At 36.0% G+C, this 72,089-nt stretch overlaps 4 protein-coding genes across 4 annotated transcripts; all 4 read left to right on the top strand.

Annotated features, from left to right (window-relative positions):
- Positions 1-6,800: 6,800 nt before the first annotated feature.
- Positions 6,801-9,828, top strand: LOC110892969. The gene is made up of 5 exons (XM_022140098.1): positions 6,801-6,901; positions 8,221-8,317; positions 8,430-8,489; positions 9,221-9,427; positions 9,514-9,828. The coding sequence occupies exons 1-5, from the start codon at positions 6,801-6,803 to the stop codon at positions 9,826-9,828; spliced, it is 780 nt and encodes a 259-aa protein (XP_021995790.1).
- Positions 9,829-37,209: 27,381 nt separating this feature from the next.
- LOC110895119 (60S ribosomal protein L17-2) lies at positions 37,210-41,993 on the top strand. Its single transcript, XM_022142402.2, has 7 exons — positions 37,210-37,311; positions 37,407-37,443; positions 38,212-38,252; positions 39,430-39,660; positions 40,840-40,942; positions 41,199-41,266; positions 41,802-41,993. Exons 1-7 carry the CDS (start codon positions 37,309-37,311, stop codon positions 41,829-41,831), a joined length of 513 nt encoding a protein of 170 aa, XP_021998094.1. The 5' UTR covers positions 37,210-37,308; the 3' UTR covers positions 41,832-41,993.
- A 3,679-nt stretch (positions 41,994-45,672) lies between these two features.
- On the top strand, positions 45,673-46,305 carry LOC110892972 (protein ANTAGONIST OF LIKE HETEROCHROMATIN PROTEIN 1-like). The gene has a single exon (XM_022140101.1). It carries the CDS (start codon positions 45,673-45,675, stop codon positions 46,303-46,305), a length of 633 nt encoding a protein of 210 aa, XP_021995793.1.
- Positions 46,306-57,936: 11,631 nt separating this feature from the next.
- On the top strand, positions 57,937-62,326 carry LOC110895120 (F-box/kelch-repeat protein At1g67480). Its single transcript, XM_022142403.2, has 4 exons — positions 57,937-58,087; positions 59,210-59,277; positions 60,226-60,985; positions 61,530-62,326. The coding sequence occupies exons 3-4, from the start codon at positions 60,546-60,548 to the stop codon at positions 62,158-62,160; spliced, it is 1,071 nt and encodes a 356-aa protein (XP_021998095.1). The 5' UTR covers positions 57,937-58,087; positions 59,210-59,277; positions 60,226-60,545; the 3' UTR covers positions 62,161-62,326.
- Positions 62,327-72,089: the final 9,763 nt, after the last annotated feature.

Here is a 72,089-nt window from a genome sequence, read left to right as displayed (position 1 = left end):
ATAATCAAAACATTAGCACCCTTTCATATATTTTGTATATACGATTGCTTTTTAAACCAATCCAATTATCTTGTTGAAAAAAAGTAACATGTAGAGTATTGTTTCCAAGTCACTTTACCCTTTCATTTGCTTAAAAATTTATTTGGATATTATAACACCTTTAAGTATAATATAGATATGTCTTCACGGGATTCCAAGATGTGGTTGACAAGTATTTTATAATGATGAGTTTCTAAATTATGAGTTATGTATGACCAACTTTCAAAATTGTTCTGCTTCGGTCACGACAAAAAAACCGGAGTGCATCTGGGAAAATAATGAGATAATTAATATCATTTGTTTATTTATTTATATAAAAAAACCTCGTTTCAGAATAACTTTTAAATCTATATCTATACTATATAATAAAAGAAACCATTTTGGGACACTTGTCATTATATTAGGCCATGTTTTATAGATAAGTATTATTTTAGTTTAATCTTTTCTAATTAATTATAGATAATTCTTCTACTAAATATTATTTAGTTTAATTTTTTATGGATAATTATTATTTAATTTAATCTCCTTCTCATTTATATTAGGCCATGTTTTATAGATAAGTATTATTTTAGTTTAATCTTTTCTAATTAATTATAGATAATTCTTCTACTAAATATTATTTAGTTTAATTTTTTATGGATAATTATTATTTAATTTAATCTCTTTCTCACTTATAATATTATTTATTTAACTAATAGAGTAAATTACGATTTTGGCCCCTGTGGTTATTGCACTTTTACTCTTTTAGCCAAAAAGAATTTTTAACATCTGAGCCCGCAACGTCTTTTTTTTCTAATCTTTTTGGTACCTAACGTCTTTTTTCTAACCCTTTTAGCCCCTAACATTTAATGGATTACTCTTTTAGTCCAAAAAGAATTTTTTACATCTAAGCCCCCAACGTCTTTTTTTTTCTAATCTTTTTGGTCCCTAACGTTTTTTTTCTAACCCTTTTATCCCCTAACATTTAATGGATAATTAGTGTTAGGGGTTAAAAGGGTTAGAAAAAAAGATGTTGGAGGCCCAGATGTTAAGAAATTACGGATAAAGTTCCATAAATTATCTTATTATTTATTTATATTAATTACTAGGTTAGAAATTATATCTTAATAATTAAAACAAATATCGAGCATTTTCATAACGAGGATGGGAGGATGGAGGGAACGATTTTCTTCTTTATATTAATTACTAGATTAGAAATTGTATCTTAATAATGGAAACAAATATCGAGCATTTTCATAACGAGGGGGGAGGGAACAATTTTCTTGCTTAACAAATAATTTATTTATTTAATATATTTAAAATATAAGAAGAATAATAACTACATTTATCATACTAATAAATTTATCCAAAAACAACCATCTTTTTAAGATGCAACTCAAGTCTATATGTTTAAATTTTACAGTTATATAACTTAATAATTACCGATAATTTATACTTATCTAATTAATTTAAATATTATTTTGTAGCTATAGGTTTATTTAATTGGCTAATTGCTATATGCCTAATCTAAACATTTCAATAATATTTTTAGAACTAATAAATTAAGACCATTGTTATTTAAATAAAACTTGAGTTCACGTCGTGAGAAAGACGATGATACAGTTTGTCTTCTAATCGATGGTTCAAATGTTTTTATATTTATAAACTTGACAAACATCACAAGTTTTGATCATACACAGGGGCGGACCCACATTGATTGGGTCGGGGTCCACGGACCCCAATCTTTTTTAAAAAATTAGTAGATTCGGTATATTAATTTTTGTAAGGACCCCATAAAAATATTTAGTTGGACCCCATAGAATCAAAAGCAAAGCTGTTGTGGTGGTTAATCCCTTGTTTGCTAACAAAAAGGTCATGGGTTCAAGTCTAATACCAGCCGATTTTTTGTTAAAATACACTTTTAAAATGTTAAAATGAATGAAAATTTACTCAATTTATGCCTTTGTGCTTAGACATGTGTTGTTTTGTTATTTATTTATCTTTTTTTAAAGGTTCCAAGCTCAATAAATCACCCCGACCCGACCCAAACGACGACCGACCCGAAAATTCTATCGTTTGGGTGTAAAAAATCCAAGTATCGAAAAACCTGGACCCCATTAGAAAAAAATCCTGGGCCCGCCACTGATCATACATAAAACAAAATTTTGTTCGGATATCAGAAAAGTGTCTTAAAATATCGTTTTATAATTGTTAAATCTTCGTTATTAACTATTTGATATTTTATTTTCTCAACCCGTGTAATACACGGGGTTATAACCTAGTAAAAATATAGAGTAAACTATAATAAGAGTTTACACTTTCATTTGCACCATCAATTTCATCCTACGCGATAAAAGCACGAAACATGCATGTTACGAACAAAAATATGGTTTATTACAACAGTAGTATTATGTTTAGTTAGACAAAAGAGGTTACTGTGTATTATGCAGTAGGGTTTTTTTTTTTTTTTCTTTTTTGGTCATCATCCGTCTCCAAGAAAATAAAAAAGATAATAGTAATAATATTGCTGATAATAGGAATAATATATTAATATTAAAGCCAGCAACATGAAAAACTAATAAAAACTAGCCTAAAACAGGACTCGAAACTAGGGGTGTACATGAGCCGAGCCCGAGCTCGACTAGGCTTGACTGATTGAGCTCGTTTAACTTGTGAAAGCTAAAGCTTGTAGATAGTTTTTCAAGCTCGGCTCATTTATTATTTATTAATTAATTTAATTTTATTGTAATTATTATTTTATACATAACTAGTGGGATTCCCCCGCTATGCGGCGGGAATTCAATAGATATCGGTTCCCTTTGTTATGGTTGCAACACTCGCTAAACAAAGTCATGAGATGTCTTAAAGGATATACACACGTGTTTCACGTCGATCGAAAACAAATAAAAAGAACATCGGTATCGGTTCGGGAAATACCGATACCAATACGGACTTTGTTCACTCAGAATTGGCGGTTTTACGAGTCATTTTCAAGAAGGGAGAGCAGCCCCTTGCGGGGTCAACAACAGTAAAGCGGCGAGATCGTTGAATACGGAGAAAAGGAAGGAGAAAAGGAGGGTTAGATCGGGTGGAATCAAACAAGAGCCGGTGAGGATTAAGAGTTTCTTTACAGATTCAATGGAGATGGAAATAGTGGCAGATCCAGAATTTTTTTTCATGAGGTTCCTTTTGGTATATTCTCACCTGTTTTTTTCGAAATCATTCAAGTTTTCTATTAGTTTTTTCCATTTTTTTCCAAGAAAAATTGGTATTTAATAAACCAACCTTTAACCAGTTGGTAAATAATAATCCAACCTACAGAATTGGTATATAATAATCCTACCTATCAACATGTTGTTACTCAATGAACTTCTATTAATTTTTTTTTAACTGAAGTTAGTTTTTAAGTTTTATTTATTACACAAACAGTCCCTGTAGTTATAAGTTACTAGTTTTAAGTTTTATTTATTACACTAACAGTCCCTGTAGTTATAAAAAAAAACAAATTGGATTTAAATAATCTCAACTCACTGTTATTGGCCAATAATAATCCCAACTCATTTAATCACCAATAATAATCCGAACTATTCACTTTTGTTTGTAAAATACTCCCAGTTAAAAAAACACTAACTAGGTTAAAAAATTGCTGATGTGGCTTGCCACGTGGCATATTTTGATGACGTGGCAGCTGATGTGGCAAGTGACGTGGCAAGCCACATCAGCAATTTTTAACCTAGTTAGTGTTTTTTTAACTGGGAGTATTTTACAAACAAAAGTGAATAGTTCGGATTATTATTGGTGATTAAATGAGTTGGGATTATTATTGGCCAATAACAGTGAGTTGGGATTATTTAAATCAAATTTGCCATAAAAAAATCATAAAAATCCTAAAAAATCATAAAAATTCTAAAAACAACAAAAAAATCTTAAAAATCAAAAAAATTATAAAAAAAACAAAAAAATTATAAAAAATAAAAAAAATTATAAAAAATCAAAAAAATTCTAAAAAAATCATAAAACTCTAAAAAATAAAAAAAAATCTAAAAAATCATAAAAATTCTAAAAAATAAAAAAAAATCATAAAAATTCTAAAAGACTTATGAACCCTAATCCCCCTTTTAGAATCAGCCGTTTCCACTACTTCTCTATGTTTCCCTCCTAAACCAAAATCAAAAAAAAAAAAAAAAAAAAAAAAACTAATCTCCTCAAAACCTTTAATCTGAGCTTTATCTTCAAGACTCAAACCACAGATCACCACACACACTTCAAACTCCTGCACCCTCCTTCCTCTCCATGGCCGGCGACCGGCGAATTAGTGGTGTCGGCGCCGTTACGGTGGTGTCGGCCACCATCTCCGACGAAACAACACCCACTCCCCTTCATCTCTACCCCCTCCTTTCCGATAAGCTCCAGCGTATGGCGGCGGCAGCAGGCTTGGTTCGAATCCAGGTCCTAGTCGGGTCAGTTAGAGTTATATCCTCTCGATTGTTCCTCCGCTAAACACCCACCCACACCTATCGTCTCTCTCTCTGGTTAGCTTCGATTCAGGTCCGGTTTGTTACAAATTTGATTTGGGTTTACATGGTTTCGGGTCTAGTCAGGCTTGGTTCGAATCAAGGTCCTAGTCGGGTCAGTTTGGTCACGTAGTCGTCTCGGTTCCGGTAAGAGTTGGAACATTATTCGTTTAAAACTTCAGTTTATTTCAAAAAAGAATCTGATTTGGGTTTGTTTGTTTAAGTTTCATTTTAGTTTTGTATAAATCGTATAGATATTCAATGCTTCATTGATTGTTGCGTTTTGAATATTATATCGACAACTTGTGTTGTCGGGGTTGTCAAAAAACAGAGGAAACTCTGCCCGTTTTCGTAAAATTTCCGTAAGATTTTTCTGATTTTTTTTAATTTTTTAAGATTTTTTAGAATTTTTAGGATTTTTATGATTTTTTTATAACTATAGGGACTTGATTTTTTTTATTTTTTAAGATTTTTTTAGAATTTTTATGATTTTTTAGGATTTTTATGATTTTTTTATAACTACAGGGACTGTTTGTGTAATAAATAAAACTTAAAACTAGTAACTTATAACTACAGGGACTGTTTGTGTAATAAATAAAACTTAAAAACTAACTTCAGTTAAAAAAAATTAACAGAAGTTCATTGAGTACCAACATGTTGATAGGTAGGATTATTATATACCAATTCTGTAGGTTGGATTATTATTTACCAACTGGTTAAAGGTTGGTTTATTAAATACCAATTTTCCTTTTTCCAAACCGTTGGGTTCCTACATCCGCCATTAGATGGAACCAGGGCCGGTTTTTGGGCCGGCGAAACCGTGCCGTCGCTCGAGGCCCAAATTTTTAAAGGGCCCGAAAGGTTTTATAAGGTTCTATATATATATTAAATTATATATTTAGTATATGCATTCATTTATTATTCTAAGAAGTGTTGGTGGTGGAGTGGAAAAAATCATCCCAAGATATGTAGAAGACTCAAGTTCAAGTCTTGCCTCCACCACAAAGGTTTTATTTTTTTAATTTATTTTCCCTTTAACCATAATTTCGGGCCCCATTTTTTTTTATCGCCCGAGGCCTAAAATTTTTTTAAAGTTCTCGAGGACGGCTCTGGATGGAACCAATCAATATGTATGTTACTTATTCAGTCGTATAAAGTTCAAATTATAAGGGGATAATTTGATGTTAAAAAGTTGGTGATTTGGCTTCTAAGATGGCCATGTAGACATACGCATGGAAAAAATAAAAAAAGTATTTTTGAGGAAAAATTACAGTTTTCGTCCTTTATGTTTGTATCGGATTGCAATGCATGACCTTTAACTTCAATAATTACAGTCACAGTCCTTTATTTGTAAAACTCATTACAGCTTAGGTCCTTTAACACTAACCAGGTTATTTTTTAACATTAAGTGAGGTCATGTGCACCCCATGTGAGGGCAAAAATGTCATTTAACCTTCTTGTTTCATCTCCCTTATAAACCCCACCCCTCTTTCTTTATCCCACCCACCCACCATCACCACCACCTCCAACCTTCAACAACCAACACCACGCTATTAACACCAGGGACAAACCGCATAACAGACCAGACAATTATATATTAACAACTATTTTGCTTTTTCATCCAACATATTTACATGATCTTGTTCGAGAAAAAAATAATATTCTTTAATTTACTATATTTGCTTCAATTGCAAATTGTGCAACGGACTCAAAACAATTCCTAAAGTATATTTTATAAATGCTCATCAATTGACTTATAATCGTATAACTTATCTTTATAATACTATCTAAATCCTAAAATGAATACCATGTGCGAGCCTTGCTTCTCTCTCTATTGCTCTAACTCTCTTTCCAATCACAGCCACAACACGATCACCACCACAACCTCAAACCCACCACCGCTTCTACCACCGTATGACCGTTTAATCTGTTGGTGTATGGAAGTTTACCCCAAAGTTTTAATCTTGTGGCATCAGGATTTCATTTTTATCTCGATTCGTCAGATCTGAGTATGAATATCACTCGACTATGGTTGTTACCTGACAGATCCGAGATGGGTAGATCTACCACAGTCACGGTGGTGGTGGTCGGAATCGTTTTTTTTTTTTTTGTGATTTTTTGGGGTGGGTTAAATAAAACGAGGGTTACAATCCAGATCTGTTTCGTTGTTTACCACCACAAGAATGTTCCCTCTTCGATCTTTCATTGGATCTGAGTTTTGCAACCATCGAAAAACGTGAGGGGTTGGATTCTAATGGTGGAGGGACCATGGAGATCAATGGTGATGGTATGGTGTTGGTGGTCGATGGTGTTGGGTGGGCGGTGGTGTTAGGCAGTGGTGGCCTGATGATGATGATGGTGGTTAGGATGTAGAAAGGGAGAGAGAGAAAGTACAAGGGAGAGAGTCAGATGAGAAAGAGATGAGTGAGGTTTTATAGATTTTTAAATAAGTTTTTTAATTTTGAAATTCTTTTTGTTTAATGTAGTAAATGACTGTTTTGCCCTCACATGTGATGCATATGACTTCACTTAATGTTAAAAATTAACCTGGTTAGTGTTAAAGGACCTATGGTGTAATGAGTTTTACAAATAAAGGACTGTGACTGTAATTATTGAAGTTAAAGGTCATGCATTGCAATCCGATACAAACATAAAGGACGAAAACTGTATTTTTTCCTATTTTCGAAGAAGGTTGAAATAAAGTCGGGTTTCTGAATTGCAGATTTACAATGGTTTATTGACGGATACGTGACAGTGTGGATTGTCAGATGGGACATCAACAACGGGTGATTTAGACGTTGTTTCGGGGATGAAATGGGTAGTCTTTGGCGGGTGTGTGGCGGCATACAGTGGAGACACACTAATGTGTTTGGATATCTTACAAGAGATGGAGACACACTTTAGAGCTTTCATCATAAAACACTAATGTGTTTGGTTGGTTTACATTCGTCTATTATATTATGGGGTATGGGGCGGGGTTGGGGCGTGGGTTGGAAAGAAACGCCCAAGTCACCACCTCGGGTGGACTTGGGTTTGGGCGTGGCCCCTTGGGCTTGGGCGGGAGTTTAAGGCCGGGCCTGGGGCGGGGCTACCACATGACATGGCGGAACCTCATTGGCCAAGAGCACTAGCCTTTGAAATTGGCTTTTTTCCACACCACCCAACTCACGCCCCACCATACCGATTTGAAATTGGCTTTTGGTCTTGGGTATCCCATAGTCCACGTGTCGCACCATGCCCCCAACCCACCATACCCCACGGTCTTAGGATGAAGGAAGTGGTTAGACATTTGGAATAGGTAAACTTTCAAATCAGTCAATCAACACAGTGCCACGTCATCTTACCTATTTTATTTACCTATTGCTCAAAAACGATGACGGTGATTTACCTATCTTGGATTAGGTACAATATCTATATATAATTAAAAATTTAGTTATATGAACTATTTTACAACCTTCATTAATGAGACTCTTAAATACATGAGTCTCTTAAATACATTCTTTCTTTAAATTAATAAAACTAATATTATAATTATAACAAATTATATCTATATATACTTAAAAATTTAGTTATATCAACTTTTTTACAACCTTCATTATGAGCCTCTTAAATACATTTGTGTCTTTCAAGTTGTAATTGCCTTAATATTTTTTAGTGTTTTATAATTACATTTATATTATTTCAACAGGTTTCAAGTGAAAAATAAGAAATTTTTCCGCAATTTTACGACCATTACTTCATTTGGAGTTGTTGGTACTCTGATTTTGTTCCCATCATATCGTTCGGTATGTTAAATGCTTACAATTAAACATCTTGGTGGTCTTATATTTTTTTAGGATGTGTTGATTTTATTTATGTTTATTACACTTTAACTTGATTATTATTTTTTTATTTCAGGGGCAATGCGTCTGTTTCCTTTATTGGATATTGGTTACTTTGAGCTTAAGGACTATCTCGGTATTTATTCTTTTTCCTCATTTTTCTAAAATTTTGATGAATTTTTAATTTTATGATGTGAATGTGATATATACCCAGTATAAACTTAAAATATCATATATACCCTTTTTAAATGAACTTTTAGTTTATGACGGTTTTACCCTTTTCAAACACATTACCTTTTTTAACCTTAATTTAATTTTTGCGGATATATTTGTTGCTTCGATCATAGCTTAATCTGAGAACTCTTCTTAATTAAAAAGAAAATTTCAATCACAATATCACATGCAAATTTGATTAATTTGTTCTTTTTTAAATTGTTAGTTACAAGGAAAAATAGGTAATGGTTTTTTAAGGTTCATTAATGATACTATATTTAGGTTAGCCACACAACTCTAAAATATGTATTTAAATCAAATTAAAAGAATTAAACTTTTTATAAATCATGTGGTGTCCAAAGCCATATAAATGAACCATCACATTGATAATTAATAGTGTACAAGTGGTAGGTATTTCTTAATAAATTGTTCTCTTTTATAAAGTCTAACATTATATAAAAACCAATTCAAGAAACTCTAACTACAAGCTAGGATACCAAATGTCGCTTTAAAATTAATTAAATTGCATTGTTTTATTGTGCCTCTTTGAATATCCCTGTCATTTAATATCATTCATTAGGATATGATTAATTTGTATACAGTTGAACGGTCTTTGGTTATGCTATAAGATTGCCGTCTTTGTTATGTTTGTAGGTTCATAGTTTCCTTTCCTCCTCTATTACCATGGCCAGCCCCCTTAGTTTGCAAACGTCCGACGGTGGTACAAGCAGTCATATGTTCCTTAGTGAACTCCGTGAAGGGAGCACCAGACCTATCATGATAATGGTTTGTAGAAAATGGGACGTGACAAGTGTTAACGGCAGGTACATGAGCACCGACTATATTGTCACTGACATAAAGGTAGTTTTTTACCCTCAGCTATCCCACATTCTTACGTTTTTCTACTTTTGATTCTGAAACAAAAATCTACGCCTTTATTTGCGCAGGGAGGTGTGATGCATTGCACCGCAAGGAATAACATTGCCCACTATTTCTTTGACAAACTCAAAGAGGGCGGTGTATATTTGGTCAACGGTTTCGCCGTGCAACCTACAAATCAGTATCGGGTTCTTAAAGACAGCCCCTTTGTGATTGGGTTGCATGGTTCGACAACTGTGAAGCGGTTGATGATGACGGCGGTCGTTTTGAACGCTACCCTTTCCTGCTTACGGCGTTTGAGGATCTCCAACCAACCGAAAACAAGTACTTCGTTGGTATGTTTCCTATACCCCACCTGGTATTTGTCATTAAAATATTATTAGGGCGTATATTAAATGCAATCTACATCGAAATAAATATAAATCTTTGATAATTATGTTACCGACATTGATATTTACAACAAAAAAGAGTCATGATAATCATAGTTATGATCATCAGAATCCAGGTTTTCTTATTAGTGTTATGCACATGAGACAAAAATTTTAATGTAACATATAACTATAGAGTAATATTTAGTTAAAAGAAAATGCTAAAACGGTAATAGTAATAGTAATAATATTAATAAATAAATAAATAAATAATAATAATATATTTATATTTTGTAATAATAATAGTGTTAATACCTCCAATCGAGCTACGAACACGAGTAGGTAGGCGGCTAGGGGGTGGCAGGGTTGCGCCTTTTTGATTAAAGACGCTAATGATTGTTATTATTATTAATAATAGTAATTAATAGTAATAATAATAATATACAAATAGAATAATAATTAGTAATGTTAATAAATGAGTGTGAAAAGAATATTCTAAATTATACATGTTAATTTTTTAAGACCAACTTAAAGCAGATTATAGACACGACACAGTTATTACAGTTAGATGTTACCGGTTCATATCATCAGTATGCTACGTGTTTTAAAATAATTAATGATGTGATTCATTTAACATAGGTAAAACAACAAAGTAAAAGTTCCTAAAAAAATGTATTCTGTTTATAAATTTATGTCGTTTTGGTAAGTTGATCATAACAATAACAATACCACAGGGTTTGTAATATGGGTGCAATGTGGCCATTAAATCATAAATGCAATACTTGGCATTTTTATTTAGTGAGGGTAGAGCAGGCGATATGTTTTGTTTGCTAAAATGGGTCGTGTTAACATCGGGTACACTATCATATTTAGCTAAACATGTAATATACGACATAAAGGAAAAGTTGCACAACATTGACATGTTTAGCATGATATTTGGCAAGTGGGGTTACATGCCGTTGACATACTTTTAACATGATTCAAAACAACAAGTTCAATAGCATAAAGGAATGTATACATTTAACTTGAAATAGTAACCAGTTTTCATATAAAAGGTTTTGGGCCCAATATATTTACGATGATTAAGATCCATACCTATTTTATAAAAAATAAATTTAAATATATAGAGAAAAATATTTGCCTCGAAAATTACCGGGCTTGGCTAATCGTCCGGCTCACACTACCCTGGAGCCGACGCTGCTAACAGCACATATGAGTCTTTGTGTTGAACATATATGTCACATGTTCATATTAATATTGTCATTGAACTAAAGAGTGCATTTCATAATGTGAGACCATGTATACCTGTAGCTGAGAATTGCTAAAACAGAGAAGGAAAAGAAAAAAAAGGAAAAGGCGGGCCGCCGGGTTCAGTAAAAAGAAAAATAGCTACCGAATACCGAGAATTAGTAAATCAGAATTGCAAATAATTTCTTGGAAGACATCTTTTTTCACTTCTTTTTGGCCGGCAAGTTTTGCCAAGGAAACAACTTATGGTCCATGGTTTAATAAAGTTTAAGCACGCCCCTTTGTAGGCGTATTGTCTTACATGTTATGCACCGGCCGTGTCAGACGTCTTACCACGAACAAACAATAGCTATTATGCATGCCGTGTATCGCACGGGCTTTCTCTCTAGTTATTTAAAAAAAAAACATAATAAATGAAACTATCCAATCATCACCAAGCCTTCATCTTCCCTCGTCGGTAAAGGTTCACCGATCACACAACCACCCCGAGCGGTAAACACCAATAGCGGCGGTGTTACCGCTCGGTGAACACCTTTACCGCTGGTGTTTACTGTCCACTCTATTCACCCTTATTAAGGTGATTTAATATGTTGAGGGTAGGTGTAAAATGATTGTAAAAAACAATGACATGAACTTCAACAAGTCATTTGATTTTGTGTACTGTTTTGTTTACACTTTATGATAACGTATCATCGCAAGGTTTTTAAAAGAAAGACCAAACAAAAAATATTGGATTCAATTACCATGGTGAATTCAAACAATCAACGACTTTAAAAGTTTGGAATTGACGGTTTAACTCAATTTTGGAATAACATCACACTGAAATAATCAACATGAACAATTATTTCTTCTTTTTTTTAAGACAAATTTGGATCACCAACGGACCATTGGAGTATCATCGTGTCACCAGAGGAACCACCCGATCATATCCATCTCCACTAGGCAAAATACTGCCTATACACCAATTCAGAAGAAAACCCAATAAATCTTGGCAAATCGCCCTTTATGGGAATCGAACACTCTCACCCCAAAGATGTCACTAGGCTATAATGTCATGGGCTGAACAATTATTTCTTAACCCGAAAAATCGAAAACAAATAGCTGATATTTCTTATCATCATTGTTATAAGTTTGGTTGAGTTTAACGAGTTAATTGACACGACTTGTGACGAGCTAATTGACACAAATTGTGAACTACCACCATGTGAGTTGTAACCAAGGTGATGATCGTGATGCCCTACATCATTGGACCATTTATCCTCATTAAATGATTCCAAGACTTTATTTATATTATCTTCTTCCACTTCCTATTTTATTGCAGTGTATAATTTGAAACAAATATTTTTCAACTACGTCGTTTAATGATATAAAGCAACTACAATCGCATTGGTCCATGTCTGTCCCGTGTATGTCACCAATATGTTTAACAAATGACTCAGAAGCATATACGAGCTTTGGTCTACAACAAAACAAGCATGGCCCGTCCCTATCAATTGTGTCACCTACTTTTTTAAATAAGATAATTGGCTTCAAGCATTCTATATATCGTGTGTAAATGTGTCTGACCACTTGTGAGCTATCTGAAATCAACACGCTAACAACTCGAATCACATCAAGCTTGAACAAGCTAGAGTCTAAGCGTATATTAGAGCTCACTTAACAAACGACCTTCAACTCAAACTTCATATATCGAGCTTGACTAAACTGCGAGTCTCAGCAAATCAGCAAACCTACAACTTATATAAGATTATTTAATATATTAAATAAGTATTTACCCAAAAGTTATTATTATAAATATATTAATGATAAAAAAAATAACCAAATCTATCTACTATAATAAAAGAAACCAATAAGTGACACGTGTCATTCATTGAAGGCGTCTACATTTGTAATTTACTGTCTTTTCATATTTATCTTATATCAATTAATTAAATAATAAATAATCAATTAATATTAAATCTTATCTTACTATGAATGTCGGATAGAATTATTCTATTTTTTCTAATAATATATTGTCTTCAAATTTAAGTTATAAATTAAGATATTTTTTAAATAATAACACAAAGCAATAATCTTAAACTTAAAAAAAAATAATACGCTCATATAAAAAATTTAAAGTACAAACAAAATATAAAAAATAACTTATTAGACATTAGATCAAGCTTTAAAAAAAATACTAATTAGGAAGAGAAACTAATAATATAATTCTGTTTTTGATTTTTCAAATTGGGGTTCTAATCGATTCGAATTAAACTTAACCAAGTTTGTGATTTGATTCGAATTAAACCGAACCAAATTTATGATTTTTTAAACGAATCCAATAGCATATTATTTACTATACAAAATTACATTTATTTAACCCGTGTAATACATGGTGTTTTTAAAAATATAATTTTTTTATTATTTAGTATATATTCGCCCCACTTGCGGTATACAATGTTACAAAATTATATTTATTTTACCCGTGTAATACACAGTGTTTTTAAAGATATAATTTTTTTATTATTTAGTATATATAACTAGGTTAGAACCCGCGTGTACACGCGGTTTAACAAATGAAAATACTTTATATTTGTTCAAATTTAATGCAAATAAATTACATATTAATAAAATAAACATAAAAATACATAGGATATTAATCAAAAGGTATGTTTTCTAAATAAAATAACCTTAACGATGTAAAATATACAAGTTTTTTTATAATGGACTTTGTTAGTAATTATTTTTTTTAGTATGATCTAAAAACAAACTCCAATAAGATCAAGTCTATTCTCTTTAACATACTCAAAAATTTCAAATCCTTCAATTTCAAATTTTCAACCATACATTATTTCTTAGTCTTCTATTTTCTTCTTTTTTATCTTTCTTTCTTTTTCATACTTGGTTTTTCATCTTCTCCATTGTCGGTTTAACATGTTTTCTCTTACTTTTCTTCTTCTTTGTATTTTTTTCAGCCTCTGCTAATATTCGCGCCCAAGAACCAAATATGTCGATGCATTGTATGACTGCAAAAACAAATGACCCATATTGACCCTAAATTGTTTAGACCCGTTGCATAATCTGCCCGATCTGCTGACCATAGTTACAAGAAGTAAACGATAAAATCTTAAGCAATATAATAAGTTGTTAAACCTGAAATCTGATTGATCAAAAATTTTTAATTAAAGGTAAGTTTTGGTAAGAAAAAAATAAATATTGAAAAACAATTAGCAAGATGAACGGAAATCATGAATTACCTGAAGCTTAATGATGAAGAACTCTGAGCGGCCCGTATTACATACACGTTAACAAAATAAACCGTGTATTACCTTTTACACTTAATGATGAAGAACTCTGAGCAGCCCGTATTTGATGTCCTAAGACTTCATTTTCTACCATCCACTACTCAAATCTGTAATAAGAAAGTAAAAGAGGTAATAAGACAAAAAAAAGTCAAAAGACATCTTCCTGTTCTATTATACAGCTTGGATTTTGTGCTCCAGTACTCCAAAAATCTATGCTATGGATCTGAAGCCACAATTACTTGGATCAACTTTATTTAACAACAATATAAGTCAAATATAGATGTTTATCAAAATCAAGTGAGATGTTATTAAATTATGCCGCAAAAGTTTGTCATGACTAATATAGATGTTTATCAAAATCAAGTGAGATGTTATTAAATTATGTCGCAAAAGTTTTTTATGTAGTCATGAGATTTAATCTGCATTACAGATGTAATTCCAAATAATATTTTAAGTTGTTACATCATATATAGATGTTTTAATATAACAATTCATATACAACCCTATAGAAAACTAAATACCATTTATTTAGGGAAATGCAACTCTTCAAGTAATAATATATGTAAATGCTTCATTGATATAATTGCTTTTTATTACATCAATTTGAGAGTTGAGATAATTTGATTAAAAGCTCGCCCAAAATCAACAAATAGACTTAAGCGGCATTTATAATTCATAATATAAAATAAATATACATTAGTACATCTAATGCACAGAACTACTGAATCTAAACAAGCATAGAAATCAGACTTGAGTCTTCTCTTTCGAAGCACTGTTTGTAGCAACCGAGATCTCAAAACACAAGTAATCAAGCTCAAACCATGATCAAACTCAAAACATGAAAAAACCAATAAACCGAATTAAAATCCAACCTGTTTAACAGCAAGAAGCTCTCTAAAATTGAGATTCTTTTCAAAACACAAATAATCAAGCTCAAACCACTGATTAAACTTAAAACATGAAAAAACCAATAAACCTAATTAAAATCTAACATGTTTAAGAGCAAGAAGCTATCTAAAATTGAGATTCTTTCCGATATACAATTGACCAAATCCCCCGCACCTCGTCAATTCACCTTTTATCTTAAATCGGAATCGTGCTCGATCTGTGGTCAGATTATGTTTGGCGTCGCCAAAAGTCCGCTTAAATGCAAAATAGAAAATCATAGTGATAGTAGATTGCAATTTGCATATGAGAAAATCATAGCTGATGGTTTCATTTTCATATGATACCTAAAGAATGAAGATGGAATAGCCGATTTTCAGATTGACGATAGAATAGCTGATGTGTGTAAAATGCAACATATAAATCACATCAATTAAGGCATAAAACTAACCCTTTTTAAGTACTAATGTTGGAAAAAGAGTGTTTTTGTCTTCCTTTTGTATTTTCAGGATGAAATGAGCTCAAAATCACAAAAGAAGCAAAAAGACAACTAATTCTACCATAAATACAAGAAAAGGAACAAAAGTAGACTGCCCGGACCCTCAACGGCACCTCCCAAGGCAAAGTAGAGAAAACAGAGTCTGAACACGCCCCGTGTCCAGCGAACACGGGGGCGTGCCCAGGAAGCAGCAGAAAAGACAAACCAGTAGAAGCTTCCATTGCCCACCACGGGGCCGTGTCCAGCGGGCACGGGGGCGTGGTGAAAGTACAGCAGGCGCATTAATTGTAATTGCGAATTACAATTAATGAAGAGAGAGAATGTCAGACGGGCACGGGGCCGTGTCCAGCGGACACGGGGCCGTGTCCAGCCTTCTGTTCAGCCTATAAATAGAGGAGCTTGGTTCCATTCTCTCTCATCCCTTGGCACACCACCTCTCTCACACTTTATCCACCACCCACCACCACCATAACACCATCATCCACCACCATCATCCATTGTCCATCGTAGAGTGTGTGAGTCGTCTCGGGATCCAAGATTGATGAGACAACTCGAACTTTAGACCTACTTTGTGTAACGTATGTGAACGTGTTATGACTATATGAACGTTGGTTTATTGAATGTTATGTGTGTATGTATTGCATGTTTGTATTAAACGCACAACTTGATCTGATCGCACAACACTTCACCCGATCACACAAGCCATTCGGGCTACACCACTTGTACACTTATAATTGGACTTATAAGGCGGCCCAAGGTGGAGTCGGCCCACTTATCTTATGCGTACAACATACACACACCTTAGGAGGTCATTCTCTCATTGTTACAATTCTCACAACACACACACAAACCCTAGACGACTTTCTCTCTCTCTCGTTTTGCTTAGAAGCCGACGGCACCAAGATCACAAGTTGGATCAATTCCTGTTCACCCTTCTTGATATCGGTTAGTGTATATTGTTTGTATGTTATTGATTGTATGATTGATGTTGTGATGCTATAACTTTGCGTGATAGTCTAAGGTCTTGTTATTGAAATCGTTGATAATATGGATTCATGAGATTGATTATGTTGGTAAATGATAGAATGAAGTGTCTATGAAAAGGGTTCACGGGTTACTAGATTAAAGGGTTAGTTGGTTCGTTTGATTTACATGAAGAGTTGGTTGATGTTTATGATTTGGATTGCATGACCTAGAGATGGAACCGAACACCTAGTGATCGGCTGCGATAAGATGTATGTTAAGGATTGTGTGTGATGTTCTTGTTATTCATATTAGGGTTCATATGAATTGCTTAGAGAATGCTTAGTTTGATCGATTTGGATGTTACAAGAATAATTGGAAACTGTTAATTGATTTACACAGAAATAAGGAAACTATTGAAAGTTGTAACTAATATGCATGATTTTCGGATTGACTAAATCAATTACACATGGTCTCTTAGTCGCACAAGGGAACCCGAACGCACAAGCAGCCCTCAGTCGCACAAGACTGTTGACTGGTTTCTATATTGGGCCGTATGTATATCGGACCGCACAAGTGTTATGATTGGCCGGACAGCCCAAGTGTCCAGTCGCACAAGCCCTAACCTGCTCGCACAACCCGATCGGATGCAAGTTGGGCCGTGTGTATTTCCTGATCGCACAAGTCACTTATACACTATTTGGACAGTTTGTTATTGGGTCACTTATGTTTCTGTTTTGGGCCGAATGATATATTGGGCTGGGTATTCACCGGATCGCACAAGACTGTTATGTGTTTAAATGTTTTGGGCCGTTTACTTTGGGCTAATAGTTTAGACGCACAAGTATGATTGCATTGTATTCTTGACTGTTTACGTGCTACGTGTTTGCTGTGATTCCTACGTGCATTACTTGAACCAAACCTGACTTGTGTGGTAACCCTGTTAGGACGTGGTTGACCACTGTTAGTTCAAGAACCCTCTTCTTTGTGTATCTGCCGAGCAACCCAAGGTGAGTTCACACAGCCAAGGCATGGGGTTCCCAGGGTGGGAATGGGATTGAATGAATTATACGTACATACTTAGTTAATGGAACTTAATGATACGAGTCCTCAGGGTGAGGATGGTGAATGATAAGATACGGCTAGACTAGTATACCTACTTGAACAGATCTTCGCACACACGCCAAGGGTTGGCTGCGATAATTATGACTGATCTTCGCACACATGCCTCGGGAAGGCTGCGAACTATACATATTAGAACTTCGCACACATGCCAGGGTGGCCAGCGATACAAATATACATAGTCTAGTATACTTGAGAACTTCCTTAATCTTCGTATACATGCCTAGAGGGCCCGCGATGGAGACCAATACTATACATGAACAACGAACGAACTATACAATATATGAGTACATGAACGAACGCAATGCTTACTATACAATTACTATTACTGAACTTACTTTCTGTGAACTCGCTTAACTAGTTGTTGACTCTCTGCTGCATGCCTTGCAGGACCTTAGGTACATTATGGAGCTTGCACAGGGAGGAGCAGGTCGTTGTGGGCAAAGGATCGTGAATGCTATTTGAACACTTATGATGTTTCACACATTAATACTTATGTTTGGGTTTACTTAAATGCTTCCGCTATACTTAACTATATTACATGTTCAATATGATTGGTGGTTAAGATCCTGGTCATGTCACGCCTCCAAGCGGTGATACTCCGCACGTGGATTTTGGGGGTGTGACAATTGATAGTAAGAGTTCTTGACAATCAAGGCCATGTTTGCCTAAGTCTCTTACATCACTTGGTGAAGACAAGTGTTTAGTATAATACTTTTTATTTTTAATCTTTTGCACTTTTTATTTGGTTTTGTATTAATGACTTTAATAACTAGTTACTTATGTTGAAGGTGATCTTTCCTTATCGTTTGTCCGTGGTGTCTTGGCATTATTTTACTGTCTATATAAAATAAAAGATTTTCACCATTCATATCTCCACGGTCTATATGGAGGTATGTTGGCTACCTGGTCGGGGCTTAAGGGAACGGTTTGGTAAGGGTCTTGCCCTTGTTCAGCGTTTAGAGGTCCTGCTTGGGACCTGGGTCAGTTTTAGTAGGATCTCCTTCAATGCCCATAGGTATTGGATGGCGGGGATCCAAACTCTTTGACCCCCTCATAAGTTAACTACTATTAATACTATAACCCGGCTATTTAGGACTGTATCCCTGCTGACTCAGACTACTTAGCCGAGGGTAACGTCACCGCCAAAAGCGGGGCCTACCACAATTTGCATTAATAACTTAATTCATTATCTTTCAATAATCCGACCCTTTAGGATTGTATCCTTGCTGACTCAAACTACTGGGTTGAGGGTAACGTCGCCTTCAAAAGAGGGGCCTACTACAATAACTAAGATTATCTCTTAAACAAGTGCAAAAGTGCGAAAATAATCAAAGGTTATACTAATACACATGTCGGATCCAAGTGATTCATCTTGTCTATCTGTTTTTATTTTATTTTTATTTTTCAGCATTTAGTTAGTTTTTATTTTTCTTAGTTTAAAACATTTTTCTCACTTTTTGATTTGATTAGACGTTGAGGATAAACCGGTACTAAAAGCTCTTGTGTCCTTGGACGACCTCGGTATCTTACCAACACTATACTACGTCCACGATGGGTGCACTTGCCCATATGTGTGTTTAGTGTTAGTGAATATCGTGTTTTATAAATTTAAAACTTGGCTAAAAGTGTAAAAAAAGGGGCTTAAATACTCATCAAAAATATATTACACCTAACGCACATCAAGTTTTTGGCGCCGCTGCCGGGGACACAAGGATTTTAAGAAAGCTTAAAATCAACGGCCTAATCAGTTTTTCAAAACCTTTTCAAAACGCGCGCACATTTTTCTGCATTTTAGTTTAGTTTGCATTTACAGTAGCCTGAACACGGGGCCGTACTCGCTGAACACGCCCCCGTGCTGCATATTTTTAGAGTAGATACCCAGATACAGAGTCTGAACACGGGGCCGTGCTCACCGAACACGCCCCCGTGCTCAACGTGACCAGTAACTTTAATTAAAACGCCCAGATACAGACCCTGAACACGGGGCCGTGTTCGCCCAACACGGGGCCGTGTCCAGCTTCTGTTTCCGTCTTTATTTTTGTTTTCTGGTCCCGAGACTCAGTTGTGATCTGTTGAGTGATTCTTATGGATCAATACTCAAGAGGTTACAACTACACCTATGATGAGGATGATTATAGGGGTAATTATTGCACTAATTGTCGTAACGCACGCTCGGTTCAATATAATACTTCTTATCAACCATCCAATTCATACAACTACTATGAGGAGCCCAGGTACGAGCCATCAACTTCATACACATCCTATGAAGACCAAAGGTATGAACCTCCTCCCTCATACTCATACTTTGATGAACCAAGGTATGAGCCTACATACTCATACTTTGAAGACTCAAGATATGAGCCACCACCTTCATACTCTTATTATGAGGAACCATGGCGTGAACAACCCACCTCATATGAGTACTATGAAGAACAAAGTTTCGACCCTTATCCATCATATACTTACAATGAAGAACAATGGTGTGAACCATCTACTTCATATGAGTATTATGAGGAACCAAGGATCGAACAACCGGATTCAAGCTTTGAGGATCCAAATTCTTTTTCTCTCACCAAAGTAACTAATAAGATATTGGAGCAACTTAAAACTATCGAACGTTATATAAAAGAATCTCGCGCAAGGGAAGAGGAATCCCGCGCAAGAGAAGAATTAAAAAATAATAATAACGTAGAGGTAGTTGAAAATGTAAAAATGGAAGAACAAGAAAGTGAAAAACCGACACATGAGTTAAACAACGAAAAAGGTGAGTCCGATAATGCTAAAATTCAAGAAGAGTCTAATTTTGAGGGAATTATTCTCTTGTCACCTACTTTCGAAAATCATTGTTCAGTAACCCCTCATGCCAAGTTTTTAAAAGAGTTAAACACTAGTGCTAAAATCAAAAACTTAGTAAGTGTTAAGTTAACTAATGATCAAACCTCGCTAATAAAAGAAGATCCTTTTGAAATTAACATTACACCGGTTCCATGTTTCTTTCAAAATTCATTTATTAGTAATATCACCATTGATAAAGATCTTTGTGTTAACATAATGCCTAACTACATTTTTGAAAAATTAAGTGTTAGTGATTTTACTCCACTTCAAATTCCCATTTTTCTATCCGATCAAAAAGTAATGAAATCAATCGGTGTAGTTGAAGATGTTTTGGTTCAAACAAATCAATTGGTAATCCCAACCGACTTCGTCATCCTTGATGACGCCCCCTTAGTCTTGGGAAAACCTTTTGTACAAACTCATAAAGCTTTGAAAAACCGGAAATTCAACAATCTACCTCTTCAATTAGGGGCATTCAAAAGGAGCATAGATCTTGAGCGTTCAATGAAATATCCTTTTGGCAACAATGACCCCCTAATTGAAGATGAAGCTGAACCACCCGATACAACCAACGAAGAAGACCACTTTGTCGAAGAAGAAATAGCCATAGAACAGACCTTTAAGATTCTTGATCTAGATGAGCCACAAAATAAGGTGTCTTCTAAAGACCCACCCGTTGAGCTCAAAGAACTTCCTAAAGGTTTGGAATATGCTTTTCTAGGCAAAGATGGTGGTTTACCTGTAATTATTTCATCTAAATTAAGTAACATAGAAAAAGAAAAATTAGTTAACCTACTTAAAAAACACAAAAACGCGATCGCTTGGAAGCTTGTAGATATTAAAGGAATAAGCCCTTCCATGTGCACGCACAAAATTTTAATGAATGATGACTACAAAACGGTAATCCAACCACAACGAAGAGTGAACCCCAATGTTCAAGAAGTGGTTAAGAATGAAGTCATCAAACTACTCGACGCCGGACTAATCTATCCTATCTCCGATAGTCCGTGGGTAAGTCCCGTTCAAGTAGTCCCAAAGAAAGGAGGTATGACGGTAATAACTAACGAGAAAAATGAATTAATACCAACAAGAACCGTCACAGGATGGAGAGTTTGTATAGATTATAGGCGATTAAATGAAGCGACAAGGAAAGACCACTTCCCTTTGCCCTTCATTGATCAAATGTTAGAAAGATTATCCGGTCATAAATTTTATTGTTTCTTAGATGGTTTTTCAGGTTACTTTCAAATACCGATAGCACCAGAAGACCAAGAAAAAACAACTTTCACATGTCCCTACGGAACTTTTGCATATCGACGCATGCCATTCGGTCTATGTAATGCGCCTGCAACATTCCAACGTTGTATGGTCGCCATTTTCCATGATATGATCGAAAAGACAATGGAAGTCTTCATGGATGACTTTTCCATCTTTGGAGACTCATATGACCAATGCCTCGATAACCTTGAACGAATGCTATCCCGATGTGAGGAAACTAACCTCGCCCTTAACTGGGAAAAATGCCATTTCATGGTGACAGAGGGAATAGTACTCGGTCATAAAATCTCAAGCGAAGGAATGGAAGTTGATCGAGCAAAGATAGAAACTATTTCTCGATTACCTCCTCCATCCTCCGTACGAGCAATCAGAAGTTTCCTAGGACATGCCGGATTTTATAGAAGATTTATCAAAGACTTTTCAAAAATTTCAAGGCCTCTAACAAAATTACTTGAAAAAGATGTACCCTTCATCTTTGACAAGGAATGCAATCAAGCATTTCTAACCCTCAAGGAAATGCTAGTCAATGCACCTATCATGATAGCGCCAGATTGGAAATTTCCTTTCGAAATCATGTGTGATGCAAGTGACTTTGCTGTTGGAGCAGTCTTGGGACAAAGAAAAGAAAAGCATTTCCACCCAATTTTTTATGCTAGTAAAACTCTTAATGATGCACAAGAAAATTATACAACTACAGAAAAAGAATTACTAGCAGTGGTATTTGCTTTTGATAAATTTCGTTCTTATCTTGTTCTTTCTAAAACAGTAGTCTATACAGACCATGCAGCCATCAGGTACCTCTTCAAGAAGCAAGATGCAAAACCCCGTTTGATCAGATGGATTCTACTCCTCCAAGAATTCGACATCGAAATCAAAGACAAAAGAGGAGCAGAAAACACTGCTGCAGATCATCTCTCGCGCTTAGAAGACCCAGCTTTGGAGACAACCAGAGACGAGCAAATCAACGAGAAATTTCCCACGGAATCCTTGGAAATGATGGAAAGTAGACAAGAACCATGGTATGCCGACTACGCTAATTTCCTAGCTAGCGGTATAGTCACCAAAGGATGGCCACATCATCAAAGAAAGAAATTCTTTGCTGATGTAAAGCATTACTTTTGGGAAGACCCCTATCTTTTCAAAATGTGTGCCGACCAGCTCATCCGAAGGTGTGTCCATGGTAATGAAGCACGAAGAATTCTCCGTCATTGTCATGAAGGTCCATACGGAGGACATCATAGTGCCGCAAGTACCGCACGAAAGGTATTTGACTCGGGATTTTACTGGCCAACCATTTACAAGGATGCACAAAACCTTGTAAAGACATGTGATGCCTGCCAGAGATCAGGTAATATTTCTTCCAAAAACGAAATGCCTCAAAATGGCATTCTCGTCTGTGAAATTTTTGATGTGTGGGGACTCGATTTCATGGGACCTTTCCCACCCTCAAAGGGAAACAAATATATACTTGTGGCAGTCGATTACTTGTCTAAATGGGCGGAGGCCGAGGCTCTTCCAACAAATGATGGAAGAGTAGTGGTAAAATTTCTGAAAAAGTTGTTTTCTCGCTTCGGGACACCAAAGGCTTTAATAAGTGATAGAAGTACCCATTTTTGCAATCATCAACTCGAAAAAATATTAACAAGATATGGGGTCTATCACCGGGTCTCAACGGCATATCACCCTCAAACAAATGGGCAAGCCGAAGTGACTAATCGAGGTTTAAAACGAATACTTGAAAAAAACCGTAGGAATAAATAAAAAAGAATGGGCCGACAAATTAGACGACGCTTTATGGGCTTTTCGAACTGCTTATAAAACCACTATAGGCACAACCCCATATAAACTCGTCTATGGAAAAAGTTGTCACTTGCCAGTAGAAATAGCTCACAAAGCCTACTGGGCAATAAAAAACGTAAACTTAGATTTAGAAAATGCCGGTAAAAATCGATTTTGTCAAATAAATGAATTAGACGAGCTGAGGAATTATGCATATTCTAACTCCGAAATTTATAAGGAAAGAATGAAAAATCTACACGATAAATATATTAAATCCAATGAATTTCGGGTAGGAGATCAAGTTCTATTGTTTAATTCACGACTTCGATTATTTCCTGGTAAGTTAAAATCTAGGTGGTCAGGACCTTTTTCCGTCACCCATGTTTTTCCACACGGTGCAGTAGAAATTAAAACTCGAAATGGGACACCATTTAAAGTCAATGGCCAACGGCTGAAACTCTACCGAGGATCCATTGAGGATGAGGAAGAGGAGATCTCACTTCAAACGGTTAATGAATAAACTCATACCCGACATGTTATAGGTAAGTGTACGTTTAAAAACCGGTAAATCTTCTAATCATTTTTCGGAAATAAGGGGCATGCACACGAGCACATACAAAAAAAAAAGTTTTAAAAACTTTGCTCGGCACGGGGCCGTGTCGAGGCAACTGTCAGGATAAAACCCTCTTTTCCTATCAGTTACACCATTCCACACGCCCCGTTTAGCCGAAAACGCTCTGGTTTGAGGCGATTTTCTGCAGCTTTTCAACGTTACCACCGAATCTAACAACGTCAAGGTATGATTCTATCCTCTTTAGTAGTTAGATTAGTTACTTGCATGTAGTTAAAACATCAAAAATTGGGGAAAAATCTAGGGTTCTTCATGTTCATCCGGATCGAACTCAAAATTTTTGATAAAATTTGTTAGTAGTAGTTTAGATTAGAGTAGTAGAAAGTAAATAAGCATGTATTGTTGATAGATTTGTCCGATTTCCAACTAAAACCCCAAACCCTTGTTCTTGAACCGAAAAACACGAAATTGAAAGGGTAAACGGGTTGTTTTGGGAAAAATGACACTTAGGGTTTCATTTTCGGGAGAAACCGCTACTATTGGGCTAAAAATTTTCAGGTTTTCGAAACCGGGACGAAAAATGGAATTTTTGGGTTACAGACGCCTGGACACGGGGCCGTGTCCGCTCAACACGGGGCCGTGTCCAGCCCACTGTTTGCAGTTTCACTCTGATTTTCCTTGTTTCGTACTAACTTTTTATGTATTCTTTTCAGATGTCTAAATTCACAAGGTTTAACGCAAGTGAACTAGACGCTAGGGCACGATACGAGGGTCTACAAACAAGACTAGAAGAGTACCCAAGGCGGGCGTGTACCGACTTGCTAACCATGGTGAATCAACTTGACCGCTTCAACAACATTGTGAGGGGTCCACTGCATGTCGCATTGACCACCCGACTACGGTCGGTACATCAATGCACGATGGAGTTCTACAGCACCTTCATTTTCAACCCGAGATGTGAACCGTTTGACCATGAGGCGGCCACATTCCGATGTGGAGGGACCACGTTCACAACCTCCATGGCACAGTTTGGATCTATCATAGGGCTATACAGTGATGAGGAAGCGGGGAATGAAGAGAATACTGGGGGATTACGAGACTTGGATGCAACTGAACGCCAAGCCGCTTGGGCTCAAATAGGTGAAGGGATCTACAACCCAAGCAGCACCAAAAGCACCAAACTGAGGGACCCACTATACCGCTACATCCACAGGCTCCTCACGTACTCGCTGAACCAACGCCACGACAGTAGTGGCGTTGTTGGGTTGAAAGATTTGGTTGTCCTTCACTGCATCCATAACCAGAAGCCTCTCGATGTTCCGTACCTCCTACTGCGAAACATGCACCTAAACCGCCTTGCTCATGCTCCTACACCAATCTTCTTCGGGGGATGGGTGTACCGTCTTTTCAAGCACTTCACGAATATCCCAAGGTCCTTTGAAAGGAGTCCATGGTCGGGACGGGTCGATTACCACATTTGCCGAGCCATGAACTTGCTTTATGAAGCGGAGGACGGGACGGTGAGCTTTCAAAGGACGCAAGGTTATGCATGGAACCCGCAGGAGGCTCTAGTTCTTCATGCACCACCTCCCCATTTTCAGTACCCACCCCAAGGCGATCCGGGTCAATCCTCCTCTCAAGGAGGCGGTTTTCCTAACTTTCAAAGTTTACATGATCTTTTGCAGGAAAACCTTATGTGCACCAGGAACACCTACAACCTCGCCAACAACACATACCACCGGGTTGGAGCTATCGAGCGCAACGTTAACGATATACAAGATGATATCGGTAGCATCCGGGAGTACATGGCATGGCATGGGGGCGGAGGTGATGGTAGTGATGAAGACATGGAGTAGGAGGCTTGGAGGAACAAGGGGCTGGTTGGTAATGAGCCCACAGGTTTAAGTGCCCTTCTATCTATCAAACAATTCATGGCATGCGTGCCATTTGTCGAACAATTTACTTTCCCTAACTATTTTTTTTATCTTTGTTTTATTTTTACTTTATGTTTGGATGATGCTTGACGATGGTAATTTAGGATGGTTTGTGCTTGTTTGGTTGGTATTGAGTGATTAAACAGGTGCAATGCAAGGGTTAGAGTGCTAAACATTAGCACTTGCAGCCCCAGGATGAAGAAACCGGGAGAAAAAACCTATTTTTCAGGCTAACAGACTGTCCACACGGGGACGTGTCCAGCCGACACGCCCCCGTGTTCATCTCCCAGAACTGCTGTTTGGCTACTGACCTGCAATTTTTTGCCAGACACGAGGCCGTGTCCAGCCGACACGCCCCCGTGTTCATCTTCTGTAAGTTTTTCGTTACTGGCAGTTCACCACGGGGCCGTGTCCAATGGACACGGGGCCGTGTCCAGACTGCCAGTAACATAAACCTTTGTTTTTTAAACCCACTTTTACACATTCTAATCAACCAAAAACATTATTTTTGGACACATTGAGGACAATGTGTAATTTAAGTGTGGGGGGGGGGATGCTAAAACCTTGAATTTTGCAAATCCTAAACACAAGCCTTACACAAAACTCTATTGGAACCGCTAAACACCCCAAATTTTTTCAAAAACTCTTTCATTTTTTTATTTATTTATTTACTTGTCTTAGTTTAAGTTGGGAATAACAAGTTCTAAAAAGGTTATATTTTTACAAATTTACAACCGATAGCGTCGTGATACAAAGAACCAACATAAGAAAATTATGAAACGGCATAACAAGTCTAGTTAAAAATTCGATTATATATACTTGATCACATTAAAAACCCATTCCCACAAAAGTGAGTTTTGAGCCTTTATTGAGCATAAAAATATACATATTTAGACTAAATGCTCATTTTTCGTTTCTTGTGTGAATAGCCGCTTGGTTCTTACAAATCTAGAACTTGCCACGATGATACATTCCCGGTCCTTACCAACTTAAACCCAAGTAAGTAAATGATAGAGGCATTAGGATTAACCATTTTTCTTTCAAAACCATTATTTTTCATTTTTTTTATCACCTACCCAAAATCCCCCTAGATAGCCCCTTTGAGCCTAAACCTTTCATTTCATTACCCAAAAAAAAACTCTTTTTACCCACCAAAAACCTTTTTATTTTTCACCCTTTATTTTAGTAACAAGCTCGGTTTTTCGTAAACTCGCCTTAAAAAAAAAATGAAGTCAAAAACAAACAAAAGCTATATAAAAGCTTGTTTGGAGAAATACTTCAAAATAAAAAGTCGCTAAAAACAAGGCATTTTACGAAAACCGACGCTTTTTACGATTTTCGCCCTTTTTACTAACCACTAACCCAACCACCCACCTTTAACTCAAGCCTAACCCTTCATCCAAAAGTCCTCTTGATATTTATAAAGGTAAAAAGTTAAAAAGGAGGAGGATTGATTGCTTGGCAAGCCTATGGAAGACGTAAGTTCCATGCCGCTCTCGAGTGATTCACTAAAATATACACCTTCGGCCGAGTGTTGAGTGATCCCCCGTGAGGTATGTGAACTTGTATATAAATGGAATTTTAATAAGGCATGCTATGCCCAAATAAGTAATTTATCTTATGAAACGTTCAAAATAAATCATAACGAATAGGATTGTAAATAAATAAAAATAAAACTTACAAAGACCTTGGATTCCCGACACTCTAGGACAAGCTAAAAAAAAAAAACTTCTCTTCTACCTATTCCATTTGGGAGTGTAAGCCACATTTAAAGAGTTTTGCTTGAGGACAAGCAAAAGTTCAAGTGTGGGGGTATTTGATGTGTGTAAAATGCAACATATAAATCACATCAATTAAGGCATTAAACTAACCCTTTTTAAGTACTAATGTTTGAAAAAGAGTGTTTTTGTCTTCCTTTTGTATTTTCAGGATGAAATGAGCTCAAAATCACAAAAGAAGCAAAAAGATAACTAATTCTACCATAAATACAAGAAAAGGAACAAAAGTAGACTGCCCGGACCCTCAACGGCACCTCCCAAGGCAAAGTAGAAAAAACAGAGTCTGAACACGCCCCGTGTCCAGCGAACACGGGGGCGTGCCCAGGAAGCAGCAGAAAAGACAAACCAGTAGAAGCTTCCATTGCCCACCACGGGGCCGTGTCCAGCGGGCACGGGGGCGTGGTGAAAGTACAGCAGGCGCATTAATTGTAATTGCGAATTACAATTAATGAAGAGAGAGAATGTCAGACGGGCACGGGGCCGTGTCCAGCGGACACGGGGCCGTGTCCAGCCTTCTGTTCAGCCTATAAATAGAGGAGCTTGGTTCCATTCTCTCTCATCCCTTGGCACACCACCTCTCTCACACTTCATCCACCACCCACCACCACCATAACACCATCATCCACCACCATCATCCATTGTCCATCGTAGAGTGTGTGAGTCGTCTCGGGATCCAAGATTGATAGTAAGAGTTCTTGACAATCAAGGCCATGTTTGCCTAAGTCTCTTACATCACTTGGTGAAGACAACTGTTTAGTATAATACTTTTTATTTTTAATCTTTTGCACTTTTTATTTGGTTTTGTATTAATGACTTTAATAACTAGTTACTTATGTTGAAGGTGATCTTTCCTTATCGTTTGTCCGTGGTGTCTTGGCATTATTTTACTGTCTATATAAAATAAAAGATTTTCACTATTCATATCTCCACGGTCTATATGGAGGTATGTTGGCTACCTGGTCGGGGGTTAAGGGAACGGTTTGGTAAGGGTCTTGCCCTTGTTCAGCGTTTAGAGGTCCTGCTTGGGACCTGGGTCAGTTTTAGTAGGATCTCCTTCAATGCCCATAGGTATTGGATGGCGGGGATCCAAACTCTTTGACCCCCTCATAAGTTAACTACTATTAATACTATAACCCGGCTATTTAGGACTGTATCCCTGCTGACTCAGACTACTTAGCCGAGGGTAACGTCACCGCCAAAAGCGGGGCCTACCACAATTTGCATTAATAACTTAATTCATTATCTTTCAATAATCCGACCCTTTAGGATTGTATCCTTGCTGACTCAAACTACTGGGTTGAGGGTAACGTCGCCTTCAAAAGAGGGGCCTACTACAATAACTAAGATAATCTCTTAAACAAGTGCAAAAGTGCGAAAATAATCAAAGGTTATACTAATACACATGTCGGATCCAAGTGATTCATCTTGTCTATCTGTTTTTATTTTATTTTTATTTTTCAGCATTTAGTTAGTTTTTATTTTTCTTAGTTTAAAACATTTTTCTCACTTTTTGATTTGATTAGACGTTGAGGATAAACCGGTACTAAAAGCTCTTGTGTCCTTGGACGACCTCGGTATCTTACCAACACTATACTACGTCCACGATGGGTGCACTTGCCCATATGTGTGTTTAGTGTTAGTGAATATCGTGTTTTATAAATTTAAAACTTGGCTAAAAGTGTAAAAAAGGGGCTTAAATACTCATCAAAAATATATTACACCTAACGCACATCAATAGCTGATCTCCCAATTAAATATGTAGTTCTCTCTTCTGAAATCACAACCTTGATTTTTCAGGTAGATAAAATCTCTTGACTTAGTCTTGATTAATATATAAGTATGTAAATAATACACTTCTACAACGATTTTATTCATTTAAATGGATAATGTACTACACTTTCATCATATAATCCCACTACTAACGGAATTTTTTCAAATCAAAAGGGAACAATATCATGTACTTTCTTTGAAAACAAACCTGGTCAAGAATCATGGTCGAATCCTTAAGATCCTGTGTGAGTGTGAATTAAAAAAATACAGTGGTCAGAACCGTGTCTTCTGAAGATGCTTTGTAAGCAAGGTTTGTGATAGAATATAAAAGCCCTAATCTCCAAACATAAATGGTGAAGATGAATATTGAGAGCTCAAATAATCAAAAATTGAAATACAAAACGTATACTAACCTTGGTTGCGATTTGAGGCCACAATGAGAATAGGCAAGATTATAATCGGTCAACACTTTAACGATGAAGATGACATAGAGCAAATTAATGAAAAGAAAAGGCAAGATAGCCAATACAAACTCACCTTTATCTTCACATAAGATTGAAAAAAGGATAATCATAGAAAAGAGGGGTTAGGGTTTGGGAAGTTAAATGTTGCGTATGAAAGAAGATGATAAAGATGAGTATAATACGCGGGTCGGGTTATCTGCGTGTTGCCCCATATTGTTATTTGGGCTTTGAGCGAAAAAAGTAGCCTCACAAAACGACACGTGTCCCAATTCAGGTTTCTTTTATTATAGTAGTAAGATTAGATTTATTCAACCCGTATAATACACGGATTTTTATTATTTGGTATATAAAAATTACATTTATTCAGTACAATACATGGGGTTCTTAGAGATATAATTTTTTTTATTTAATATATAAAATTACACTGTTCATCTCGTGTAATAAACGAGATTTTTAAAGAATAACTGTTTTAATTTAGTATATAAAATTACATTTATTCAATCCATGTAATATACGGGGTTGTAACCTAGTAAGAATATAATGCTCTATTTAAAATTCAAAGAGAGAAATCTTAAATATACCTATATAAATAAAATAATAAAATATATCGAATGATAATTTAACTAAGCTCGAGCTAAGAAAACTAATTATGGACAATGTTGAGCTCATGCTCTTTGAAATTAAACAAGTGGAGTTTGAACTCGAACCATTTTAAAATTAAACAACTCAGACACGAGCATAAATTAAAACAAAAGTAGTAAACTGTCAAAATGGTTTTGATCACTTTTACTACTTTAGTCCAAAATTTAACTCTTTTGAAACTGGGTCCATGTGATTTCAATTTTTTTATCATTTTCATACAAAAGCAAAATCTGGTCAAATTTTTCAATTAACATCCAGTTTTTTTGTCCTTTTCCTCCCTTTTAATTAAGGGCAAAATTGTTAGATTTTTTTAATTTGTTGAAATAAAAAGTTAAAAGACCATTTTGCCCTTCATTAAAAAAATATGAAAAAGACAAAAAAAAACTAGATGTTAGCTTAAAAATCTGACCAGATTTTGATTTTGGATGAAAATGACAACAAAATTGAAACCACAGAAACCAAGATTCAAAAGTTTTGAGTTTTGGACTAAAGTGGCAAAAGTGACCAAACATCAGGGACCATTTTGACAATTTACTCTAACTTCATATTAAAAAATGAAATTACATTAAACAGAAATAAGCTTACTAGAATGATGTCTGCACGACGCGGGAGGAAACATAGATACTACTAGTGTGTATTGTTCGGTTGATTCGGTTATTATCCTCAACCGAAACCGAAGTCATCGGTTAGTCTGTTTTATTAACCAATCGGTATTCGGTTAATCCGTTCGTTATATTCATTTAGAATGATGGTTTTTCATTTGCTTTCGGTTCGGTTCAGTTTTGGTTAACGCTTCAATTATTACTCACCCTTAAACACTATTAATCACGTAACACATCAATTTTTATAATTGAAAAATATAGTAACACTACACTCAAATTAAAGAAGTTTTTAATAAGAGGATAAGTGTAAAAACTGTGGGAAAGTTAGTTTTTAATAAGAGGATAAGTGTAAAAACTATGAGAGAGTTAGTTTTTAATAAGAGGATAAAGTGTAACTGCTAATTAGTTATCTATAATTTTATTAAAGATGAGATATTTAAAGTGTATTTATGATTGGAGGATTAAAAAGTAATTAGTTGTTGAATGACTTGTTTACCATCGTGTTAGGTTGTACCTAATCATTTAAAGCAAAATAATAATAATAATAATAAGAGTAAATTACTTTTTGAGTCCTTGTGTTTTAGTGGTTTTAATCACTTGAGTCCAAAATAAAAAAGTTTAATGCCTTGAGTCCCTAACCATTTATTTTGTAACGTTTTGAATCCAATTTTGTTCATTTTATAACGATTTGAGTCCAAAAAATTGGACTCAAAAGGTTAAAATTTGGACTTAAAAGGACTCAAATGGTTAATGAAAATGCTTATAGGGACTTAGGTCGTTAAACTTTTTGCTTTTGGACCAAACTAGTTAAAACCACTAAAACACAGAGACTCAAAAAATAATTTACCCTAATAATAATAATAATAATAATAATAATAATAATAATAATAATGATAATAATAGTTTTAACCTTTGGTCATCTTAAAATGCCTTTTGTCTTATGCCTTACATAGTTATGTGTAGTATAGATAACTAGGTTACAGACTCGTATATTACACGACTTTATGTAATAAAAAAAATTAAAATAATGTGTACAAAAATTTACAAATAATATACATAATAGAATATATAGAGTAAACTGCCATTTTGGTCTCTGAGGTTTGGTCACTTTTGCCACTTTAGTCCAAAACTCAAACCTTTTGAATTTGGGTCCCTGTGGTTTCAGTTTTATTGTCATTTTGGTCCAAAAGTGAAATCTACTCATATTTGTCTAAGAGTTAAATGCCATTTTAGTCCTTGTGGTTTGGACCATTTTGCCAGTTTAGTTCAAAGGTTTTATTTTTAACTTGTGGGTCCAAAAAGGTTTCACAGTTGCCATTTTAGTCCATTTGGTTAACTTCATCCATTTTTTCTGTTAACGAGAAGGCCAATTCGGTCATTTTGTATGTAATTCTGTTAACTAAAAGGGCAATTCAGCCATATAAAATGACCGAATTGGCCTTCTCGTTAACAGAAAAAATGGATGAAGTTAACCTAGTGGATTAAAATGGCAACTGTGAAACCTTTTTGGACCCAGAGGTTAAAAATGAAACCTTTGGACTAAACTGGCAAAATGACCCAAACCACAGGGACTAAAATGACATTTAACTCTTTGTCTAATAAAATATTGGTATTTTGTCCTTTTCCTCAGGGTCAAAATGGTCACAATAATTTTATTATAAAAGTAACAGAGATTAGAAATCTTCCCTAAAACATCGTCTTCTCAAACCCAAACCCTACTGAACACTACTCTGTTCCTCTTCCCCAAAACATCTCACTCTCAATCACACCTCCTTCGTTCCATTCCTCACCTACCTCACCAACACATCATCTCACTCTCGGTTACGCGACGCTGACTCCGCCGTACGCTCCGCCTGCGTCGGTGTCGTGACGTCGGTTATGACGGAGCAGAATCAGAACTCGCAGATCGGCTCGGCGTTGTGTTTATTGGCGACGATTGAAGCCGCGCCGGATCCTGAGCCGGATAAATTGCAGAAGTTGTTGCTTAGGGTTCTGAAGCTGGTGAAATCGGATGGTTTTAACGCGAAACCAGCTTTGTTGTGTGTTATTGGAAGTATTGTTGGTGCTGGTGGTACTGGTTTGAATCGGAATTCGTTAAGTTTGTTGGTGAGTTGTTTGGTTGAGTTTTTGAGTAGTGGTGATTGGGTGGGTAGTGACTTGAGGGTCACCACGAGCAGATTTAGTCTGTTTTGGCGGTGGCGATTTTAAACTCTACGATGATGTTGGCTTGCTACTGGCATGGCAACTCTGATTGCAACTGTTGTGCCACTGAGTAGGTTCAACGACGATGATGATCTTCTCAGATCTGAGTTAATTTGTGTTGGTATTTTCGTTTTGCTTCCTGAGATTGATTAGATGATTGTGTTAGATTGTTAGTAGTGTTGGTCATGTTATTGTTGGTCATGATATTAGTGGTTGTTTGTGTTAACAGTAGTTGTGAAGGGCAAGCTTTTTTATGTTTGGCTGTTGTGACAATTTTTCCCCTGAGGAAAAGAACAAAATACTAGGATTTTATTAGACAGATATGAGTAGATTTCACTTTTGGACCGAAATGGCAATAAAACTGAACCACATGGACGCAGATTCAAAAGGTTTGAGTTTTGGACTAAAGTGGAAATATTGACCAAATATCATGGACCAAAATGGCAGTTTACTCAATTATATATTATGTGATGCTCATGATGATTTGGGTTTTTAAATACTAATGCCTACCATAAATATAAATTGAGAGATTTCAAATCTAAAGATATCGAAACTTGGTTGTGATAACAAAAAAACTATATTAATTATCCCATGATGTCACTTTAGTCCAAATAGTTTTCTCTTTTCCCCGGATCCCTGACGTTTGCGTTTTTTTTTTTGTCATTTTGGTCTATCCACTAACTCCGTTAATAAATGTCAGCTAACTCATACTAAATAGTTTGGTACTTGTCATTTCCGTCCAAAAACCTTTATATCCCCTTTAAATATATAAATAAAATATTTAAAAAATAATGTTATTTTAAAAAATATATAAACACACACACACGCAAATAGATAAGTGTTTTTTAGAAAAAAAATCCCAAACAACCACACTCCCCCTCTCTCTCATGTCCCTCTCTTTCATCCTCCACAACCACCACCATGCACCACCGCTGCCACCGTCATTCACCACCACAACCATCCCCACCATATCACAACCCTACCCTTTCTTATGTCTCTCTCTCATCCACCATTCACCAACACAACCACACACTACCCCTAAATCGGAGCTCACTACTTGAAATCGGGGCTCAGATCTTTTCCCCTATTAGGTTTCCACAAAAATGGTTGATCTCTACTTGATTTGACTCAAAGCTTAAACGTATTAAGCTATACTCGACTCAGTTAAAATGAATTATAGGGTTTCTAAAACAAAATCAACATGGAAACTGAAACAAACATAGCATGTGTATCAATAAATTTACATTTGTAGAAGCAGTGAAAATATCACACGCAAACGAGATCTTAAATAGCGTTGTAATCGCAAACCCTGAACCCGACCCAATTATTGGCTTTCGGTACCGTTCCATCTGAGCAGCTAGATCAGTTTTTCACATACTTCACGTCTCTTTTGAAAATATCTCCGTAGAAGTCAGATCTAGACCTGAACAGAAGACCGACCTGACCCGGGGATGGTGGTGGTGGCAGGTGGTTATGGCGGGGGTTGGTGGAGGTAATGGGATGGTGGTTGATGTTGGTGATGGCGATGGCGGTGGTAGCTGACGGCGATGATGGCGGTGGTAGCCGATGGAGATGATGGCAGTGGCGGCGGCTAGTGGTTGATGGTAGTGGTGGTTGTGGGAGACAAAATGTGTGGAGAAGAAGCATGTGTAATTGTTTTTGTGTGTGTAAATATGTTATATATATATATATATAGATTATTGTTTATTATTGATATATTTAAAGGGGATAAAAAAGTTTTTGAATGAAAATGACAAATACAAAGAAGGAGGTTTTTGGTTTTTTAGGAAACGCTTCATCGAATAGGTTCCTAATTGTCTAGATGTGATATGTTCTAATTTTAAAAAAGCTTTCGGAGGAGAAAAAAGTTTTATTTGTTGATCCATTTTCTATTCGGGAGGTTAAAGACGCGGTTTTGGAATGTGGGAATGATAAGGCCCTAGGCCCTGATGGTTTTAATATAAGTCCATTTTTGACGGATGTTACAAAAACCGTCAAAACAAGTCTTCATAACATTAAACGCCTTAACTGGACATAAATTCAACTTAGACATGCTGTGTATAACATGCTTCTGGAGCTGAGTGAGGTGTCGTTCAGTTGGAAGAAAATGCTTATCAGGGCGTTCAACAAGATCATGGTTGTGCTCCTCGACAAACTTATAGACCTTCCATGATCCAGCCTAAAAAATTACACATAACAGTGCACCACAATTAGTCCTCTTTTGAAAAGTTGGATCGCACTAAACGTTCATTTTGATTGGGGTCAACGTATCAACCTTCATGTCCTTATATACCCCAACTCTCGTACACGTGTAATACTTAATATGTAATACACCTTTGTAGTTTATCTTTTCAGTCCTTTCCTAACTGAAAAAACACAAGCCTTGGCATACGTAACATACATTGAATAACAATCATTGAGGCTTGTGAATATCATGTCCATTCTGGGCTTTATTTCTTCACTAACGTCAGGAATGATAAATGGTAATCCAGTTTTGTGGCAAAACCTTTCACACGACGAAGCAACTTCGTCTGAGAAAACACAGCGAGGAACAAAAAATTCAGAAAATGCAATTGAAAATATAAAATGTCTCGTAATAACATTATAGATTAAAACGCCAGTAATTGAATAATAAACAAGACATAATAAACACATAATTTGAAAACGCCAAAATACGCACACCATAACTTTATTGATTAACAAAAATAATGAATTAACAATACTAATGCAACGTGATAATGAAAACGCCATGAGATGAATAATTAAAAATAGTTAACAACATAAATAATACAGATATAACATCATAGTGAAAACGTCATAATTAACAAAACTGATGTTTACACAAATTAACAAATAGTAATAACTGATGTTTACAAATACTACTAAATAATATTCAAAACTAATCAGGTGTAAAACACCAATGACCGTAAAAACATAAGAAATATAGTAGATCCCAACGACAATTAAAATTAATAATGAAAACTTCACTCATCAGTTCTTACTAATTGTTTAACTACCAATGAAAACGCGAATAAATTGGATACATGAACAACGCCATTGAAAAGCATACAACACATTATGAAAATATTAATTAAAAAAAAAACAATGAAACAAGCATAAAAAGAACAAAACGGCATATCTGTTGCATGATTTGCTGGAACAAAAATATGAAACGTCATTGAATTTTAGCTTGTCGAACAGAATCCACATTAGACGACATAGATCTGAGAAAGCTTGGAAGGAGGTAACAACTAACACGAACTCTTTGGAGTTTTAATTTGAAACAGATTTATAACGCGAATAAGAAGGGAACGTATAAAAGGACAATCGCACCCCTTCATATCAATTAGCGCCCCCTGCCACGTGTTGGGACATGATCTTTTATCACCGTTCTCACACTTTAGGACGTTTTCTTCTGATCCCGTACCTATATATTTTTGTTAAATTATAGGATAAGAATAATGACTTGGTAAAACAGGCTATTTTTAACGGCCCAATTAAAAAATGAGCCCAAAACTAGATCCACTAAGAAATAACCCTTGTGATAATGATCCACCATAGATATCAAAACACCTAGGGTTTATATCTATAAACATCGACGGCACATACATTGACGACGAAGAAGAAGAAGCAGCAATGGTAATTTTCGTGTTCATCATGTTTTTGTATCTCTCCGTGTGTTTATCTTATTACATGCTTGAAGTTTTTATATAATTTGGTTGTTAATTTTGCAGGTGAAGTACTCGCAAGAGCCCGATAATCCGACAAAATGTAAGTAGCTCACTCTCGATCTCTATACGTTACCCAATGTTTTTGTTGTCAAAATATAGCTTATAATGCACATTGTGTTGTAAATGTTTGTATTGTGGTTTGTGGATATTGGATCATGGGTGTTTGTTTTCAAAAGTTATGGATCATGGGTGTTTGTTTTCAAAAGTTATAAGAGCTAAAATATAAATGTAATAGCAAGTTTTTGATGTTGGGCACTATATTTTTAATAATTTAGACATTACTAGCTTATTTGAACTGCTTGTCACAATATTTAGTTTAAACCTCCATTTTTCTGTTTTCTAATTTTTATATGAACTTGAGAACAATGATCAGACAAACCCCAACTGCTTTTATATTTGTGGGTTGACATGGACAAGACCCACCTACAAAGTTACACAAAAACATTAGTTAATGTTTATATAACAATTGTGCTTAAGCTACAAGCTGATGCATACATGTCACTTAACCTTTAAGATTCTACATAGTTAACCTTTTTAGAATTTATAATAATTATAATTACCAGGTCAAAATGTGAACCTGTTTATGTGACCAGAGATTAGTTAAACATGTATACGGGTTTGACGCAGAACTGACTCGGACCCATTCTCGCTAAACCTATATTCGCAAGTTTTGTGTAGTGATGTTTGTTGGAAATTTACACCCTTAATGCTGTCTGTGTGATTTTGGACTAAAAGTTTTTTTTTTTTTGTATTTTTTTCTTATAATGATGAATTTAATCTTATACTATATGTTATCTTTGCATTACAGCCTGCAAAGCCAGGGGTTCTGATCTGAGATGCCATTTCAAGGTACTTGTTCAGTTGTTTCTGGTTTTCAAAAGTAGACAATGTATTTAATCTCTTTTAGATATGTTGCTCCATGTGTTATATTCAATTTGTTTGCAGAATGACTGACAAATTTATTATATATAAATACACATGCTTGTTAATGTTTGTCACAATGGGTGAACCTCTGTATGTTGATTTAAGATAAAAATCTGATCTCCATGTCCCATTTTTGTTGGTTTTTGTGCTATGATAGGAGCTTTTCTTTGTTTGTTTCTTAACTGGCACAATATTTTTAAGAATACAATAGTGTTTTTACATTATAATTAGTGATTACATAATAACTATTATGTGTGTATATATAACTATAATTATTGTTACGTACCTTGCGCTAAGGTACCTATATGCTGCATAGCGAATAACGATAAAATAGCGTGTGTTATGTTATATATAGCGACACACTAGAAATAAATAACCTGTTATATACGCTATTTTACATGTATATTAACCAAAAACCTAAAATCCAGCTATTTATAGCTATATTTAATCACTATCTATATTTAAAAAAATTGAAATCTCGCTGTTTATGGCTACATACTTTGGAGCGACCTTTGACCTATACGCTACGCTATTTGCTATAGCGACCAGTATTGACAACTATGGTTACGTATGAATTAGTTATTAGTTCTATATACATAAATAATAATAAAATTATTCGTGAGTTGAATATGGAATTGATAATACATACATTTTTACTCAAACCTAAAACTTTTGTGATGCATCTCACATTTATTATCATAGGCTCTTTTTTTCTTTTTTTTTTTTTTAAATCAAAGGGCTGTCTTTCTGTTAGAAGATTGAAAACCTAGTTTTATACATTTTATTTTAGCCTTTATAGTTATGACAATCTCATATAACAGAATGCAAGTTGGAGATTTAATTCTATGTTATGCTTTTGTTTTTATTTTATTTTTATGTATACATATTATAAAAGTTTGGCATAATGTTAAGCGGATATCAGATTATCTTGATGTCTATTAAATGCGTATCTTAAGTGGTGTCTGGGGATGTCGAGTTTAATTACTGTCTTATTTTTTTGCAATTCATATAAATGTCACATTGATAACAAGCATTAACTAATAAAGAATTGAAACAATTGTTATTAGCTATCTATTAAATTTTTTTTTTTGAATTTTTGTAGAATACGAGAGAAACAGCGCATGCTATCAGAAAGTTGCCTTTGATCAAGGCAAAAAGATATTTGGAGGACGTTCTGGCCCACAAACAGGCTATACCGTTCACTCGTTTTTGTAGGGGTGTTGGGCGTACAGCTCAGGCAAAAAACCGACACTCTAATGGTCAGGGTCGGTGGCCTGCCAAGTCAGCAAAATTTATTTTGGATTTACTCAAAAATGCTGAAAGCAATGCTGAGGTATGTTGAAGGATTTGGGTTTATGTTGAAAGATGAAATTCTCTTTTTTTATTAAAAGAAATGTATTTAATTCTATATAGAGGCATCAAATATATTCAATATTCTTTAGCGTTTACCTTTCTATTTTATTTTGTTTAGAGTAAAGTACACAAATGGTCCCCGTGGTTTATCAAAATTTTGGATTTGGTCTCTAGCTTTCTAAAAGTACAGTGATGGTCGCTATGGTCGCTGTTGTTTGCACTTTATAACTTATTTAGTCCACAACTTTACCAAAAGTCACATGGATGGTCCCTTGTGGTTTGCACTTTATAAACGCATTTGGTCCCTAACTTGGACATGCTGAAACCTTTAAATTTGTTCACTAGGGACTAATTGTGTTACAAAGTGAAAACCACATGGACCATTCGTGTACTCTTGGAAAGCTAGGGACCAAATCCAAAATTTGGGTAAACCATCGGGACCACCCGTGTACATTACTCTTGTTTAAAAATAGTTTACATTTTCAAAAATGGATACTAATAAATTTTTTCTTTTAATCTTATTTGCTTTTATAATTTAATCTAACTAGTTTGCCAAAAAAGTTTGTTCTTAATCTCATTAAGGGTATTTTTTTTTGTATTTTGTTAATTGAAAGCTGTATAAGTTTGCATTATCTAAAGTTGTGTTTTTAAACGATTATTTTGGGACTGAAAGAATAAATATTCAAATAGTTTTGTTGGCTGTTTGCATTAAAAACACATATATGGTGAAATTTGACTTGTGTGGTTTTTGCTGAATTTGATTTTTTTTTTAATTCATTCAACTCATTTGGGATAAAACACAACCCAAATTGATGCAAGTCATAATCAATGGATCAAATTTGTTACTATAATTTTTTTTTGAACGTCCAACATAAGAATCGCCGGGTACTCCGTACGCGGCACCCATTGGCCGAAAGGTAGCCCGTGGCAGCCCAACCTGCACACCCACAGAGCCCCTAGCCCACCATGCCACCAGTTTCGGGGAAAACCCGACCCTGCACCCGCCCGAGGGCACGACAATGCAGAGCCGGTAAAACCCGGGTGGATTAGGAATCGAACTCGAGACCATTCGGCCAGGAGTCTTTCCCTCATTTCCATAACCACTGAGCAGGGTTAATTTGTTACTATAATATGTAAAGGATTTTGCTGTTGAATGAAGGTTAAAGGCTTGGATGTTGATGCACTTTTCATTTCACACATTCAAGTGAACCAAGCTCAAAAGCAAAGGCGTAGAACATACCGAGCTCATGGAAGAATTAATCGTAAGTATTCTGTGATTTAGTTTTGTATGCTTAGGATAATACAGGACCAATTTTACGTAGAGAACCACGAGAACTACATAATAGCGTTTGTGATTTAGTTGGAGAGAGAAAGAACAGCTAAAGCACAATGTACAAGTGTCTATACATTTCTTGCACTCAGCACTTTTCTATGTAAAACTGGTTCTGTAAACGTTCTTATATAGATGTCTTCATAATGCAACTTTGTTCTAACTGGAGTTGAAAATTTGTGTTGCAGCTTATATGTCATCTCCGTGTCATATTGAGCTGACTTTATCCGAAAAGGAAGAGCCTGTGAAAAAAGAGGTAACCCTTTTGCCTCCATTCTGATTATCGCATTTTTAGAGTGCTTCACTTGTAGTTTATTTATTATCAACATTACTAGTAGTTTCCACTTTATTCTGAAACTCATAAATCAAATAGTTTTGACTACCTATTTTATTAACCATTTTCATTAATGATATTTATGTTAGGGGTTATCTAACCATTTTATTAACCTTTCAAAAATTATTTATTTTTTCGTAGTTTTTTGTTTAGGCTCGAACTTTGTTGTATGAAGCTCGGGCCTGAGCTCGTTCAAGCTTGGCGGTCACTACTGTTTTTTTTTGACAAGTTTTAAATAACAAGTTAACAACATTTAATTGTACAAGCTTAAATATCTCCGACCAAACTATTAATATATAAGGAATCAGATGGAAGCCACTTCTGGCCTGTTAGTTTACATTAGTCAATTAGCTCGTAAAAATTCTGTTTTAGCTAAGTTATGAGTGAGTTGCTAGCTACGAGTGAAGTCACCCATTTCTGAGAGTTTTGCTAATTTTGTGTCGTGTTAATTTTGCAGGCGGAATCACAACTGGCAAAGTCGAAGTAGTCTCAGACTTAATCTATGGCTTATTTATTTAATTTTAACCAAAAAAACCTTTCAAAACTATTCTCAGGGTTAATTTTGTCGTTTTTGGCTTCTACTTGTGAACACAAATTTTGTTGGAGACTTTTGTATTGGTGCCTAATATATTTGTTTTTGGATGTTTTCTTTTGAGTCTTATGCAATGAGTATGAGTATGTGACAAGAGGGAAATAGGGGTCTAAAATTGGTCATGTTGGTGCGTCAACACGAAAATCATTTAAGATACATTTTTTTGTACGCCAAATGCTACCATCTACACCAATTAATGAGTTGATTTGGGTAAAAAAGAAATTATATATAGGTTCGTGTGGGTCTTCTGTAGTTACAAGTCAAGTTGGTTGACTTAAATTAATTGTCAGTTTTTCACTCATAAAACTGTTCATTGTTGATTTGTTGTCACCACCACTGTGGCGGTCACCACCACCGTTGTCGCCACCCTGCCATCATTGTTATTTTCTGGTAGGGGTCTCCATCAACCATGCCAATACTCGTTGGACTAACCACCTTAAAATGAGTAAACTGCCATTTTGGTCTTTGTGGTTTGGCCAATTTTGCCACTTTAGTCCAAATCTCAAACTTATTACATCTGGGTCCCTGTGGTTTGCATTTTGTTGCCATTTTAGTCCAAAATCCAAAAACCCTATTTTTTTGACTGTTGCAACCTCCTATTTTGTCCTGTAGTGCAGGGACATTTTGGTCATTACAAGTTTTATTATAACAAATTTCTAATTAAAATAATAAAACAAAATTCATAAATGACCCTATAAACTCAGATCATCTTCCTCCCCCAGATTAACCCTAATCCACCGCACACAACCACCTGCCTCTCCAACTACCACCATCTATACCACCACAACCATCACCACCACCCAACCACCACTTTCAGTTGATTCAATTTGTATATCATAGCATTGATTATCAGCTGATTTCATCTTCATCTTCATCATTCATATGATTTTATAACCACTGCAGTGGCCGTGGTAAAGTCGCCGGAGACATGTCATCGTCATCGCCGCCTCACCGATCTCCGTCTACTCCTACATCTCATCATCATATTCATCCTCATCCACCTCATCTGCAGCAATCGTCGCCGTACGTTTCACAGCGGGTTAATATTTGCACAAGCAATCGCTGTAGAGGTTGTGTTTGTGTTTGACTTTTGGATTTCATATGGGCCTTCATCTTGAATTTGGGAGATTCCGAGTCGGAATCTGGGCCTTCATCTTGAATTTTGACTTTTGATTTGAAGTGTAATGGCATGAGATCTTGAAGAACGAAGAACACTCGTGTGAGGTTGCAGAGGTTGTGTTTGTGTTTGACTTTTGGGTTTCATATGGGTTGGGTTTTATGTTTTGTGTTAATTGATTTTGGGTTTCATATGTCGCTGAGCTACCTGCGTGGAAACCCACAACAACAAACCCTAGTTCGACTTCAGTGACAGTGACGGTTAATTTTGAGCAAACCCCAGATCAGTTGCAGTGTTAGAGAGAGGGACGAGAGAGACACAGATGGGTGTTTAGAGAGAGAGAGTAATGGATAATTGCAGTGGTGGTGGTGGCTGCTGTGGTGAGGAGGTAGTGGTGGCGGCTGTGGGGTGTTTAGATGATGGTTACCGGGAATGGGGTTTGGATGAAGATCTGGGGAAGATGAAGATCTGGGTGTTTTAGATGATGGTTGCAGGTCAAACTTTTTTATTTAGTTTTATTATTTTTAATTGAGTAAAATGACCAAAATGCCCCTGAACTAAAAGACAAAATAGGAGGTTGCAACAGTAAAAAAAAATGGGGTTTTTGAATTTTGGACTAAAATGGCAATAAAATGCAAACCACAGGGACCCAGATGTAATAAGTTTGAGATTTGGACTAAAGTGGCAAAACTGGCCAAACCACAGGGACCAAAATGGCAGTTTACTCCCTTAAAATAAATATAGTGGAGGAAACCATTTTGAAATTTTATTTTCTAGGACTCATTTCAAGCCAAATTAATAGTCCGAACTGGTTTTCACCCGAACCAGAGTGATTTTTTAAAACTTCTACTTTTGATCCTGAGTTCACTTTTACCTGAATCCGTCTTGACTGACACCCAACTGACCAACTGTTTATTCAGGTGAAACACACTTTACGCTAAACATGTGACTTTTAAAATATTAAAATAAAAAAGAGTTAATTACTGTTTTCATCTCTGTGGTTTGTCAAAAATCACTATTTCAGTCTATTAGTTTAAAAATTGCGATTTCAGTTCCTGTGGTTTCACTTTCGTAACCATTTCAGTCCACCTCGTAACTATTTCAGTCCCTGTACTTAACAGAATAATGGATTGAAATGGTTACGAAAGTGAAACCACAGGGACTGAAATTGTTACGAAGGTGAAACCACAGGGACTGAAATCGCAATTTTTAAACGAATGAACTGAAATAGTGATTTTTGACAAACCATAGGGGCGAAAACAATAATTAACTCAATCAAAAAGCTAGAGGAAGTTGGATTCTAACTTCGATACGTGCTAGCAATAATTCGATTATTATTGTGAAATCGTTACTAGTCAAAAAATTATGCTTGGCAAAAAGCATTTTGGAGCCTAAAAGAGTAAAAGATGATGCTTACAAAATATAATATCTATTAAAGGAAAAGTTTCGCTTGGACAATAGAACCGACACTTTTATTTAAAAGAAAGAAGATGTCGGAAGGAAGAAGATGAAGAAGATGTTGGAAGGAAGAATAAGAAGATGGGGCTAATTAGGGTTTTAAAATGGTTTATAAATATCTTGGTTGTGAAATGATAGATTTGCTCCTCACATGAGGGGCACGTGATAGTCTTTTAACGTTTGAAATGAACGGCGTTTGAGGTGGGGAGTGTAATAGAGATAGGTTGTATAGATCAGGGAGTAAAATGTCCGTTTTTAAAGGTTTGGGGCAAAAACGTTAAAACCATCAAACCACAGGGAGCAAAATAGAAATTTACTCTAAAAACTTTAAGTATTTTTATAATCACCGATCTTGAATTTTAATTAATATTAATATTAATAGCATAATATTATTAATAATCATTTATTAGAATTAGATATTAATTAAACAACATGGTTAGTTATTTGATAAAAAAAAATGTCATGTGGCATTAGTTGCAATTTTAAATAAGAAAATAACATGTGGGAGTTTTTTTATTAGAATTAGGGGATACGGCGTGGGCGGCAAAGTGGTTCGGCAAAAGGAGTTTGCCGCTCAGGAACACCACCGCCAACCATCTTTGCCGCGCGCGGTGAGGGGATGGGATCGGTGTTTGGTTACCGATCGACAAAGCCACAATTTTGAACGTTGGGGATGATTACCAACGGCTATATAGCCGTTTAAATTAAAAAAAAATATATTTTCTTTTTAAATTTAACTATAAATACCTAACATAAATCATACCCAAATACATTCAAATTTATACCCCAACCAAACCAAAAAATACCAAACATTTACCCAATCATTACAAAACAAAATGGCGGATGAACTCCCGTTATGGTTCCCACCCGATAGTAGCGACGATTCATCCGATAGTAGCATTCTTTTTTTCCAAAATCTCATCGAAGACGCCGAACTTCAAGACACGGGCACATCTAACCGAAGGAGATATATTGAACGTCAACGTGAGGTGGGGCATGAGACACTCATGGCGGATTATTTTGACGAAGACCCGAAATACAACGACGATATTTTTCTACGAAGCCCATGAGGAAAAACATCACCTTCCAGGTATGTTCGGTAGCCTTGATTGCACCCATTTCGTTTGGCGATTTTGTCCCACAGAGTATCGAGGCCAATATATGCGAGGAGATCACCGATACCCGACTGTTATGCTCGAAGCGGTTGCATCTCAAGATTTATGGTTTTGGCCTGCTTTTTGCGGTCCACCGGGTTCACAAAACGATATCAATGTGCTACAACAATCTCCGTTATTTTTAACGAAACGAAATGGAACCGCGCCAAAATGTCCATTTTACGTTAACAACCATTTATACAAACGTGGTTATTTGCTCGTGGATGGAATCTACCCTCTGTGGTCCGTGTTTGTGAAGTCGATCCCATACCCTCACGAAGTAGATGAAAAGAAATTCAAGAGGCAACATGAGGCGGCAAGAAAAGACGTCGACCGGGCTTTTGGTGTTTTGAAGGCGAAATGGGGTGTATTGAGTCGGCCGATGCGAGCAAGAACCGTTAGAAAAATTAGGAGTGTTGTGTACACGTGTATTATTTTACACAACATGATTTTGAAAGACGACGGAAACGCGATAGCACCAGTGCACATTCGGGATCCTCCGGTCGAGCCCGCTCTAGACGATACGGTGTTGGATGAGTTGATGGATGAAGACACGCATTGGAGACTAAAACACGATCTCATGAATCATCTCGCAAGTCAAGATTTACCCCACCTTTTGGTCGATTCCGATGAAGACTAGTTTAATTTATTTCAAGTTAATGTAATTTTATTATTTTTTAATTTAATGTAATTTTGATGTTTTTTAATTTAATGTAATTTTGATGTTTTTTAATTTAATGTAATGTTATTGTTAATTTATTCTACATTTATTATGTCAAATATTAAATATACTAGTTTACAAAAATTAAAAAATAAAAAAAAAGTTTATCAATTTAGCAAGTGTCTAACCATTGCCAACACCTTTTAACATAGTTTAAACATTTTTACTGAATGACGTGGCACACTCTTATTAGTTGGTTGATTTTTAAGTAACTACCCTTAGGGTGTACGGGGCACCAGCGGGGAGGGGGATCGGTGACCCCAGTCCCCGATCGGGAACACCGCCGCCATTACCGCGGGGACCCAAATCGGGGAGGGGAATCGGGGAGGAGACACCGCGTTGAAATGGCACAAAGATTGAGGAACGGTCCAATTTTGTAACGTTGGCAATGGTTATAATTAAAAAAAAAATTCAATTTTAACCAATATAAATAACCAACTTCAATCTAATTTTTTACCACACCCATTCTCAAACTTATACTCTAAAAATCTATCAAATACAACACAAAGCCAAACCGAGTAATGGAAAACCAACCCCGCGAAGCCAAGAAAAAATCTAAGGGACGCGGCTCGCAACCGTCTCGTGGTGGTTCGAGCGGTGCAAGTGCGCAACCACAACCCCCTTTCGGATATACTTCACAACCCCCTTTTTTTTACCAACAACCTTTACACCCATCCTTTTACAACACCCAACCACAACCCCCTTTCGGCTATTTCAAAATTTGTTATCAATGGATCCTCAAACCCTCGCCTTCGACCCGTATGGTTTTCGTTCCCCACAAGTTCCATCTCCACGAGAAAATGTTGAACGTCGTCTACCTATTTACGACGACGAGGACGAGAAAGTAGTGCCCGAAACTCAAACTTTGGGCGATTATGAAGAAGACACCGGCGACGATGAATATAATATGGATGAAGACGCCGGCAACGAAGAAGATGACGCTCGGGATAAAAAGGGAAAAATGGAGAGCCAAAAATGGACAAAGGTCCAAGAAGAGGCGTTGGCGAAGGCGTGGGTACATTGCTCTACCAACAAAAAGAAGGGCAATCAACAAAACCGCGATAGTTTTTGGCGTAAGATTTTAGATCATTATAACGCCACCGTTGGCGGAAGTAACCGGACCGTGCATCAAGTACGGTCTAAATAGGGCCCGATGATGACCAAAATAAACTTTTCAACGGCCTATACCAACAAGCGGTAAAAATTATAGTTTTTAACATTGTATATTTTTTAATTTTGTTTAGTAAGTTCATATTTTTTTAACACTTATTATTTTATAATATGTGGGATCGCTGATGTGTGTAAAATGCAACATATAAATTACATCAAATGAGGCTTAAAACTAACCCTTTTTAAGTACTAATGTTGGAAAAAGAGTGTTTTTGTCTTCCTTTTGTATTTTCAGGATTAAATGAGCTCAAATTCACAAAAGAAGCAAAAAGACAGCTAAATCTAACATAAATACAAGAAAAGGAACATAAGTGGATTGCCCGTCCTCCCAAGCAAAATAGAGAAGGCAAAAGACTGAACACGCCTCGTGCTCAGCCAGCACGGGGCCGTGCCCAAGAAGCAGCAGAAAAGACAAACCTATAGAAGCTTCTATTGCCCACCACGGGGCCGTGTCCAGTGAACACGGGGGCGTGGCGAAAGTACAGCAGGCGCATTAATTGTAACTGCGAATTACAATTAATGAAGAGAAAGAGTGTCAGACAGGCACGGGGCCGTGCCCAGCCTTCTGTTCAGCCTATAAATAGGAGTGCTTGGTTTCATTGCAACTCATCCCTTGGCACACCACCTCTCTCACACTTCATCCACCACCCACCACCACCATAACACCATCATCCACCACCATCATCCATTGTCCATCATAGAGTGTGTGAGTCGTCTCGGGATCCAAGATTGATCGTAAGAGTTCTTGACAATCAAGGCCATGTTTGCCTAAGTCTCTTACATCACTTGGTGAAGACAAGTGTTTAGTTTAATACTTTTTATTTTCAATCTTTTGCACTTTTTATTTGGTTTTGTATTAATGACTTTAATAACTAGTTGCTTATGTTGAAGGTGATCTTTCCTTATCGTTTGTCCGTGGTGTCTTGGCATTTTTTTACTGTCTATATAAAATAAAAGATTTTCACCATTCATATCTCCACGGTCTATATGGAGGTATGTTGGCTACCTGGTCGGGGGTTAAGGGAACGGTTTGGTAAGGGTCTTGCCCTTGTTCAGCGTTTAGAGGTCCTGCAAGGGACCTGGGTCAAATTTAGTAGGATCTCCTTCAATGCCCATAGGTATTGGATGGCGGGGATCCAAACTCTTTGACCCCCTCATAAGTTAACTACTATTAATACTATAACCCGACTATTTAGGACTGTATCCCTGCTGACTCAGACTACTTAGTCGAGGGTAACGTCACCGCCAAAAGCGGGGCCTACCATAATTTGCATTAATAACTTAATTCATTATCTTCCAATAATCCAACCCTTTAGGATTGTATCCTTGCTGACTCAAACTACTGGGTTGAGGGTAACGTCGCCTTCAAAAGAGGGGCCTACTACAATAACTAAGATAATCTCTTAAACAAGTGCAAAAGTGCGAAAATAATTAAAGGTTATACTAATACACGAGTCGGATCTAAGTGATTCATCTTGTCTATCTGTTTTTATTTTTATTTTATTTTTCAGCATTTAGTTAGTTTTTATTTCTCTTAGTTTAAAAATCTTTTCTAACATTTTGATTTGATTAGACGTTGAGGATAAACCGGTACTAAAAGCTCTTGTGTCCTTGGACGACCTCGGTATCTTACCAACACTATACTACGTCCACAATGGGTGCACTTGCCCATATGTGTGTTTAGTGTTAGTAAATATCGTGTTTTATAAATTTAAAACTTGGCTAAAAGTGTAAAAAGGGCTTAAATTATACATCAAAAATATATTACACCTAATGCACATCAATCGCACACGAGGAAGCGGGTGTAACGATCTCAGCGTGATGAAAGTCGCTTTAAAGGAATTTAAAGATAAATATCCGAACGGTTTTCAACATGTCGAGGCGTGGGAGGTCGTTCGAAAACACGAAAAATGGGCCCAAGTCCCATTGTTGGGTGAGGAAGGGGAAGGTTCGGCACAAAAAAGAAAGCCCGTTGACGTGGACCCTTCCATACCCGATATGAACGAAGACCCCTCGCCACAAAGAACAACGGCGAGACAAGCGTCAAGCGACATCGTCCGAGGGCTCGGCCGAGTTGGCGGCACAATTCAAAGAGTACACCGCCATGAAAGAAGCGAAGCACGCGATGTGTTGGTACACTACATCTGTTGATTCCGTCTAGGTGTCTAGGATCAGGTCTTACATCGTATTGTATAGCATAGGGCACGTAATACAAGAAAACAGGAGTCTGTATAGGTGTTATTTGCTAGGACCGCTCATAGGGACATAGGGATGTTGGGTCGCTTATTTGGCATGTATGGACCGCTTATGTGGATGTGTCTGGACCGCTCATATGAACATGTGACATATGAGCGGACCCAAACCACTATATATAGGGGTCTTTAGGGCGGTCCTCATAACGTGTGTGTGAAATTCCACGCCGAAGCTCTGCCGGTGTGACGATTGTTCTGTAAAACGTTTCAAATCAATAAAACAAGCAGTTAGGAGGAAGAATAAGCTATATCTACTTGCATTTCTTATTATTCCGCATCTGAAACGCAAGAGACAACCTCTGAACGACTCGTTCGGGTCAGTAAACGATCCTACAAGTGGTATCAGAGCTTGGGAGGAGGTTTTCTGCAGATTGTAGCTGTTTTTCATTGTTTCTTCTCACTTCTACACCTTATTTTCTCATTTCCGGGAGATTTCACGATTGAATTTCGTTCAAAAACTCACAGACTGTGTATAATCATACTTAGACAAACCCTTGAAAGATTCAGGCCGAAATACAGCTTAAAAACAGATCAAAATATGTTCGATATGTGGATCGCTCGAAGTGACATCATCGTGAACCGTTCTTAGATCACGTTTTGGACCGCTTATTCGTACAATTTTTGTTCTGGTTCGCTCCAAATTTGCAGTTGGACCGCTCGTAAGACAGTTTCTGGACCACTCGAGTGTACATTTCTGGATCGCTCCAAAGACATCTTGGACCGCTCATTTGGATCATCTTGGACCGCTCTTAAGACATTTATTTCTCTGGATCGCTCATTCGAACAACTTTGGTCCGCTCGAACGATTTTTAAGTTTGGACCGCTCCAAAGGACATTTCTGGTTCGCTGTTCTGTCATCTTCATTAAAAAAACGTGTTAAGACAGTATGGATTCCGAGTTTTACAACGCGTTTGCTACATCGACTACCCCAGCTGCAATTGCTCAAGCAATGAATTTGGAAAATGAGACGGGAACGACTCAAAAGCCTCCTAGATTGATGAGCATTGAGGAGTATTATGGGTGGAAGGATCGGTTTGAAAACTGGGTCCAGGCAAATCATCTCAGATCGTGGGAATGCATATTGAAAAAGTACACATTGCCTCGAACAGATTTGCAAGTTGTTAAAGAGATATCTGAATTTACCGATCAAGAAAGAGCAATGTATAGAGCCGAGAAAATGATGATCAGTTTGTTGCAGCAGGCGATAAAGGAAGACATATTCATCTTGTTACAGCACGACAAAACTGCTAAGTCAATATGGGATGCTCTTAAGGTTAAATTCGAGGGAAGTGAAAACATGATCAAGAGCAAGAAAGCACTGTTAAAGAAAGAATTCGATCTGTTTAGCAGTTTGCCAGGAGAGGATACTAAAAAGCTAATTGAAAGATATTGTCACCTAGTGGATCATTGTCGATGTTGGGAGTTGAAAAAGGTCGTGAGGAATGGGTAGATAAATTGGCTGACGCGTTACCTCAGAAAGAGTGGGGAACGTATTTGATGATTTTAAAGAATACTGGTGTGTATGACGGGCTGACTATTTCACAGTTCATTGAGAAAATAGAAAGTCGGGATCTTGAGCAGCAAAAGATCGCTAGGATGAATAGTCCAAGTGGTCAACAGGATGTGAAGATGTATTACAGGGGTAATATTCCAGCCACTGAGTCTGAAAGAAGTCCGAAAATTCAAACCGCTTTCAGTGCTGGTGATTCATCTGAGAAAGCTGATCAAAGTTCGAACAAGAGTAGCAGCGGGTTTTTATCGTTTCCAAGTGTGAATCCGAAAGAGACTAACACGAGTTTTCAGTCTCAGAATATAAAAACCGGAAACGGATATGTAATTCAGTGCAACATAGCTCTTAACCTTCCAGAAGGCCAAAGTTTCTCTGAAGACACTGCGAAAGACCACATGGCACTTCTGGGTTCAGTTCTGTTATCCTATGAAGGTCTTGTTGCTGGTCGGATCGGAAATCCTATGCTCACCAAAGAGGATTACGATCAAATAGACGCTGAGGAAATGGAACTAATGGATATCAAATGGTGTCTTGCAAGTGTTCTTCGTCGGGCTGAGAAATTCAAAACCATTACCGGGAGAAATGACTTTCTTGATGCTCATGTATCTACTTTAGGTTTTGATAAATCTAAAGTTACTTGTTTTCGATGCAGGGAGAAAGGCCATTTCAAGCGGGAGTGCAAGGGAAGAGAAGCTAGCAGAGCACAAAATCCATTCGGGAAAGATGATTACTATCGCAAAGCTATCTATCAGCAAGTCGGTCAATCCCAGGAACCTCAGACAGCTCATGGGAGAAAGATTGAAGATCCCAAGAGAGCATGTTTGGTAGATTTCAGTTGGAGTGATTACATATCATCTGAAGCCACAGCAGCACGCATTATCGATCAAGATGATGAGAAACTACCAGAAGGTTTCAGTTGGGATATGTTTGTGGATGAGAAGGGAGAGTTCAAAGCCTTCATTGCCAAGATCGTCCGGGAGCCATATTTGTTCGCTACTTGGATGAGATCTATCGGAGAGACTGTGAAAAGTGAAGATGAAAAGTCTGTGTCATCTGATGAATGCTCAGACAGTACTGATAACCTTTCAGAACATTCTGAGGAAGTGTCAGAAAGTTCAAATGAAGGTTTACAGGGTTCAGATGAAGAAGTACAAAATTCTGATAAAAGTGTACAAAATGAAAATGTTCAAGAAAAAGCAGTTGTATTTGATAAAACACCGAATGTTTCTGATGTATCAGATGATGATTCTGATAAGTCTGTAAAATTTGATCAATCACCAGATCACAGCAGCAGTGATGATGAGGAAGAAAAACACATAAATATTGCAAAAACTCATCTTTCTCCTGAAAGTTTTCATTTTTATTTTGCAGAAAGAATGGAGAAACTGAAAGAGAAACGAGCTGCTAAAGATTTACAGACTGAATCTGAAGGTGATATTCAAAACGCTGAGAATGTTGCTGAGAAGATTACTGAGGATGTGAAAGAAGAAGAAAAGGTGATTGAAGTAGAGAAAGTGGTTGAAGTTGTTAAAACAACTGAAGTTGAGAAGATTGTTGAAGTCATCAAGCCATGTGAAAAGTGCTTGGAAGCTTGCAAGAATTGTGCAGCCAAAGACGACATCATAGCTGAGTACGAGAAGAAGAAGGAGCAGTTACTGTTCAACCTCAATTATGTGAAGGAATCGTACAACGTGTTAAACAAAACAGTAACTGGTCTCTAAACAACAAACTCAGAAAGAGAACAGGCGCTGACAATGATGAATGCAACTTTAATGTCAAAGCAAAAAGCTATAAATTTCTATATCGAAGAAAGTGCTAAGTGGAAGCAAGAGTTGGAGACAGAGAAAATAGAGAATGAGAGAATTAGACGTTTATTGCAAAGTTATTCTAGTTCTGACTATCTAATTGATCGTATTTACCCAACTGTTGCAAGTATGGAAGCTTTCAAAGATGAGAAGCTAAAAGACAATAAAGACTGTGGTAAGAAATCAACTGTTAGTTACAACAAATGTCCACCTCCAATTTGGGATGGTTATTCACCTAGGAGACCAAATGAGGAGCAATTGGAAAAAAGCAGTCAATATAAAGCTTAAAACCGACACAACTGACAGTTTACCAGATAACATAGATATCACGTATACCTCGTCCAATACTGATCATGAGTCTGTTCTAATCAAAAAGGTGATCGATCAAGTGTTGGATACTGATGAGGAGTCTGAGTTGAAATCTGGGTCTGGAAAGTCAAAGTCGTCTGTCAACAGTCAAAATTCGTCGGAAAAACGGTCTTATAGTAAAGAATTTTTATTGTCAAAGGCAGATTTGAATGATGAAACATTCGAAGTTGTGTATACTTTGAATGGTTCGGATAAATTATATTACAATAAGGAGTTCCCAATAATGAGTATTAAAACGGAACTAATAAACAAAACTTTCAAACTTACAGAGGTGAATATTCCAGAATTAGAAGTTTTGAAAAGTTTTGAAAAATCTAAAAGATATACTTCTAGAGTTCAGCAACGTTTAAACAAGAAAAAAGGTTACAATTCTGGTCCTGGTTTTCCAAAGAAACCTAATCAGAATCGTAGCTACAAAAAGAAAGGTCTTGGTTTTATTCCACCAGAAAATGATAAAAATATGAAAAATTCTAAAACAAAATCTGAATTTGTGTCAGGAGGAAGTGCTGAGGAGGAACAGCAGAAACCATTCTGGAGACAGTCTAATAAAGAGTTTCTTGCTGAGAGAAAGAAGAATGGAGCTGATATATGTTATCTAAGAGAGACTAGAACCTGTTATAGATGCAATGAAGCTGGTCACATTGCATGGAATTGCTCAAAAAGTGTTCAATCAAAACAGAAAGTTTCTCAGAAGTTGAAAGAGAAAGTTGTTGATGTTGACACACCAACTAATAGATCTAAAATGTTTGAGAATTCAAAATTCGAGGTTGGTGAGTGTTCAAAAAATAGGTATGAGAAGAAAGGAAAGGACAACCAGGTGTGGGTTGCAAAGAAAGATGAAGTGAATGTCGGCGATGAATCTGGTTCCACAAAGCCAGAGGAGCCACAGGTTGAAAAGAAGATTTCAGTAAATGATGAGGAGTTTCCATCATTGAAGTTTGAGGAAGTAAAGAAGAAAGTAGGAAAAATTGAGATTTCGAATCAGTTTTACAAAGAAAAGAATGAATTTGATGTCGAGAAAACATTCAACGGGAATGTTAAGAAGATATTTGGGAAGATGTTGAGTGGGAGAGCTAAAGGGGTTAAAGATTTTTATGCTACTAAAAAGGCAACATACAACCCTACAACTCAAGAACTGAAAGCCATCAAGTCTGAGAAGACTTGGATGGAAGTCTGTTTTCCATGATAGTCGAAGGACTATGCCGGAGATCCCAAGTTTATATCGTGGATCAGGAATCGGCATCATTCTAGTTTTTGAAGTGTTTGTTTGAATGATTGTGATTAATGTTTGGATGTATTTACATGTGAAAGGACTACGCCGGAGCTTCCAGGTTGGCAGGTGAGAAGCAGGAATCGGCATCCTGATTGGTAAAATGGTGATGTAGACGTAACATTCCTACAAGTGGTAATCTTGATCTTACAAGTGGTATTTGTGGTTATATTTTGAGATGTTTGTATTTTTACAAGTGGTACAGTGATTCTGAACTGAAAATGGTAAATCAGGGACATTAAATTGTACTTGATTTACTATTCATGACAAAAGATAGACAAAATGATGAACCACATCCTCGTGTTTAAAAGATAAACCTACAAGTGGTTTTTATCAACACAAATTCATTTTCCGGAAAAATCATTTTGATTAAAACAAACTTAAGTGTTTTGAAATCTAAATGAGAAAATGGTTTGTGATAGGGGGAGTTCTGATTGTTTATGCTGAGTGAATGGCGATTTGATGTGATTCAGTGTCAGTTGTCAAGTTTCTGTACAGTTTGTTTTTACTTTTTATGTTTCTAGTGGGTCAAGAGTCTAGAAGTTTTCAAATTTTCTTTAAAATGTGTTTGCATTTTAGGGGGAGTAGGGAAATTTCAGAAAATCCAAAAACATTTGAAAATCCAAAAACATTTGAAAAAGCCAAAAACATGATAAAATTCAAAAATGAGTTTTGTAGCGAAAAAGAGGAAATGATAGTACATCAGTGGACTATCACGACACGCTAAAGAATTGAAAAGTCTAAAAAGTGTTAAACAATCTTACTGCGGATGTGTCAGTAGATTTTCGCACATTTAGTAAATTGAAACGAGATATAAACCTAATTCAAACTTGCTTGATTCGTGGGTAACTATTCTTGAATATATGGGTAACCCCTGAAATCTTGTTTGAAAGGTCCCATATTCTAAGATACTAGGTCTTTATACTCAGTGATATCTGGGGTATTATCCCGGGACTTCTGCTGAATGGAAGTTCTGACCTAGTCCCCGGATAATACTTTCTGCTAAAGCTTTGAAACATAAGCTTCGCCCTCAGCATGCTGATGAAACAATAAAATTGATAGTCGCTGCTGTCAAAATGCAAAAGATCCTCTAAAGGGGACCCACCAAAAGTCGAGCCGTCATCTCTCTGCTGAACGGAAGTTCTGACCTGAGCTCTCACGGTTTCGCACCTAACCCCTTTACAGATATCAGCTGTGGTATACTCACCTGTAAGACTGAATATTTGGGATCTGGATATGGGAGTATATTCAAGTGGAGTGATACACAATTAAGTTTAAGTTTCTAAAACATTAATATCGTATCTCGAATCGATTGAACTTTGTGTTGAGAATTTAAAAGGACAAACATACTGACAATCTAGGTAAATTGTTTAAAACTTAAAATGAATTCAAGCTTAACGGTGTTGGTGATAGGTCTCAAAAACTGATATGATCCTCTTGCACGAACTCACAAAAATATTGATTGTTAATATTACATTTCTATATGTTTTTGTCTTCAAGTGATGTCAGATAATGTCTCTCAGAAAATCCAAAAAGATTTTTTTTTGTGTTAGCATAAATTTTGAAAAAGTCAAAAAGATTTTCAACAACTGATGTTGGAGAACTGATTTTCAAAATTCCGAATGCTAAACATGATGAGCAAACTTTGAGGGGGAGTGTTTGTGTAAATCTAATTGTTTTCATTAATCTATCTTCTTCAAGTGGTTCATCATAAATTGATTGATAGAGAGTCATGTGTTGGTGCACAGGTATTTGATATGTGATGAAATTAGAAAATTTATTTCTGAGTTAAGATTGTGCAGGTAACCAGGTTTCGATTTCTAAAGATTTCTGTTGAAGGAGAGCCTAGTTTCAATCCTGGAAATCAATTCAGAAGATCTCTGTTAGAGTCAGGTTGATTGATTCTAAAAGCCTGTGAAGATCAGACAACGATCCTGAAGATGTTACTGAAGAACAAAAGAATACCAGTGAATCGAGAGAGGGAGTCTGAAGATAGAGAGAAAGAGAAAGCCCAGAGACTGATCAAGATTGAAGATGTGAAGACACGAAGACGGTGCTTGATAGTCGACTCCATCAACATCTGAGGGGGAGTCTGTTGGTACACTACGTCTGTTGATTCCGTCTAGGTGTCTAGGATCAGGTCTTACATCGTATTGTATAGCATAGGGCACGTAATACAAGAAAACAGGAGTCTGTATAGGTGTTATTTGCTAGGACCGCTCATAGGGACATAGGGATGTTGGGTCGCTTATTTGGCATGTATGGACCGCTTATGTGGATGTGTCTGGACCGCTCATATGAACATGTGACATATGAGCGGACCCAAACCACTATATATAGGGGTCTTTAGGGCGGTCCTCATAACGTGTGTGTGAAATTCCACGCCGAAGCTCTGCCGGTGTGACGATTGTTCTGTAAAACGTTTCAAATCAATAAAACAAGCAGTTAGGAGGAAGAACAAGCTATATCTACTTGCATTTCTTATTATTCCGCATCTGAAACGCAAGAGACAACCTCTGAACGACTCGTTCGGGTCAGTAAACGATCCTACACAATGGAATTGGAGGCGATTGATTTGAGGAAGAAAAAAGAGTCGGAGGCTCGCGAGCTCATAACGGAACAACGCGAGACAATGAGAAACTACGCGTACGATCGAGATAAGAAAACATTCCTCAAGCCGCACGACGATGCCCCGCCGGAAATGTTGCCGTTCATCCTCGCCCGAAAGCGCGACATCGCTAACAAGTACGGGTGGCCGTGCAATTTCTAAAATTTTTATTTTCTAGTTTGAATGTAATTTTTATTTTCTAGTTTGAATGTAATATTAATTTTCTAGTTTGAATTTAATTTTTATTTTTATTTTCTACTTTCAAATGTCTTTTGTTAAATTTTATTTAATTTTTATTAATATTTTTTTATAAACATGCATAATTATAAAAAAAAGCAAGTTCCCTAAGAGAGGAGTGCCACCATCAAATTAGGGTGTAAGGAAAATTTAAGAGAGGAGTTGACATGACATAACCTAATTAGGTGTGCGTAAAAGAGGGCACTCCCGTAAGAGGGGAGTGCCCCTCTCACCCTTAGGTTTAGATGGATGATAAAGCAGCACCACGTTGTTCCCATATGTTGATTGGGCATATTATTAAAAGCGGCACAAAATTCGAGTCACTGTCTTACCCAAATCTCGTCTCAATCTTCAAACCCGACACTACTGACGTGGGTCTGATTCTCTCAAAATATTATTATATATTCATACCCATAACATCTTATTATTCACACCTATCACAACAAACACACAATCCCCTCAAATTCTCCTCTTGTTCAGGTAACAATTTCTTTTTTTTTTTTTAGAAAAGAAATACATGCTTTGGTTTTTAGTTTTTTTTTTTTTTTTTTTTTTTTTTTTTACCATTGGTTGTGATTTCTTTTTGCCATTGAATCAGTTCTAATTCTTGATTTATTTTCTTATATATCTGCAAAAGATCTGTTAGTTGGATGTGTGCTTATTTGTGGATGCATTTCCTTTTGAATAGCTGGACACGAATGTGATCTTAGTTTTTCTTTTCTTTTCTTTTTTGTCAATAAGAATCCTAATTGTTTGGTTTTGGGCTTCTATATGCAGTAAATATTATATTTATTGAAGGTAGGAATTTGTTTTTACTTTTGTTGTCAAATGACTGATAATTAAGATCCATTAGTCAAATTAGGGGTGTTTGGGTAGGTTTTGGCTTATAACCGGGTGGAGGGTGGTGGTATAAAGCCGCTTATCACGCCATGTAGGCGATACATAATCGAGGGGCGTTAAAGATTTTATTACACGTTGGATCGGTTCGGGGACCCGCTACTTTCGGTTTTTAGAGAAACTCCCACTGGTTTTTTATTTGGTTCGGTTTTATCGGTCAATTCGATTTTTTCACACCCCTAAGTCAAATATATGTCCTTTTTTAGAAGATAAATGCTTGATAATCATTCACCTAAGTTATGGTTAAACTTGTTTATATTTTTCATTTGATGAAGATAAGTATTTCTAGTATGAGGAAAAAAGGCCTAAGTTAGGGTTGCTGTAGATTTACCGTTTTGAAATGTTACTCAGGCCTAGAAGGAGTGATATATATAGTAGTATCCCCCTTTTTTATTTAATTATTCATTCATTATTGGGTGTTTGGTAAGGTAGGTGGCTTGTGTTTGATAGTCTTAACGTTTTAGACTTTTATAAGTTTAGTATTATTGTTATAGAGCTTGTAGCAAATAACAAGAATCATGTGTGAAATTTTGCACTTTATTTAGGGATTAATTAAGACTAGTTTCATTGATTAATCATGTCACATAATAATAATTAACGAAGGAATATGATAATTATTGGCATAATTACTTACCTTATGGTATTGAATATTGATAACATCCTACAAATAGCACCAATTAACCAACTTTTTTTGTTTCATTGTAGGTGGTTGTGCACATCTAGATAAAATGGAAGTTAGAGGGGGGTTAAGCCAATTTCTATGGCCTTGACTGGTATAATCTATTTCTTATTCTTCCATTTCATCTTCTATCTATACTTTGACTCTTGTGGTCAAACAAAAAATTTTCTTGTATTCAAATTTGATACTCTTTTTTTCTAGAAAAAGTTGATAACCCCTGTTAAAAAATCGATACAAGTAAGGGGTGCAAACGAGTCGAGCAGCTCGCGAGCTACTCGAGATCGGCTCGAGGAAAAGCTCGAAACGAGCCGAGCCTTATCGAGCCTTAGTGTAAACGAGCCGAGTCGAGCCGAACTTATTTAAACTTGTTTACAAGCCGACCTCGAACCTAAAAATAAGCTTATTTAGTAAACGAGCCCGAGCCCGAGCTTTACTTATCGAGCTCGCAAGCCTAAAAAGTCTATTATTTATATTATTTTTATTTAATATACTAATTAATAGATAATAAACGAGCCGAGCCCGAGCTTGATAAAATACAAACGAGCCGAGCTCGAGCTCTCATAAGTTAATCGAGCTCGAGCTCGAGCCTGGCCGAGCTCGGGCTCGGCTCGTTTGTACCCCTAAATTACAACCGTCATCATCAAATATGTACCCGGATAATGGTCTAACGAGTCAAATGGGCCAAACTAGCTTGTTAGAAAACGACACAAATAGGTTAACTTAAGAAAAAAAGGTTGAAAGGTAATGGGTCAAATTGTGGCACCATCGGGTTGACAGTCGGCCATGATCTAATATCGATGCTTAAACTTTGTAAGTCATTTTATTAAAAGTTTTGATTATCATTGGAGTTATAATTTTGCAATAATGTGGCACTAGCTATTATTCGAAAAACGGACAAAAAGTATTCTGGGTCAACCCAACCCAACCCGACTCCACTCGTACCAATATTGCCCATTTTGGCTCGTGCAATGTTCATATCTTTCTTTCTTTCTTTCTTTTTGTTTTGTGATTTTTAATTCATGGTTTTACTTAATATGTGTAGATCACTCACTGCATAAGGTTAGAAGCAAGTCAGAAACTCTAGAAATTTGTGTTTTTAGTGGTGAAACAAATACAAGTTATTACTCCAGAAATAGGACAACTGGCATGGATTTTAAACCAGATTCGACTAGACTCAAAAAATCGTACGCTTTTAATACTCAAGTGATCAGTACTGCAACTTCTTGGACCCGTAAGATATCCATAAGCGAAGGGTATCATGAAGTTTTGTAATAGAAATCTTAAATTTTCAATTTCTTTTGACATTCATTTCTTCTAATTAAGAAGAACAAACTGATCAACTCTAGCCTTTAGCACTTTAACATGGCTGCATCTGTAAGTGGAGAGACCAATGCTTGTTTACATTCAGTTGGCGATGACTTTGACTGCCCGATCTTGCCCGGGCTGCCCGACGATATAGCAAAGTACTGTCTTGCCCTTGTCCCAAGAACATACTTTCCAACAATGGGAACTGTGTCAAGGAGATGGAGGTCTTTTATTATAGTTAGGAGACTTTCTGGTTTAGTTGAAGAATGGATTTATGTTTTGAGTATGGATACTAACGGAGATGGGACCCACTGGGAGGTCTTGGATTGTTTTGGAAATAAACAGGCAGTCTTACCTCGGATGCCAGGCCCCGTGATAGCGGGCTTTGGGGTTGTGGTTGTTAATGGGAAGCTTATTGTTATGGCTGGGTATTCGATGGTTGCTGGTGTTGGTTCGGTTTCTTCTGATGTGTACCAATATGACTCTTGTCTTAACAGGTTTGTTCGATTATTTAGAGTAAAATGCCATTTTCGTCCCTGAGGTTTGACCATTTTTGCGACTTTCATCCAAAGGTTTGTTTTTTCGCATCTGGATTCAACAAGTTTGAATACCTGCCATTTTCATCCGACTTGTTAACTCCATCCATTTTTCTCCGTTAAGTTAGGGGTATTACCGTCTTTTTAGACAATTTTTTTTTTATCAAACTAAAAACTCTATAAGAAATAAAGTTAACAAAGGTGGATCTATATTTCTTATAGTGTTTTGTTTAATAAAAAAATGTCTAAAAAGACGGTAATACCCCAGACTTAACGGAGAAAAAATGGAGTTAACGAGTCAGATGACAATGACAAGATTTCAAACCTTTTAGATTCAGATGCGGAAAAACAAACCTTTGGGCGAAAGTCGCAAACTGGCCAAACATCAAGGACAAAAATGACATTTTACTCGATTATTTATCTTGTTAGTAATTTTGACTCGTATATTTATGAATGGTTCGATTTGGGTTGTGCTTTACCGCAAACGGGTCAAATGTGATTGCAGCTGGAGCAAGCTTTCCAACATGAACGTGCCTCGATATGATTTTGCATGTGCAGAAGTAAATGGTATGGTTTATGCAGTTGGTGGTTATGGGGTGGATGGAGATTCTCTCTCATGTGCTGAGGTGTATAATCCAGAAACCGACAAGTGGACTTTAATCGAGTCGCTTCGCCGCCCACGTTGGGGTTGTTTTGCATGCGGGTTCGAGGGTAAACTCTACGTTATGGGCGGGCGGTCAAGTTTCACCATTGGAAACTCAAGGTTTGTTGACGTGTACAACCCGATAGAGCAGTCATGGTGCGAAATGAAAAACGGCTGTGTGATGGTGACCGCTCATGCTGTAGTTGGAAAAAAACTATTTTGTATAGAATGGAAAAACCAACGAAAACTCGCTATTTTTAACCCCGAAGACGGCTCATGGAAAATGGTGGGGGTCCCGGTTACTGGAAGCTCGAGGGTCGGGTTTCGGTTTGGAATTATCGAAGATAAGTTATTGCTTTTCTCACTTGAAGAAGAACAAGGAGGAGGTAACACATTAATGTATGACCCAAATGCAACTACTGGCTCAGAATGGCAGACTTCAAAGATTAAGCCATCTGGTTTATGCTTGTCTTGTGTCACAATCAAGGCATAATAACCAATAATTATTGCATTTCATTTTTCTTTGCAAATCTGTTTGTTGTTGTAGTCAAGTTTCATGTATTATGGATACCTAAGTTATATGTACTTATTTAGTCTGACAATCTAAGTGTGAAACTTATATTTATATCTAAAATATTTATAGAAAATTTACGAAATAATAGTAATAGTAATAGTAATTACAGTAACTTTTTCACATCCTTCATTCATTCAGTTTAGGTTTACGTTTGTCTTGGGTTACTTGTTTTGTTTGGGTTCAATTAGAATAGTGGGCTTGTTTGGTGGTTTAATGGTCGAACGGGTATGGGCTTAGCCCAATGTATTAGGGCATCTTATGTATCTATAAATAGGGCATTAATAAATTGATTTATTTTTAACTGTTTGTTACTCATAAGTTTAATTGTTTTTCAGAAATGGATCAAACCATAACCATAACCACGATGTCGGTTAATGGATAACCATAACCATAATCGATCGGTTATGGTGGTTATGGTTATTCGGTTTTGATGGTTTTAGCGGGTCCGTTATGGGTGGTTAACCGTTTATTTAGCTTAGCTAAAAATAGCTTATTTTTTTTAACATGAAATAAATTGTCATTGCATATTTGTATATATTAGTATATTACATAGTATAAAAAATACATATAATCTATAATATTAATACCAATTATTATCGAATATTGAAATAAAGTGATATGATACATTCCATAAATTCAAATAAAAATCCAACAAAAACCACAAAACGATATGAAAAACCAATAAATACTAAAAATCTTCAATAAACATCAAATATTAAAAATATGGTGAAATGTCCTAAATCCTACAAAAAATTATTACATGTCGGTTTGGTTCGGTTATTGCGGGTATGGAAAAAATGATAACCATAACCGACCCGCTACTTTCGGTTTTCAAAAAAACCATTAACCAACCCACCGGTTTTTTATTTGGTTCCGTTTTTTCGGTTCGGTTTTGTCGGTTAATTCGGTTATGGTTCGGTTAATTCGGTTTTTTCGCACACCCCTACCACCCAATACGATTTACAACTAATGGCCAAAGTTACAAATCAGGCCGGAGCTAGAAGCATCACCATGCCGGTTCTTGCATTTAATCCGTTTCAACATCGACACGGAGGTCAGGCCAGGATCCGGGAGGTCGGGCCGGCGGTTCGTCTAGTTAAGGTCGGGCCGTTTTTTTAATTAAAAAATGCCCTAAATGATCTCGTATATGCCAGGGGTGGATCTATGTAGGTGAAGATGAGATGAAATGAAGGTTTTCCGGTCGATGGAAACGAAAATTCCGGTAGATGAAAAGTTGCAGCGGTAAGCTGTTCGGATAAGATGAACTCACTTGAACTGTCCTTTTTTCCATTTTCCAATATTTTAATAACTATATCCCATATATTCGTACATTTGTAGCTTGTACATTTAGGTTTAAAATATGCACATTACTTGTTTTCTTGACAAAAATATCCTAAGAATAGATTTATCTCATTTTAGGTTTATTTCTTTTGATAAAAATGAAATCAAAATTACGTCCGAAGTGACAAAAAATTAGAAAATTATAAACACAAGATTAAAAAAAAATTATAAAGATTACTTGTTTGTTTTATTTTTTTTACTTTGTTTATTTATTGGATTTGTTGTAAAACAACGGTCTATTAGCAACCAATATATAAGTATATAAACATGAGAACAAAACTATAAAATCATGTAGAGAATAGAACATGGATAATTCTTATTCATTAATCTATATACACCATATACAAATGCCTCTCTCTATATATAGGCACATACATTAATAAAAAGAAATTAAAGAGATAGGAGTTATGTATGTGGAGAGTCACCATATTAATGATACATTCATAACACTCACCCTTGACTATCCACATACCTTTAATACGCTTGGTGATGCTGCCTCGTTAAAAACCTTGCTAGGAAAACCCAGTGGGACAAAACTTCAGCTAAGGGAAAAAGAGTGCAGCGCGTATTTTCTTATTCTGATACTTCTGGATCAGGTATGTTGTCTCGTTAAAAACCTTACTAAGAAAACCCAATGGGACAAAACTTAGTTAAGGGAAAAAGAGTGCCACTTGAACAAATCTCCCCCTCATTATAATATGTATCCTTTAAGTAACATGTGTCCATCTTCCTCGAATGTTACTCAAAACTTTTGTAGAATAATTTGTTGTTTGATGCATTGAAGTGCAATACTTTATATTGAGTAATGTTGTAAAATCTTCTTATGAGACTTCTAATGCTTCCTCTTGCAAACAAATACCATAAGATCCACTACTATGTTGTGTTACATTCTTTACATCTACGAGACTAACGAAACTAGTTTTCATAGGTTAGTAAAATATAAACACATATCATTCTTACCTTTAGGGTATCGACATATCTGATTTACCATTCAAATGTCTCCTCATTGGACATGTGCTATATCATGTTGATAAATTCAAATAAGAAAAATATATCATGCATAGATAGAAAGAAATATTAATGCACAATTGTACTTTAGCCATGGTACTTTTGGAATGAGAATCCCTACTTTGGTAGGAGATGATAATAGTCATTTCTTATAAAAAATGACTTAACAACCTTTAACATACTTTAAGGTTCAATTATGTCCATACTAAAATATCCAAACATCATCTTCTGTACTTGAGGGATTAGTAAAATATAATTACATATATACTCGAACTGCAGTTCGAGTAATAATTAGACCGTGCCAAGGTCATTCAAAAATTCACCCTATAAAAGCTCGACAATTTCTCTCGATGATGCCTAGACATCATTACTGTAAATTGCGATTATAGTGAACTTTTAAAAGTAGAATGTTCATAGAATATGGCTAATTTAATCAAACTTATATCCCTCTTTATGCGAATATCTCGAGTTGTACAAAACTCGACCCAACTATTTTAGCTCATACGTATTTTGTCAACTTCATATAGTACGTTCTTGAGGTTTTTGTATCAACGCTTCTGGCATTATCAATCCATGAGTGAATTCTGCCCATCTTATCCAAATATACATGTGCATTCACTCTTCATGAGTTTTGCTACATAAACTTACCCATATAACACATAGATATCTATATCATATGCAAAAGTGTCATGAACACTTGCTTTTATCTTCAAAATCCAAATTGTACCATGCGTGTACACTATTTATTAAGATATCACAATCACTTGGTACAAGTTTCTATGTACATTTCTTGGTGCACAAGTATTACATCGTTAAGATGTTTCAATTAACCTTTTAAGCACCCAATTGCTTTAGAAACTCATCAGGAGTTTCAATTATATCCAACGTGTAAAAAATCATAACTTATTTGTGACACCTGTGTCACTGTGACCGTCAAACAAATGCCAAACCAATGAAATTTTGTATTTCATACTTGGGAATTGTGAAAATATGTGTATCATTTGCACATATCAATTCTTGTTCGATTTCGGGCTTTAAGTCGCTTTCTGGAAGGTTATACACGATCTGATGCGTAAATATAACCAGTTTAATGCAACAAACACTCCGGAATAGTGAGATAGGCTTAACATACCTTAAATAACCTTTACATAACTTAGAAATAAGTTTTGGATGGTTTGGTATACCGAAATCAAGTTTATTCGCTTACAGGGACTATTTGCGTCAACTTGCAAAAGTCTGCCGTTTCGTAAGGCAACGTATAGTCCGGAACTTGATCATAAGTTAAACATACCATATATAACCTAAACATGGCTTAGAAATAAGCTTTGATAGGTTCGGTGTGTGAAAACATGCTTATATGATCTTACAGGGACTAAAAGTGTCAAAAACGGCGTAAGTTTGCATTTTCGCGCATATCTTACGTTCTGGACACATCTGGACATCCAAAATTTTTGTACACACTAAAATATTTTTGTTTTAGTGATCGCCATGCAAAAATTCCATTCGTCGCTTAATTTGGATCGTTTTCGCGTCCGTTCGAGTTTCGTCGTAAATAACCGAACAACGTGACCGTACGACCAAACGAACCGACATCCGAGATATTTTTGAGCATGTTTTGAGTCCCATATGCTTTAACTTCATTTTAGAGCCTTGAAATGAGGTTAACGGGGTTTAAACGCATCGAAAAAGGCTTTAAACACGTGCAGGGACCATTTCTGTCAATTTTGAAACTTTGCTGAACCTGATACATGCTAGCGTAGCGCGAGCCCTAAGGCCTATGCCCTAGCGCTACGCGAGCGCCTCATCTGGGCAGAAAGTGTGTTTTCAGCATCTGTTTGCAAATTCAGGGGCTGTTTTGGTAAATTCTTGGTGTGTTGAGCAAGTTTAAGTGTTCTCCAAGGCTTTGCACCTGCTCCTAACACTTGTATGGATGAGATTTATTCCTTAATGGCTAAACAAAACACTTGTTGTGATCCTATGAACTTCCCTCAAGTATAAATAGCCAACACTTTCATTGTTTCATTTGCTCATTCCTCATTTCCTCTCTTCACATCTGCTTTGGAGCTCTCTCTCAAGCATTTGGGACTTGTCTTCTTTGTAGAAAAGATAGCAAGGAATATTGTGAGCCTTCTTTCATTCTTTTTCTTGCTTTTTCCTTATATAGTGCAGAAAGTCAAACAGTTTGGCCAACAGTTTGACTTTCGGTTTTGACCATCAATTGGTCAAGTCAAAGTTCAATTGAACTTTGACACGTGATTGTAATCACGATAGTTATAATCCTTCGCGATTATAACCGCTGATTACCACGTTATCTAGTTGTAGTGTCGAGTCAAAGTTTCGGTCAAAATGCGTTTTAGCACGCATTTTGCCTCGGAACTACTTTAGGGTATCAAAACACTTTGTTTTGATACCAAATCAGTAGGTTAGACATGTTTTGACATGTCTAACACGACACTATTAGTTTGTGCTTGTTTAGGGTCGTGAGGTAAGCGGTCTAAACCACCGCTTAGCCTTTCGAACCCGACCCGTTTGGTCGATCTTTAGGATCCGACCAAGCTTAGTTAGTGATCATAGTTGCATAGGGAATAACCACTGAGGTTATACCTTATGATCACATAGGATTGGTTAGTCATTTGCTTGTTAGCTTGTATGCCCATAGGAAATGACCAAAATGCCCTTTTGAAGCTAAAATCCGTATTTTTGCCTATGTGAACATATTTTTGACAAGTAATCTGATTTAGTAACATGTTTAGGGATAATTGGGCATGTAAGACTTGGCATAGCACATAGTTAACCATCCGAACATAGTTTTACGCTAACGACGCCTTATAGTAGCTTATGTTACCATAACGTGTCGAAACGGGTCAAAAGCACTTAGGTAGGCCTTTCAATCAGAATGTAGGGTCTATTAAATCATACCATATGAGTTCAATTACTCATTTGATTTATAGAACCTCATTCTATCCTATCTCCCGATTTAGGTCCGGTTATTTACATAGTTACCTATATAGGGTGCCGTTTGATTCCCTAATCACTCTAGCTTTGCTTGGTTGTTGTTCAAGACTTCTAAGCACCCTCAGGTGAGTACATAGTCCCCTCTTTTACTGTTTTCAAACTGTTTTGGGGTGGAACACATGTGCCTACTTGATACTTTCATGTTTCCCATGTTTTTATATCATATACTTACTATGTTCAATAGTACATTATTAGTACACGATTTCATTGTGTTTTGCTATGTATGTTCACGTAACATGCTAGCACATTGATTTCCATATACTACATTATGTCGCATATGCTCATCCAGCATATGGACACATTGTTTTACATTTTGAACCGTTGTAACCATATGATCATTTGAACCGTTGTAACCATTTGATCATATGAACCGTTGGTAACCATTTGACTATGTGAACCGTTAGTAACCATTGATTATGTGAACCGTTTATAACCGTTGACTAGATGATCCGTTGGATTATGTGAACCGTTTGTAACCATTTGACTATGTGAACCGTTAGTGACTATTTGACTATGTGAACCGTTTGTAACCGTTGATTGACACGAACTGTTTGAATCTGTTTGAACCGTTGGGTTAGGGAAGTGATTAGGTAACGGGGCGGGTATAATGTGTTAAAAGCATGGTGGATACGCCGCTGGTACTTCCTATATATAAGTGCTTTTAATACATTATATATCGTTGCGTTATCTAGATCACTTGGGCAATGGTAAACAAAACAAAGTTGTAATACAAGGTTTTCCAACAATATATTATACTATTCGAGTTTTATTCCATAAACGATTTACAAATCTGGATTTAATTAAACAAATGTTTTGGGGTTAAGAATCATGGCTACGAGATTTTTATAAAATATAACCAATTTGATTTGAGTTGGTTATTTATGTCGCAATACTATACTTTTCAAAACAAGGTTTTTTTTTTTTTTAAATAAGTATTGCAATATGTAAAACGAGCCATGAATCTGAAACTCATACAAAACCTATGTACTCGCCGGCATTTTTATGCTGACATACCTATTTTCACATGTGTTTCAGGTACATTAGTTGATGGCATTTGATGATGATATTGGTGTATTCTCACATAGGAATGGACAAGGCCTTAGCGACTTTAAAACTTGGAGGATAATAGTTGTATTTATCTAATTTGTATCAAAACATTTAGTTCAATAATTCAATAAAACGAAACTATTTATTCCATGGTTGTGAAACAATGATTCTGTTACAACACTCCCCGACGTTTCCGCCACGTTTTGTTGTTTTACGTGGTCGGGGTGTGACATTATTCAAAATCCGAATATGTATACAATGATCACATTGTTCTCGAGAACTTACTTTACATGACCTACATAATTTAATCCTTCGGAACTTTCATGTAAACTCTCAGTATCAAATGATAAATAACATTCATAAGACGAATATCAATTCTCTCTCTTTATGTTACCAGACTAATAAAATATTGGAAAGTCAATGCATCCACCACTGGAGAATACGTCTCCTTATAATCAATCATATGTCTTTGCGAAAATTATTGTGCCACCAATTTTTCCTTATATCACTCAATTTGATTTTCACATAATTCGCATAAAAGGCCCATTTATATCCAACATATTTTACAACTTCAGTTGTATGTACTGTTGGTCCAGATACTTTCCATGTCATTAGAGAATTCAGCTTTGCCTTATTTGCGTCTTTCCATTTTGGCCAATCATTTCTTAATATTCATTCATAGGTAGATCTTAAATCTTGGTCCTTATCATTTTATCATTTCAAGCGCTATTTTATATACAAAAGTATAACGACGTCGATTTTTATTCGATTCCATATATATTAAGATATGATACAAATTAATGAGATCTCTTTAATTTCAGGTACCTGAGGTTCTTCTGGAACCATCATGTCTAATGTCTCTTTAGGAGACTTTTTTTAATATAACCTCGACTTGACTATCTTAATTAGTTGCTCCAACTTTTGAGGAACTTTATTATTAGAATCGACTAGTCTACCATGATTCAGACGTGCAATAGACTCATTATAAACATGTGGTTGTCCTTCTGGGACAATCATCTTAATTGGAGCATTAGTAGTTGGTATATGTGACATAGTCACCTTTTTAAGGTCAGTGAATGTGTCTGGTAATAAATTCGCTAATCTTTGTAATTGAGTTATCCTTTGAACTTCTGGTTCACACTTTTAGCTTTAAGGATCAATGATAATTCATACCAACTCATTTCTTTTCCAACTGCTTTTTATCTACCCTTGATGTTGAGAATATTAATCCATTGAGATGGATATCATTCAATTGAGTTGTAAATCAATATACCGTGAAAGGCTCTATTCGTTATCATATATTCTCAACCACCTTTTGGAAATGGAGTAGAACCAAAACAAGCTTCGTAACTTTTCATTATTTACTCGGTCACATGAGCATAAAATCATTTCATTTTTTCATAACTCTTATAATGATATTGCTACTTTAGGAGCATATGTCTCCAGTGTAACAAATGAAAAGAATTTAATCGATTTTTCCTTGTAAATAATGTTCTCTTTGCTTACCATCAATTGAGAAGTAGTTGAGTCGTATAAGATTTATCAATCTTATATCTTACGACCTTTATAATGAGATGCGAGGAGTATGACGTTTTCATGATAGTGATAATAATTAATAAACAATATCTTTGGTTTAGTTGTTCTCTCAATAATATCTACAATAATAAATGATACATACAAAATACAAGCCATACCATAGAAATATGCATGATATTATAACATGTCACCACATTGAATTATAATGAACTTCTATGATATAATCTACAATAATATTTTTTTTTGTCATTTACAAACAACTATTTGTGTAAGTTTGTTTGAAACATACACGACTAGTAAATCCTCGTGATCTTTAATAACATATGACCATACAAAGCACTTAAACTAAATCAACTTCAATAAGCAAATCCGAAAATTAAATCAACTTCAATAAGCAAATCCAAATAATAGTATATGTAGTTAAGATATGGAATCTTTCAAAGACCAATTTACAAATGAATATTAATAATGTAGTGTGCACGCGAATGTATATTATTAATACTAAGACATGTACACAATAAACCATTTAACCATTGAATGTATTAGGTTTATTAGCACCACAACATTCACACTACCTTTACTAAATCATATATTTATTTTAGTAAAATATTAAACCAGTTAATTAATCATTTACAAACACATAAAAACAATATTAAAGGATATATCATAAACAAATACATTCAAATTAACATTCTTCACAAATAATATATATGCCTTAATTTTGACATACTATAAGTCAATCATCATCAATATACTTAATATATGATAACATTCGTAGCATAGCTTACGTATCACATAGCATAATATATGATAATAGATATGATTGTTTAATATCAATTAAATTATTTCACACAATCAATTATAATTATAAGTCTATATCAACTCATGTAATGTATACCAATAGATAACTCCAACCTATTTCACTTGCTTATTCTAAAACTCACTATTTTATCCAAAATGTATAATTTATTAATACATAATTTTAGTAGTAAGTTTTATGGATAATCATTTGGTTTTAGTTCCCATAGAATTTACAACCACTACTAATGCCATAATCAATATCGGCGTAAAGTTGATTTATTTTAGTTAATAAAATATGGAATTTTCACTGAATCAAATATGTATATAGTTTTATAAAAATACTAGTGGCTTAGAGATGAGAATAACACACTGAAGTCATCTACCCGGTATTAGGGTTTTTTAACCTTGCCATAACCCATCCGCAGATACCCAATATCAAATCGTTGGAAACTCGAAACATTACAGTCAAATATTATAAACAATCACATATGATTCACATAGATTTATAGGAATAGTTTAATTTACCTGGTTTTGTAAAGAAATCGCTAGCTTCGTAAACTTGGTTACGTGGCAACTATATGTGGGTGATACGGAGTCGGACCAAGGGTTACAACGGCAAGAGAGAACTCAATTGTCACACCCCAACCGATGGCGGAAACATCGGGGCGCGGCACTGAGCGAAACAGATTGTTCATGAGTATCCATAACAACTATTAATTACCAGATATTTAAAACGTCATGTCCCATACCATAACATATCTAAATAAAATAGTTATTACAAATAATTGTCTCATAAACAAATACTGATCCGACAACTCAGATTTCAAATAAGATAGTTTGTTTGTTTGTTTGTTTCTAGACTCTTTCCAAGCCTCGATTTCATCACACAGCAAACAAGGCGTCCTAGTATCTTAAGCACCTGCCACATACATTAAAGTAAAAGTCAATACACATAGTGTAAAGTGAGCATACAAGTTTGATAATAGCATAATAGAGTTCGAAATCATTTACGCATAACCAGCAAATACAACGTGTGATGTGAAGCACGTAAGTTATCGACATGATCCTATCAATACCAATGACTGCGGGTTGACTGCGCA

Source organism: Helianthus annuus, chromosome 12, assembly GCF_002127325.2.
Source record: "Helianthus annuus cultivar XRQ/B chromosome 12, HanXRQr2.0-SUNRISE, whole genome shotgun sequence".
Classification (NCBI taxonomy): Eukaryota; Viridiplantae; Streptophyta; class Magnoliopsida; order Asterales; family Asteraceae; genus Helianthus; species Helianthus annuus.
This window is presented reverse-complemented; position numbering and strand designations above follow the sequence as displayed.

Coding starts and splice junctions, on each gene's coding strand:
- LOC110892969 (XM_022140098.1), top strand. CDS start 6,801: ATGGAGATCAATGGTGATGGTATGGTGTTGGTGGTCGATGGTGTTGGG. Junction 6,902..8,220: donor ATGATGATGGTGGTTAGGAT/GTAGAAAGGGAG, acceptor TTATTTCAACAG/GTTTCAAGTGAAAAATAAGA. Junction 8,318..8,429: donor TGTTCCCATCATATCGTTCG/GTATGTTAAATG, acceptor TTTTTATTTCAG/GGGCAATGCGTCTGTTTCCT.
- LOC110895119 (XM_022142402.2), top strand. Junction 38,253..39,429: donor ATCTGAGATGCCATTTCAAG/GTACTTGTTCAG, acceptor GAATTTTTGTAG/AATACGAGAGAAACAGCGCA. Junction 40,943..41,198: donor AGCTCATGGAAGAATTAATC/GTAAGTATTCTG, acceptor TTTGTGTTGCAG/CTTATATGTCATCTCCGTGT.
- LOC110892972 (XM_022140101.1), top strand. CDS start 45,673: ATGCGAGGAGATCACCGATACCCGACTGTTATGCTCGAAGCGGTTGCA.
- LOC110895120 (XM_022142403.2), top strand. CDS start 60,546: ATGGCTGCATCTGTAAGTGGAGAGACCAATGCTTGTTTACATTCAGTT. Junction 60,986..61,529: donor TATGACTCTTGTCTTAACAG/GTTTGTTCGATT, acceptor ATGTGATTGCAG/CTGGAGCAAGCTTTCCAACA.